A 70,706-nucleotide genomic window follows, 5' to 3' on the forward strand; every position below is an offset into this window, starting at 1 on the left:
TCTTCAAATCCCAACCAAAATCCCATCATCAACAGGAGGCCTTTCCCAACCCTTAATTCTAGCACTTTGTCTCTTTTAATTATTTCCCATGTTTCTTGAATATAGCTTGTTTGTGCATAGGTGTTTGCTTATTGTCTTCCTCTTTAGATTATAAGCTCCTCAAGGGCAAAAACAGTCTCTTTTGCCTCTTTTTGTATTTCCAGTAATTACCACAGTACCTGACATATAGCAGATACTTTTCACAATTAACCAGCTACATAAGTAGTAATCTTCTAGATGTCCTACAGGCAGTTAGACATGTCTGAAGCTCAGAAGAGAGGTCAGGGCTGATAGATTTGGGAGTCATCTGGTTGAGATGAGATTTGAAGCTGTATGATAAATGCAATAATAAAGATAACTAGCATTTATATAGCATTTGGAGGTTTGCAAAGCACTTTACACATGTTACTTTATTTGATCCTCACAATCACCCTTTTAGGTAGGTACTATTATTTTCCCCATTTTACAGATAAGGAAGTTGAGGCTGGTAGATGTTAAGTGACTTGCCTAGGGTCACACACCAGTAAGTATCTGAGGAAAGATTTGAATTTGGGTCTGACTCCAAGCCCAGTACTTTTTTTCTCTATGCCACCCAACCACCTCATTGACAAAGGAGAGCGTGTAGAAAGAGAAGGCAAGAGGTGCAAGGAGAGAATTCTGCCAGCAAGTGTCAGGAAGGAAACAAGGTTCCGGTGAGGGACTGCTTATAGATGTTAGAGAAGCAGAAGGGTGTAGAGTGTGTCTGAAACCAAAAGAGGAAAAAGTATCCAGAAGTTGGTAGTTAAAAGTGTCAAAGGCTGCAAATAGATAAAGGAGAGTGAAGACTGAATAAAAGTCACTGGATGTGGTGATTAGGATATCGAGTTGAAAAAGCAATTTCACCAGAGTGATGGACAGCAGTCTTCAAACTTGGATGTGTACACCCAAGCAAAGTGCAAGACGATCAATAGGGGTGAAAGGAAAAAAAAATAAAATTAAGTAGAGGAGCACAGCTGTTCAATGTGTATAAAGCCAGTGTCTGCTTCTGCCTCTTTGCTTTACCCTTTCTGTACACTGTACCCTTTTTGTACCCTACATTAGATGGTTAACCATGCTCACCCAAGGCAGGCAGATCAGCTGCCATTTTCTGCCTGGTCCAGCATCTTTCCCTTGCTTGTTTCTAGAAGTGCACACTTCATCCTTCTCCTGGCCTGGGTACTACACAGAAAGTGGACAAGCTCCTTCTTGCCTACTTGGGATCTCCAACTCCCTCACCATCAAGGGAACAAGCCCTGGAAGAAGGGTGGTAAGCAGAGTTCAATGTAGCAACAGCATCAGGAGTGAGACCAAGAAGCAACAGCAGCAACAGCAGCAGCAGCAGCAGATAGCAAGAGGCCAAAAAGACATGCAGGTGGCTGCTGATGCTTCTAGTGGGCTTGGGGCACAAAGAGCCAAGCACGGAACTCTCTCAGATCTGCAACCCTGATCCCAAGATGTCCCCTTCCCTCAACTGCCAGACCCATCAGACAGCCTTGGCAAGATACAAAGGTCATCTACTACCAGGCAACCATGTTCTAATGGGGAGACAACATGCAAATAACAATGTACATACAAAATGTATATAGTGTAAATGAATGATAATTTCAGAGGAAAGGGTTACAAGGCTGACAACCAAGAATGGTCTTCTGTAGGGGGTGGGATTGGAACTATCTTGAAGGAAGCAAGAGAAGCAGATAGTTAGAGGTGAGGAAGCAGAATATACCAAGCATGGAGATCAGTCAGTGAAAAGATATGGTTGACCTGGGCCTTTTTCAAAATGGAAACACTGGGAAAAACTCACGGGTGGTAGAAGAGGGTTGGTATGGCGAAGGTATATTCCAGGGTGAGGAGGTCCCAGGTGCTGAGGGAATGAAGTTCCAGGATGGAACTGGATAATCTTTCTTTTCTAGGTTTTCATGACATTATCTCTTGGTTTTCTTCCCTTCTAACAGTTAGCTTCCAACATTTTTCTTCTTAATGCCCACATTGCCTGGTAAGAGTGAAATCTATCTTAACATTCCAAAATTCCTTTTCTGATCATAGTCTTACATGATTCCATTCTCCCTTATGTCTGAGAATGTCTATTCTTCATCTTCACAGTGACTTCCTATCAGGAAGTGTCTCTTGAAGGAGGTGACTCTTACTTTAGCAGAGTCTTCAATGGAATAAGGGATCTGAAGACTCAGACTTATACAGAGAGAATGTTCTAGGCAGCCTTGCAAAGACTTAAAGGCAAAACATGAAGTGTGACAGATGGGTAACAACAATGGGCTATTCTGGCTGGAAAAGAGTGTATGGGAATGGGAGCCATGTGAAATCAGTCAAGAAAGCTAGGTAGGACACAAAGTTTGATGAATTCTAATGTCAGACCCAGGAGAGATTTTGTTTATTTGCAAGTAAATAAACTGACTGCTATTCCGAATAATCTTTCTCAATTTTCTTTGCTGGATCTTCATACAGCCCATGCCCTTTCACTTCCAGAGTCCCCAAGACTCATTTTAGGTCCTTTTCTTTTTTCTTCCCTCTATCTCCCCTTATCTGGCTTGGTGATCTCATCAGCTTGCATTTTTTCCATTATCACATCTGTGCAGATGATTTCCAGATCTATATATCTAGCCCTAGTCTCTCTTGTGAAGTTTTCAAACAGATTTATATAGGCTTGAAGGCCCTACACATTTGTCTGGTATGTTACATGAATGAATAAACGAATAAAAAAATTTAAGTGCTAATAGTGTGTCAAGTATATTTCTAAGCGATACGGATACAAATAGAAAAATCTAGACAGTTCCTGATTTTAAGCAGCTCACATTCTAATTATCAGAGACTATCCATAAAAGAAATATCAGAGACAGGGTAAATGGAAAGACTTGGGAGTCCTGTGGGTGAAGTGTGTGGGTGAATGTCAAGTTTCAGGAGTCCTTAGGTTACATAAATAGGTCAGATGTAAGTGTGAGAGGACTGCAGGGAGCAGAAGTAGAGCAAACGGTAAAGCCTAGAAGATCTTGGGAAGTAGTGACATGGTAGAAGGTAAAGTCTGGTGCTCCTCTATGTCACTGAAAGGTTTTGTCCAAGCTGTGTGAACAGTCATGCAGCAAGAGAGGAGGAACCCCTAGTGATGAAAGCTTATCGTATGATGACAGCAAGTCTCTGTTTTGGATTTTATCTGGTACAGAGGATTAGCCTTGTGGTTTCACTATGTATCACAATTCTACTACATTTATGCTTAACTAGAATGCAACCAATAAATTGACTTGGAGCAGGGTAGAAAAAGTCTTGCTAAACTCTCTTGCAGAAGTGCAAGAGCCAGGAACTTGTTGGAAATTCCTGAAGTACTGAAGGAGCTTGGGGTAGAGGAGCCAATATGGCAGATTGGAGATGGCAACCTAGCTAAATTCTCTTAACATACCCCTTCAAACAACTTTGAAATAACTCCAAAAATTTTTTTGGAGTGGCAGACCCAACAAAAGGTCAGGATGAGACATTTTTCCAGCCTAGGAAAACTTAAGTAAGCAGGAGAGGTCTATGACACTGAGGTGAAGGTGTGTCTAGAGTGCACACATGGCTATAGCAATAGTGGCAGCAGCAGCAGCAGCAGCAGCAGCAGCTTTCAGGTGTTTAGCCCAGAGACAGTAAGGGGGCTGAATAACTGGTAAGAAAAAGATTACAGAGGACCTGTTGCTAGCACAGAGTACAGTTAGTGCTGATTGTGACTCTATTGCTCTTATGAAGTTCTGGGTCGCAGTTCCAGGGCAGAGAAGAGTGCTCGTGGACAGTCACAGGGAAGCAGGAGTCCTGGTCACAGTTCTAGGGCTAAGAAGGATGCTAATGTTTGTGGCTGCAGGGGGGCAGGGGCCCTTTCTGAGTAAAGACCGGAGAATAGACCAGGAGAGCAGTAACTGTACCTCTCTTGATCACACCACCTTGGAAGCACTGAAAACTTGCAGATACCAAGAGCTAGCTCTGACAACTTCAGAAACACAAAAAAGCCTGATGATTGGGACAGCGCCCTTCCACACCCACATCAGTAGAGCCCAACCTTAACATAAAATTCGAAGTCAAGAAATAGGCTGGAAAAATGAGCAAACAACAGCAACAATAAATGAAGAGAGAATGATAAACAGAAGAAAATAGGATAGAGGGAAATACATAGTAACTGTGAATGTGAATGGCATGAACTCACTCAAGAAATGGAAGCAGACTGGATTAGAAAACTATAATCTAGCATTAAGTTATTTATAAGAAACACACTTGAAACAGGGAGACATACATATACAGAATTAAAATAAAAACTGGAGCGGAATCTATTTTGCTTCACTTGAAGTAAAAAAAGGCAGGGGTAGCAGTCACGGTCTCCAAAAAAACAAAAGCAACAATACACCTAATTAAAAGAGATAATCAGGAAAACTACATTTTGCTAAAAGGTACCATAAACAATGGAGTAATATCAAAAATTGTACTGCAGGTTTCTCTAGTAAAGGCCTCATTTCTCAAATACATAAGAAACGAAGTCAAATTTATAAAAATAAGAGCCATTCCCTAGTTGATAGTCAAAGGATATGAACAGATAGTTTTCTGAAGAAGAAATCAAAACTTTCTATACTAATATGAAAAACTGCTTTATATCTGTTGATTAGAGAAATGCAAATTAAAACAATTGTGAGATATCACCCTCACCTATCAGAAATGACAAATGATAAAAGGGATGAGGGAAAATAGGTACACTAAGGAATTGTTGGTGGAGTAGTGAGCTACTCCATTCTAGATCCTACCTTTCTGGAAAACAATTTGGAACTATGCTCAAAAGGTTATAAAACTCTGTATATCCTTTGACCCAAAAATACCACTACTAGATCTGTATTCCACAAAGATTAAGAAAAATGAAAAGGACCTATATATTCAAAAATATTTATATTGACTCTTTTTGTAGTGGCAGAGAATTGGAAATCAAGGAGATGCTCATCAGTTAGGCAATGTCTGGATGGGCTGTGGCATATGGTTGTGATGGAGTGCTGCTATGCTGTAGGAAATGACAAGGGCAGTGGTTTCAGAAAAACATGGCAAAACTTATATGAACTGATACAAAGTGAAGTGAGAAGAACCAGAAGATCATTGTGTACAGTAAGAGGAATGTTATAGTGATCAACTGTGAAAGACTTGGCTACTCTGATCAATACAATGATCTGAGACAAATCCAAAGGACTCATAATGAAAAAATACTATCCACCTCTAGAGAGAGAACTGATGAACTCTGAGTGTAAACTGAAAAATAATTTTCTCACTTTATTTTTTTTGCAATATGACTAATATGGAAATATGTTTTACATGATTTCACATGTATAATTGATATCATATTGCTTGCCTTCTTAGTAGGAGGGAGTGGAAGGAAAGGAGAGAATTTGGAAGTCAGATTTAAAAAGCAAAGAATGTAAATTAATAAATAAATAAAATTTTGAAAAGAAAAAGCAACTAAGAAAAACAAAACAAAACAAAAAGAACTGAAGGAGTTCCTGAGGATGGGAGGACTCTAGGAGTCGAATTGACTGAAGGTCAGCCAAGGAATGAGCAGGGGTTATTGGCTGGAGTCAGATAGGGTTGACAGCTTGAAATCAGCCAGAAGAAAAGGCAGAACTGCTGGGGAAGGTGGAAAGATTAACTGACCTGGAGGAATTGTCTGATAAGCCTCCAAAACAGCAGGACGAGTTGCCACTGCCATGAATGCCAACACAAGAGTTTCCTGGGGCATCAGGAGAGCCACTAGTTAAGCCTGAGTAGCCTGTTGCCTCTCCAGAAGAGCAACTATTGCTTGCCTGATAGCTGCAGGGATGGTCACTAGGAGCTGAGTCACTGATGTGGGCAATCTGGTTCCTCCTGCTATACGAAGGATCCCTTTTTGGTTGGATTAGATGGTTGGTCAACGAGGCCCCTTCCAAAGCTCCAATTCTATGATTCTATGAAATCAAGGCATAGAACACGTGGTTAGACATTTAACAGTATAGAAGTACAGACATGAGGGTCTAGGGTTTTCGATCCTGCACTTTGTGTATATGTATTTTGGTTATAGACATGATTTTGGTCATAGAAATAGGCATAGGGTCATTAGAAATCCATGTGGAAGCAAGAAGGCACTGACAATAGCAGAAACAGCACAAGACTTTGAAAGTAAATGTTCTCATTCTGATGACTGATGAACAAAGGTACTTCATGTGAGAGGACCTCATTTTAATTTCCATCTCATACTTACTAGTTGTGTGATTCTGGGCAAGTCACTGTAACCTTTCTGGCCCTCTCATTCCTCACTGGTAAATGAAAATTTGAACTTGATGGCTTTTCCAGCGCTAAATCTATGATCTTATAACCCTGATTGATTATTGGAGGTATTAGGGTAGAGATGAAGAAAATGATCCTTTATGACCATAAAACTCTTGTTATCATAATCTAACTAACACCATTTCTTAGAAAAGTTTAATGATTTAAAACTATTGTTATGGGAAGGCCAAAAGAGCTCCAAAGATCTTTTTTTTGTGATAGCCTACCTGTTGCATTCTCATATTTTCATCAGTTACCCTCAGAAAATTCATAAACCATTTAAATATGAAAAAGTAGCCACATGGGGAGCACTTGTGGATATGTTTTTTTTTATTTTTATTTTATTTTTTTAGGCAATTGGGGTTAAGTGACTTGCCCAGGGTCACACAGCTAATAAGTGTCAAGTGTTTGGTCTGAGGCTGGATTTGAACTCAGGTCCTCCTGACTTCAGGGCTGGTGCTCTATCCACTGTGCCACCTAGCTGCCCCTGGATATGTTATTTTTGTTCTAAGTTCCGGTGATAGTGGTAATAATAAAGTCTGATTTTTTCCCATTCTTTTGGATTTTATCCCCACCCCAGTTTTCTGAGATTATTTTAAGCAGATGGGGTTTAAAATAATCTCAGAAAATTGATACTTGAGTTCCTTTAAATTGTGTGATCTTTGCATGGATTTCTTCTCGTTTTCTTAAGGTCCACTTGTTCTTCCTACTTCATTTCTACTTCATCAATCAATCAATTAAGAAACATATATTAAGCACAAATTAAGTAATAGGTAGAGTGCAAAGAACTTGGGATACAAAGACAAAACCTAAATTGTCTCTGCCCTCAAGCAGTTTATATTCTATCTAGGGAAATAACAAGCACTCATATAAGTAAATGCAAAATATAAAGTAAACACAAGCTAATTTCATCCAGGAGGAACTAGTACCTGAACCTGGGGACTTGAAAAATCAGGACTCAGGAAAGCGAATCAGGAAAATTATCACATATGAGGAGGCACTTGAGCTGAGTTTTGAAGGAACCTTGGGGCTCTAATAGATGAAGGCAAAGAGGGTATGTATTCTGGGTGTACAAAGGCATTGAAGTGAGAGATGAATGAAATGAGAGCATGAGAGAAAACTCTCATGGAAATGAGAGATGAATATGGAGAATGGCAAGTAGGCAAGTCTGTCTGCTTGTGAAGGTGAATAATGTATAATAAGTCTAGAAATATAGTCTGGAGTCAGATTATAAAGGACATTAAATACCAAACAGAGGAATTTATCATATTGGCATAGAAAGTCCCAAGATGGTAGAGTTGAAATGAAGTCACACAACTGTCAGTTGTGCCCAGTAGAATGTTAGTCCTTTGAGAGAAGGAACAGTTTCATTTTTGTCTTTGTCATAGAACCTGGCACATGGTACATGCGTGTGAATATTTGTTGAATTGAAAAGAAAATATACATCATGACAGAAATACTGACTAGTCTGTTCCATTTGGGGCCTAATTATTGTCTTCCTAGTCGTTTCAGGTAATACTCTTGGGATAATCTAGCTTAGTTTAGTTTCATGCCAGGTTTTACGTAGGTTTGTTTTCTGCTCTATTATTATCTCCCATAAGCCTCACCCATAATGTTTGGAAATGCCCTTGTGCCATAAACCAGTGCTGCTCTTAACTACCATATATCTTGTCTTGGCAGTTCTGTTAAAAACATCATCAAGGACATTTAGGTCTGAAAAGAAGTCAGGCTAGTCACGTTGCAAGAGAGATAAATAATAGATGGACAGCCTAATTTTTACCTCAAACATGTTAACAGACCCAGAACAGGTCCTGCATGTTTGGTGAATCTACTGTATAGAAATGTGCTATGGCTATACTGTGATCTTCACTGGTGAAAGAAGTGCTCATATTGATGTGACCATAGATCCATAAGTAAATGTGATAATAACAGGTAGTAATCAGAGGAGAAGAAATCAAAAGGGGCCAGTGACTCCTGACTTTGTGTCAGGGAAATTATTTGGGAATTGATCGAGGACAAGAGAAAGTTGCCCAGACTTTATTGGCCTTTAGTTTTCTGTCAACTTAGCTTATCCAGTAGTGGGGAGTGTATTCCCTACTTAGGAGAACAAACACATTTATTATTGTTCAGTCATTTCAGTTGTGTCCAACTCTTTGTGATCCCATTTGGTGTTTTCTTGGCAGATACAAGAGTAGTTTGCCATTCCCTTCTCCAGCTCATTTTGGAGATGAGGAAACTGAGGCAAATAGGGTTAAGTGACATGCCCAGGATCATTCAGCTGGTATGTGTCTGAGGCCAAATTTGAACTCAGGTCTTCCTGACTCCAGGTCTGGCATAAATACATAACTAGAGATTAAATTGATTGTAGCCAATAAAAGTTGAGAATCATGCTACGGAGAGTATGGGTACACAGATCCATGAGGGCTCTCCTGATCATAAGTCTCTAGGAGCAATTTGTATGTGTCACAATTCTGTGATCTGCAACTGCCAGGGTGGCTAAATCTCTGACACAGATTCATCCTAAAGAATAGGCAAGGTCTCAGATGTCTTGTCAATGATACAATTATCAGTCACAGTAAATCATCACCACTCAGCCCTTTGGCATACTATACTCTGTGCTTAAGAAATCAGGCAACTTATTGTGAAGCCCAATGCACAAGATTTTCCCAGGGACCTATATAATACAGAGGAATACAAAGAGAAAGCCACTCAAATATTCCAATTCTTCAAAATTACACTATTCTGCTATAAAGCAATCTCACCTGGCTTTCTTATCGTCCTTTTTTTTTTCAATCACAATCAGTTGTATATGCACGGTATAAGGGCCAGTATAGGAATTACAGCCCAGAAATCTATCTCCCTGTCTTTACATGTGGTTTACAGGCAGCTTCAGAGTGGGAGAAAGGCTAATATCCTTGTTAGAGTGATTTGCATCAGCTATTCCGCTGGGTTCCCACGGCTCAACTGCCTTTCCTCCCTGATTATAGTAATAACGTAAGAGGAAGAGATGATTTAAAAAAAAAAGGGGGGGGGCAGCTAGGTGGCACAGTGGATAGAGTACCGGCCCTGAAGTCAGGAGGACCTGAGTTCAAATCTAGCCTCAGACCAAACACTTGACACTTACTAGCTGTGTGACCCTGGGCAAGTCACTTAACCCCAATTGCCTTGAAAAAAATAAAAAATAAAAATAAATAAAGAAAAAAGCCTAATAGGCAAACCAAGATATCTGCTTTGTAGAATCTACTTAAGTGAACCTTCATAACAGAGAGATGAATGTGGCAGCAAAAACAGTAGTAGCTTCTGAAGAGACTGGAGTATTGAGCCAGGAAAGTTTGGGAGTCGGAGAATAATTCTTTCTTCTTTGGTCTTTGGAAAGGAGAGAGGTAAGTTGTTTTTGTCATGCTGTGGAGACCAGATGAGTATGATTTATCTCAAAATAACCATTCTAGAGAGATAACTCTGAGATGTTCTTACTCAGGTCTAGACATTGGATGCCACATGTAAGGGTTGTGAACATCATTTCTGATTGGATAAGTACATGTTATAGAACGACAAACGAGTTACTATCAAGGCCGAGATGGAGAAGAATTTTAGGCAGAAGGGAGCTAAAGAGAGAAGATTGGAAGTCCAGCAGCTAGTGACTACCCAAACCAGAATTAGCTGTAAGAGTCTTTAAAGTACGTGACTGTTAGCTTTTTTATTTGTTTCTTTGCCTTCTTCCCCCTCTCTCAATTGTATGTTCCCCTCTGGTGCTTCATAACTCCCCTTTTAAATAATAGCTCTGAGGAAAAGCAGCTATGAGGGGTGGGTCAGGGCAGAGGTGGAAGAAATAAAACCCTTGTGATCTTACTTCTATTGGGAATGAAAGGGGGTGGACTGCAATTTACTGAGCTCTAGAAAATTAAAATAGCTTGAAACCCAAAGTAGGCACATGAGTTAAAACCATGACTTGGGCTGGGAAAAATAGTGGGGTGCAGTGACCTAGTTTTGTCCATGGTGCCACAATCCTACTTTTAGGCGTTTCCTCAGAATGTTCAGAGAGGTACCCTCCTACTCCCAGAGACAAAATTTGGTCTCTCCTACTTTTTATTGTGCCAGAGAGTAGAAAAAACAAGGAAGATGACAATCTTAAAATATCCTTTGGAAGTAAGATGGCCTAATAGCGATGACAGATTTAGAGACAGAGGAGGCTTCCAAGGAGACCAACTCTTTCATTTTATAGATGAGGAAAGTGAAGCCCAGAAACAATAAGCAATTTGTTCAAGGTTGTCAGAACCCAAATTTGAAACCAGGCTCTACTGACTCCAAATACATTATAATTTCCTCTCTATCAGACAGACTCCCTGAACTAATTATATTATTCTAGATGAGACCTCCAAAATGTGAAGAAATGCAAAGTAAAATGAGATTTCTTCCTGAATGGAATGAGCTTCCATTCTTGAATGATCAGTTGTGGAAGTACACAGAAACAGCATTCAGAGGAAGCCTTTCTACATAGCTACTAGTCCCATAACAATCTCTTCAAGATTCATTGACCTACAAAAACTATTCCTCATTTTGTACTTTGAGAATTATAGATTACTGTGAGAATCAACTCATCCCATTCAAGGTATAACTCCCTTTCCAAGTCAAGAATTTCCCCATTGCCTTCTCTGCCTCTGTTTTTATGTTGCTTCCTGTCTCCAGGTGTACAGAGGCAGGGTTACCTAGTATTCCCTGCAGCAAGGGTTAAATTGCTGTTCTTTTCGGGGCCCATGGGTGTAATCTAAACCCTACCTGGTTTACCAGCATAAGCCCGCCTACCCAGACTTGTTTGCAGACCTAGACCCAGCCTATCCCTGCCCCCGGGGCAGTTTTGGACCCTCCAGCATCCAGCTTCTGTTCATCTAAGTGATAGGGATCTAGGTGGAGCTGCCACATTGCTGACTACAAAGTCTTTCCCCCGAGCTTTTGCCAAGATTCTCCTTAAACACTTCCCCTCTCCCTTGATAACTTCAGTAGTGCTCAGGACTCCCAGCTGTCCACATCTCAGCTCTCTCCCCGACCTTGGTCCGCTTCCCTCCTTTGGTCTTCAGCTACTTTGAGTGTCGGACACGATGCTGCGCTGTGGCCTGGACTGCGAGCGATGCCGGTGGATCCTGCCCCTGCTTCTGCTGAGCGCCATCGTCTTTGATATCATAGCTCTGACTGGCCGAGGCTGGCTGGAGTCGGAGAATCAATCCCAGACGTCCTCCCTGTGGTGGAAATGCCCAAACGAGGTTGGCCCCAGCGGCACTGGCTCCTTTGAAGAAGGCTGTGAGACCCTTATGCACTATGGTGAGTGTCGATGGGGGGGACTGAGGAAAGGACTAGTTAGCTCTTGCTTCGTGGGACTAAAAGATGAAATTCCCAAAGTGTTTATTTTTCTCTGGAAACCGACACGAATCCCCCACCCCACGCCCCTCACCCATCTTCCCCAGGGATTTTATAAAAGTTTGTGTTGTCTTTTTTTCCCCCTTCTTAAAATTCTGTAGTCTAATACACTCATTCGAAAAGACCTGTCTTTAGTTCTTACCCTACTTTTGAAATATTTGATAACTATTTCATTGTAATTGATTTCTTTTGTAATCCCATGCATTTAGAAATATTATTCTGAGGGAAGTTTATTGGCTTCCTCAGAGGGCTAAAGGGGTTCATGACAAAAAGTTAAAAAAAAGAAAAAGAAAAAACTCTGCTCTAGTTCCAAAGTAAGGAGAACATCGGCAAATCTGAGTTTGGGAGTTTGGGATTTCAACCAATGCTTCCCGGATCTAGCCAGGAGGATGCTGTTTGGCGGAGCAGACAGTTATTTTTCACTCCTAATGCTGCTGCTGCTGCTATTGAGAAGTCGGAGAAAAGTAGTTAGAAATGTGCACTGTACATTTTCTGGGAGGGTTTCTGAAATGTTTTTAAGGCATTAGTGGGGTGATGATTCATGAAGTATCTCTTAATTACTACATATGATTAGTTTAACCAGTGCCACCCCCTCAATACTCCTGTTCATTTCAGCTTGAAATCCATGGTGAGAAGAAATGCCTCGAAAAACAAGGTTTCCTTCCCACTCCCACCCAAATCTTCCCCCCCCCCCGTTTTCTTATTAAAAAAAAAAACTTTTCCAGGGCAATCTCTTATTGATATAATTTTAATAGATTCTTTTGGAATTTGCAAGGTGGAATCATATTAGCTTTTGTTTTAAGGAAGGTTTTTCTGGCTTGCTGACTGAAATGTTCAGGAAAAAAAAGATTTGTATTTAAATCTACAGAATGGCAATTTCTTGAGGTCAGAAATGGCTTTTTTTCCTTTTGTCTTTGTATGCCTTGCTGCCAACACTGTGTCTTGCACAAAATGGTCACTCAGTAAATGCTTATTTAATTGAATTGATTGTAGAAAACAATGCAAATAAATTCTCGTAAGGTAGGTATCAGATCATCTCTATCCTGGCAAAAGTGGAACTCAGAGTTGCCAGTTTTTTTGGATAATAGATATAAAGTTGGGAGGGACATTAGAAGTTATCAGTCCATTAATGATATTTTTATTGTAATTATATAATATATTTAATGTGTAACATATTTAATACATAATTTATTATAATTATATAAATATAATTATAATGACCAAGCTAGTCTTGAAGAAAGATGGATGAGAAAATGCATCTCCCCTCTTTTTCTGTAATAGGGGCTGCCAGTCAATAAATAAGTATTTATTAAGCTTCTGCAGTATGACAGGCATTGTCTGAGGTACTCAGGACGTGAAGACAGAAATGAAACAAGGAGCTTACATTCTAAGAGGGAAAGACCACACAGGCAAATTAACACTGGAAGATTATGTGCTAGCAGTTGGGGTGAATCAGAAAAATACTAATGTAGATGTTGGCACTTAAGCCAAGTCTTGAAAGAGAGAGATTTCAAGGAGTTGAGGGGGTGGAGGAAGGAGAGCATTCCTGGCATGGGGGACAGTCAGTACAAAGGTGCAAAGGAAATAGTGTCCTGAGTGGAGGCAAGCCATGTGTAATAAGACTGGAAAGGGAGGGTTGGATCATCTTGTGAAAAGCTTTAAATACCCTGCAGAGGTATTGATATTTGAGCTTGGAGTCAAAGGGGAGTCATTGGAGTTTATTCTATGGGGAGTGACATGGTCAGACCTGCACTTGAGAAGTCTTGGTGACTGTAGAAAACTAAAATTGGATTGGAGGTGGAAGATACTTGAATCAGGGAGCCCAATTAGGGGTTTATGGTAATAGTCCACGGGTGTGGTAACAAGGGACTAAACTAGATTGGTGGCTGTGTGTGTTGAGAGGAGACAGATGAGAGAGATGTGAAGATATAAATGACAACATTTGGCAATTAATCAAATCCTATGCCTTGATTACAATGGAGAGAAGGTAATAAGCATTTGTCAATCAATCAATAAACATTTATCTAGTATTTATAACATGCTAGGCATTGTGCTATGCACTCTACAAATATTGTCTCATTTGATCCTCAGGTGCTGTTATCTTCATTTTATAATCAAGGAAACTGAGGCAGACAGAGGCAAGAGGTTAAGTGACTTGCCCAGAGTTACATAGCTAATAATTGATTGAGTCTAGACTTGAATTCCGGTCTTCTTGACTCCAGGCCCAGCATGCTATACACAGAGTCATCTAGCTGCCTCAATTATTAGGTACATAAGGTGAATGAAGAATGGAAGATAATACTTAGCTTGAGAACCTGAGTAACTAGAAGGATAATGGTACCCCAACAGAAATAGAGAAATTTAGTAACAGTGTGGATTTTGGGGGAAAGATAATGAGTTTTGTTTGGGTTATATTGAGTTTGGGATGCCTGTAGAGCTCTGAGCATGGGACGTTACATGTATTATTAGACATAAATGCCAGAGACATAAATGACTCAGATCATTTGACTTCAAAACCAGTGCTTTTTCCAGAATATCACACTACAATCTTAGATGTAAGCCACAGAGCTGAGATTTGAACCTAGGTCTTCTGCTTCAAACCATTTTTTTGAATTACCATCAATCTACAAGAATTTATTAAGCATCTATATTACCTGCCAGGCAACAACGATATAAAAGATATAAAGACAAATATGAAATGGTCCCTTTCTTCAAAGGAACATATATTCATAAGCATACATATAAATGCATGCCAAACATAACATTCAAGTAGAACTGTGATCTTATCAATTTGGGATTTCCTGCCAAGTATGTAGTTTGCAACCCATCCACCCAACTTGTCAATGTTCTCCCAAAAATTTGCTATGGTGAGTTGTCCCAACACATTGGAAGCCTTCTTAGCTTTTCTCCAGTCATTGCTTTTCCAAAAATATGTCCATTTGTTGGTCATTGGACAGGGATCTCACATTTAGAGTACCAAAGTCAAACTGAAATTTGCTTATGATCTAAAAACTATTGATTGATTAAAAAAACAAAACCAAACCTCCTCTGATTCTTAGCTATTCTCCATTGTCATTGCAGAACTAGAGGAGAACTGCACAGGACTGAAGCCCATTTAAAAATTTTTCTTTGTTTTAAGAAGATGGGCTGTCATCCTCTCCATCTCATTCCAATTTTATCACCAGCTGACAGCCTACTTGTGAGGTACCCCTCCCTAATTAGCCATGGTGATCCTCAGAAAACAGGCTCACTCTGTTCCTGGGGCCATTTTTGAGTATCCTGGAGCCTTTCCAGCATGGTAGAACCTGCCAGAGCTTGTGTTCCACTGGCATAGCTTTCAAGAACTCTAGGTCACCTCCATACCACTGAGTCAATGGAGTAGGACTTTGTGACAAATACTAAATACATACAAAGTAATTGTGGGAGTGGAGAGGACTAGAAACTGAGGGGACCAGAGAAGGAGGAAGGGAAGAGAGTAAGTATTTCTGTAGTACCTACTTGTGCCATGCACTGTGCTAAGCATTTTTTTATAAATATTATCTCATTTGATCTTCACAAAACCCATGTGAAGTAAGTCCTTTTATTACAACATTTTACAGATAAGAAAACTGAGGCAAACAGAGTAAGTGACTTGCCCAGGGTTAAATAGCTAGTTTCTGAGGCTAGTTTTGAACTCACATCTTCTTCACTCCAGGCCTGGCACTCTCTCTACTGTGCCACCAGTTGCCTCATCAATCAAGAGAGACTTCCTGTGGGAGGCAGCATTTGAGTAGAGATGTGAAGAAGGAATGGATTGCATTCTAGGCATGGGAGACACTCAGGGCAAAAGCATGGAGATGGGAAATGAAATATGTATATGGAACAGCAAATAGTCTAGTTTGGTCACAATGTATAATAATGTGTAATAAGCCGTGAAAGATAGGCTGGATACAGGATGTGAAGGACTACTAAAAATGGAGGAGCTTGTATTTCATCAAAAAGGCAAAACAGATCCATTGGAGTTTCTTGAGCAGGAGGCAATGTGGTTTGATCCACACTTTAGCTATCTTACTTTATCAGTTCTGCAGAGGATGAAGTGTAGAGGGGACATATTGGACAATGAAAGACTAATTAGGAGACCTGTAAAAATATAGGTGAGAGGTAAGGAAACCCTGCCTAGGATGGTGGCTGTGCGAGAGGAGGCAGGTGAGCTACATTGTGGATGTAGAATCAACACTACTTGGCTACTGATTGGATGTGAAGGGTGAAGGAGAGCAAAGAATCAAGTATGATGCCAACATTGTCAACCTATTCGACAGGAGGCATAGGGGTCCTCTCATCAGAAATAAAGAAGTTTGAAAAGTATAAGATTTGAGGCCAGGGGAAGATAATGAGCTGTGTTGTGAACACATTGAATCTGAGATGCCTGCAAGATGTCAGTTTCATTTACAAATGCTCTCAGGATAATCTAGCTTGGTTAGCATTCGTGCCAAAATTTCTGTGGGTTCATTTTTTCCTTTCCTGTTTGTGATCTTCGTAATCCTCCTGTATAATGTATGGGAAATTAGCATGCTCTCTTAATTGGTGTTGCCTTTGGCTACCATGTCACTCTGTTTAGAAAAAGTGATATTATCATCATCAAGCAAATATAGTACTAAACTAAAATACACAACTGGCACAGTACCTACAATCATAAAGGGAAAATTAACAAAAAGTCATGGATGATAACACAACAATTGGAGAATACTTTAATGTTTAATGAAAGCTGCCTGAGTCTGACAGAAAAATAAAAAGGGAAAATGTGGAACCGAAGGATTGGAGAATTTAGAGCTAAAAGACTTATGGCATCTTCTGAATGAGAATTTTTTTTTTTAGGCAATTGGGGTTAAGTGACTTGCCCAGGGTCACACAGCTATTAAGTATCAAGTGTTTGGTCTGAGGCTGGATTTGAACTCAGGTCCTCCTGACTTCAGGGCTTGTGCTCTATCCACTGCGCCACCTAGCTGCCCCCTGAATGAGAATATTTTTAAAAAATACATATTTTTCAGTATTTTGAGGTACATTTACAAAACTAGACCATACAAAGAAATTATAAGTAAAAAGAAATAAGCAGGATACTGAACAAATCTTTTACAGATGATAATATAGCAAAATGGTAATTAATATAAGAAATATAAAGAATAGATTCAAAGGGAGATTTAATAATGAGTGGGTCAAATAACAAATCAGAAAAAAAATTACTCTTTGTAAAATGATAATAATTAGACCACATACCAAAATTTCTGGTTGTAGCTAAATCAGTCAGAGGTAAAATCATATCTCTATGAATATGAATTAATAAAATGGGAAAAAAAAGATGAATCAACAGAATATGCAATTTTTGAAAACTAGAAAATAAGCAAACTACAAGTAAGCCCAAAAAAGGAAATTTAAAAAATTAGAGGAAAAAAGATAAATTGGAAACCAAAAAGATTATGGAATTACTGAAAAAAACTAAACACTAGTTCTTTGAAAAGTCTGTTAAAAATCAATTAGCTAATTTAATTAGAAAGAAGAATGACTTCCTCAACAGATAAAAGGTCAAAGGATATGAACAGACAACTCTCAATGTTGGAAACCCAAGCTATCAGCAACCATATAAAAAAAATACTCCAAATCACTAATAATAAGAAAAGTGCTAATAAAACAAATTTGAGATTCTGTTGTAAATCCAACAGATTAAAAAAGGTAGCAAAAAAAAAAAGGAAAATAAAAGTCAATGAACTGTGTATACTCTTTGATCCATCAATACTACTCCTAGGTTTGTCTTTCACAGTCAGAAAGAACCCGTATGTACAAAAGTATTTAAAGTATCACTTTTTGTTATCAATTAATCAATAAACATTTATTAAGCTCCCACTATGTGCCAGGCATTGTGATAACCACTGGTAATATAAAAATGGGCAAAAGACAGTCCCTGCCCTCAAGGAGCTTACAGTGTTATAAGCAAAAGAACTAGAAACAAACATCCTATATATACCAAAATCTTTTGGGGCCTTTTCTCAGCTTCTATAGCATTTGATATTACTGATCACCTCTCTTTTTGTATTTTCATGACTGCTTTCTCTTGGTTCTCTTCCTACCTATCTAAACATTGCTTCACAACATCCTTTGCTGTTTCATCCTCCATCTCACAACCCCTAACTGTGGGTATAAACCAGGCTGTTTTCCTTCTATGGACTCTCACTAGGCAACCTAATTGGCTTAATAGATTTAATTATCATCTTTATGCAGATGGTTCCTAAATCTATATACTGAGCTCTAGTCTCTCTCCTGAGTTTCATTTATGATGTATCACCAACTACCTATTTTATATTTTTCTAGTTTTTCATTTTCATTTTTAAATTAATAAGCATTCATTTTTTCTCTTTCCCACCTTCTCGTCCTCCAATAAAAAAAAAGGAAAAACTGAACCCTTCTGACAAATAAATATGTATAGTCAAGCATAACATTTATGTTTGGCTGTGCCCAAAAATGTTTCTTTCATTTTGCATTTTAAGTCTATGACTTCTCTGTCAGGATGTCAGTTCATCTCTCAATAAAAATTTATTAAGTGTCTACTATTTGCCAGGCACTGTGCTGAGTGATGGGGGATTCAAAGAAAAGCAAAAACCTATCCCTGCCCTCAAGGAGCTAACAATCTAATGGGGGAGACAATATGCAGCCAACTATGAACTGTATACAGGATTAATAAGAAATAAACAAATGAGGGAAGGTACTAGAATTAAGAGAGATATGGAAAGGCTTCCAGTAGAAGGTGGGATTTTAGCTGGCACTAGAAGGAAGCTAGGGAAGCCAAGAGGTAGGGAAGTAAAGGGAGAGCATTCCATGTATAAGGGACAGCCAATGAAAATGCCCAGAGTCAAAAGATGTGGTGTCTTGTTCAAGGACTAGCAACAAGGCCAATGTCAATGGATGAAGGAGTGTGTGTGTGTATGTGTGTGTGTGAAGGGGAGAGGACATATATAAAGTATAATGAGACTGCACAGGTGTATGGGAGTGTTGATTACCAGGGGCTTTGAATGCCCAAACAGGATTGTGCATTTTATTCTGGAGGTGATAGGGAGACACTAGAGTTTATTGAGTGGAGGTGACATGATTGGACCTGCACTTTAGGAAAATCACTTTGACAGCTGAGTGGAAGATGGACTGGAATAAGGAAAGACTTGTGATTAGTAGACCAACCAGTACACTACTGCAGTAGTCCGGGTATGAAGAAATGAGAACCTGCACCAGGGTGATGGCAGTAGTAAAGGAGAGAAAGAGGTGTATTTGAGAGATGTTACATAGGTAAAATTGACAGACTTTGGCAACAGATTGGTTATGGAGGCGGGGTGTAAGAGAGAGTGAGGAGAAGATGAGAGGTAGCTTTCGAGTCTGGGTGACTGGGAGGATAGTGGTGCCCTCAGTAGTAATAGGGCATTTTCGAATGGGGGAGGTTTGGAGGTAAAGAGTTCAGTTTTGGACATGTTGAGTTTAAGATGTCTAAAAGGCAGTTGGTACAAGATTGGAGTCAACAGAGAGGTTAGAGCAGGACAGGTAAATTTGAGAATCAGCAGCAGAGAGATGTTAACTAAATCCATGGGAACTGATGAGATCGTCAAGAGCAGGAAGAGAGGGGGGGCCAGGAGGGATCCCTGTGGGATACTCATGGTTAGCAGGCATTACCTGAATAAAGATCTAGCGAAGGAGACTGAGAAAGAATGGACTGATATAAGTAAGAAGAAAACCAAGAAAGAGTCGTGTGGTAAGCATGTTCCATCATTAGTTCCCTGGAATTGTTGTTGGTCATTTCATTTATCAGTGTTCTTAAGTTTTTCAAAATTGTTTGTCTTTTTAGTGTTTTTATTGTATAAATTATTCTTCTTGTTTTGCTCTCTTAGATTTGCATCATTTCCCAGTCTTCCCAATTTTCTCTGAAAGAGTTCCTTTTGTCATTTCTTAAGGCACAATAGTATTGCATTACATTCCCATACCATCATTCATTTAGCCATTCTTTAATTGATGGGTACCTCTTTAGTTTCCAGTTTTTTTGTGACTACAAAAAAAAAACCCTGCTGTAAATATCTTCATATATATAGGTCCTTTCTCATGTTATTTAAGCTTTTCACATTATATGTAGACCTAGTAGTGGTATTGCCAATTTAATGATTTTGGGTTCAGAATGGCTGGGCTATTGTATATTTCAAACTGGATGTCCCATGGGTATCTCAAACTTACAATCCCAAACTAAGCTCATTATCTTTTCCCAAGAATCATATCACTTGGAGTTTTGAACTGATCTAACCATTCTGGAGTACAATTTGAAACTATGCCCAAAGTACTATAAAACTGTGCATACCTTTTGACCCAGCAATACCACTCTAGGTCTGTATGCCAAAGAGATCAAAGAAAAGGGAAAAGGACCTATTTGTACAAAAATATTTGTATAGCAGCTCTTTTTGTGGTGGCAAAGAACTGAAAATCAAGGGGATGTCCATCAACCAGGGAATAGCTGAACAAATTCTAGTATAATATTGTGGTGGAATACTATTGTGCTCTAAAAAATGACAAGCAGGATAATATCAGAAAAAACCTGGAAAATCTTATATGAACTAATGCAAAGTGAAGTGAGCAGAATGAGGGGAACACTGTATATGGTATCAGCAATACTGTGACAATGATCAACTGTGAAAAACTTAGCTACTCCAGTCAAGACAATGATCCAAGACAATTCCAAAGGATCCATGATGAAAAATGCTACCCACCTCCAGAGAGAGAGAACTGATAAACTCTTGAGTGCAGATTGAAGTATACTTTTTTCACTTTCTTTATTTTTCTTGGGGTATGTGTGTGTGTGTGTGTGTGTGTGTGTGTGTGTTCTTTTGCAACATGGCTAACATAGAAATATGTTTTGCATAACTTCACATGTGTAATTGATATCATATTGCTTGCTTTTCAATTGATGGGAGAAGGGCAGGTGGGAGGGAAAGAATTTGGAACTCAAAATTTTAAAAAAATGAATGTTAAAATTTTTTTAATGCAATTGGGAAATATCTAATGAAATAAATAAAAAATATTTTTTAAAAACTCATATCACTTCCAAACTTTACTATTTACATTAATAATGCCTTCAGCATTTGCAAACCTCAGTGTTATCTTTGACTCTTTATTCTCTCTGACCCTGAATATCCAGTCAGTAGCCTACCCTAGCTGATTCTGTCTCTACAATATCTGTTCCTTCTGTCCCCTTGATTCTACTCTGATAGTTCAGGTCTTCATCATCTCTTGCCTGTGTCACTGCATCAGACTACTAATGAATCTCTCTGCCTCCAGTCTCTCTCCTTTTCAATCCATCCTCCAGCTGCTAAATTAATTTTCCAAGAGTGCAAGTCTGATCATGTCACTACTCCATGAATTCCAGTGGTTCTCTATTGCCAGTAGAATTAAATTTAATTTCCTCTGCTTGACTTTTAAAGCCCTTTACAACTTGGCTCTAGCCTCCCTTTTTAACCATATTGTATACTATTCCCCCTTTTGCACTTAAAGTTCCAGCAAAACTGGGCTTCTTGATGTTACTCACATACAATGCTTTATCTCCATGAATGTCCCCTCTGTCTAGAATGCATTCCCATCTCACTCCTGATTTTTGGAATCCCTCATTTCCCATTCATTTCCTCCAAAACTCTGTTCAAGCACTATCTTTCACTTAAAGCCTTTCCTAATCTTCCAAGCTGCTAATGTCCTTTTCTCCCCCCCGAAAAAAAATTTACCTTGTATTTGTTAATATATTTATCAACATACATGTTGTTTCCCTCCATTGAATATAAGCTCCTTGAAAAACCAAAACATATGATTGTATATAGGAATAAAGTGGATCTGATTCATTTTTGTTCTTGTATCCCCAGCACCTAGCATAGTAACTGGCACATAATAGGTGTTTAATAAAATGCTTGTTGATTGATCACCACCCAGCCCTTTGGCAAACTTGTACTAGAGCCCAGTGCACAAGACTTGGGATGGAGTACAAGCACAGATATTTAGCAAATTTTTCAGTCACAAAACTTCCCTAGAACCACATTATTCTGCAAGGAAGAGTTGTCACCTGGCTTCCTTTCCCTCTTTTGTTTGAAAATAATCAACTGTTGTAGTATATGATCGTGATAGAATATTACTGTGCTATAAAAAATGATGAGCAGGTGGATTTCAGAAAAACCTGGACCTATATGAACTGATGCAAAGAGAAGTGAGCAGAACCAGGAGGACATCATACATAGTAACAGCAATACTGTGAGATGATCAACGGTGAATGATTTAGCTATTTTCAGCAATATGATGATCCAAGATAATTCCAAAGGACTCATGATGAAAAATGCTATCCACCTCCAGAGGAAGAACTGCTGGAGTCTGAATGTAGATCACAGCATACTATTTTTCACTTTCTGGGTTTTTTTTTTTTCATTTTTTTCTTTTCCCTTTGGGCCTGTATCTTATTTTACAACATGACTAATATGGTAATATGTTTTGCATTATTGAACATATATAACCTGTACCAAACAGCTTACTGTCTTGGTAGGGGAGGGGTGGGGAGGGAGAGAGAAAATTTGGAACCCCCAATTTTTTAAATGAATGTTAAAAATTGTCTTTACATGTAACTGGGGAAAATACACAGTTAAAAAAAAGAAAATAATCAATTATATATCCACAATATATGACCCAGTTTAGGAACAACAGCTGAGAGACTTGTGCTCTCTCTGTTTTTATGTGTGGCACCTGGTGAGTTGTAGAGGACCAGATATGGAAGCAAAGGAAGACCATGAAGAACATGCCAGTCATAGCCAAGGTAGCTTCCAATAAGAGAAGGAAGGGAAAATCTGATGCCCTGGTGAGGGTTATTTGTATCAGCTTCAGCTTTTGAGTTCTTAGAGATCAGCTGTTCTACTTCTTTATTATGACAACAGCACTGATGGAAGAGGAGAGCTTTCCATGAAGGGCTAATGTGGCCAAAAGATTTGGTCTGTAGAGTCTTCTTGTGGGGATCTACCAGAACAGAAAGATGAGTGAGGCCAAAGCATAGTGACAACCAGATGGGGCAACTCCTGAAGTTTGGGGCAGACCTCTTTGAAGCTTAAAAGAGTCATTCTTAATTAAGATTTTGGGAATCAGGGTAGACATTCCCAGACTATAGAGAATGGGTCAATGTTTTGTATTCCAAAATGACCAGGCTAAGTTCCTATTTAACTCTATACCCTTCTTTGTCACCTATCAGGATGGTGAACTGCATTTCCAGTTGGATTAATCCACTACTCTGGAACTCAGAATGAGTTAATATCAAGGCTTATAGTCAGAATAAGAATTTTAGGCAGGAGGAATCCAAGGAGAGTATATTAAGTATCCTGTAGCTAGAGATGAGAACCAAAATTAACTGTAAGAATCTTTGTAAATTTTACCAATATTCACTTTTTAAAAACTGATTTACTTTATTTCTATCTTCAATTGTATGTTCTCCTGTTTTGTTTTATTTTTATTTCTCCCAGACTTATAATTTCATTAATATAAGGAACGCCCCATGAGGAAACTACATCTTCTAATGCAGCTCAGTACTTGGCTCTGCAGCTTAGAATGGGACACCAAGAGGATAAGTTTGTGACTCAAGATCACAATCAGTATATATCAGAGTTGGTATAACAATTTATTGCTGACTGAGGCCAGTTCTCTATCCACTATACTAGTGGTTCTAAAAGTGTAATCTGGGGAGTACGGGGGTCCTGCATACTTTTCAGTGGGACTGTGAGGTCAAAACTATTCATAATATCTTAAGATATTTTAATTTCTAACTGTATACTTTGATAAATATAACTCCCATGAATTACCCTTTGGCATCTTCAATAATTTTTCTTTTTTTTTGCTTTTTGGTGAGGCAATTGGGGTTAAGGGACTTGCCCAAGGTCACATAGCTAGTAAGTGTTAGGTATCTGAGGCTGGATTTGAACTCAGGTCCTCCTGACTCCAAGGCCAGAGCTCTATTCACTGCACCACCTAGCTGCCCCATCCTCAATAATTTTTAAGGGGACTGAGAACAAAAAGTTTAACCACTATATGGTGGTTCAAATACATTTCACATTCCACTGTGGTACTTAATAATAAATCCCCTTTTTACTGGAGCACAAATTAACACATTCTTAAAACAATAAGCCATTGCACATATTATACTGTTCCAAGAAGTAAAGTCAATTTTACAGGACTTCTGAATAGATATTTCATGTTTACTTTAGATTCTTACTATTTATCAAGGTAACTCACAAAATCCAGATCTTTTGGGCAATCAGGTATGGCTCTTTACTTCCTTCAAGTTCAGAATGATCTTCCTGGGTTTTTGGCTTTTCCTTTGAGAAGCAGTGTCATTGAAGGAAGGGAGCACCTCCCAATAGGCAGCTGACACTCAAGAATTCCAGACCTGTGGAACTCATGGGGTTACCTCCAGGGTTGGAAATGTCCATTTCTCATGATTGCTGTTTGGTGTCTTGGGATCGGTCAGAAAACAGTACAAAAGTGAAGAGGCATCCAGGGCCTAGAGGTCTAGTCTTGGGTTCCCCTAGGTGAGACATCTTCTCATTGCCATTGCTGCCGGGGGTAGAAGATAAATCCCTTCCAGGGGATTTTCTAGAAATCTAAGGGAAAGCTACTGCTAAGTCTGTCTGGAAAGGGTGGCTCCAAAAGAGAGGGGTGGAGCCTATTTACAACTCTCAGAGCTACCTGAGTCTCTTTCTGGCTCAGTCATCAATTATCTAATATAACCTTTCTTGTCATAAGGACCAGTATAGAGTTGGTACATTATCTCAAGGTGCAGCACATCTTCCATAACAAGAGGCAAACCCTCAGAGACAGTACATGTCCAATTTCATTCCCTTCAACATGTGTTTTTGAAAATAAATCTTACCATTTTATTTATTTTAAATATATTTTATTCATATCTTTTTAAACATCATTTTCATTTTTACCATCCCAGAGAATCATGTATGTAATATATTTACATATACACACATACACACACATGTATACATATATGTATATTTGTGTATATATATGCATATATAAGTTTGTATAAATCTCCTTTTAATTAATACCTGCTAGACAAGGCAGCTTCAGGGTTAGAAAGGAAGAAGAAAGCAAATGATTGAACTTCCCTTGGCAGAGAGGTCTGAAGTGTAAGGAATCTCAGAAAATCATCAGGCATGATGGCAGCTTACTACCCAAAGGGGACATGTAAGTCTGAGATCCTGGTTTGCTTTTGTGTTTTTTACGTAACAGGTGGCCTTCTTCTGCCTGTGGTACCATACCTCTAATTATGGGTGTTTCATCTGATGTTTCAGAGAAGGATTCTTTTCCCCTAACTAAATCTGGTCTCCTTTACTTCTACTTATGCCATTGAAATGGAAGGTCAAGAAAGATGAGGATGTAAAAATAGCTTTTGAATTTGACAGTAGCATGATATTCCATGACCTTAGTAAGGATTTAAAGGGTGAAGAGTCTGGGTGGCAGACCCACGTCCAAGAATAAAGCTCTAAACTAACAAGAATAAGCCCCTGAACCTAACCACAGCCTCAGAAATGCAAAGAAACACAAACTGTGACAGGATTGCTCCCTGGTTCTCAGATGAGCTATTGCAGATGTTAGGTAAAGGGAGAAGTATTGAAGGAGGAAAGAGTAAGCATGAAAGGCTTTGTGGTCAGCAACAAGGAAGCCCCACAAGGAAGCAGAAATATATGGTAAAGATATTTTTGCCTTTTCATAAAGCCATTACTACCTGGCTAGCCATCCTCTCTTTTATGCCTTTAGAGTCATAGAATACCTTTTCTTTCTAATCAGGAATGTCGAGGAGCCTTCCTCATCTGTGTTCCTACATTGCCATCTATCTGCATGTGTGTGAAAACACAGGCTTAGTTCCTGATTTTACTGTGGAAAGGATTAAATCATGTTCTCCCGTCACTGTATGTAATTTGAACCCTGCTTGACTTTAGCCTATCCCAGCCTGAGAGCTCACCTCTGGCTTTACAGGTTCTAGCCACTGTTCTTAGTCATTAGGAATCTAGGTGGGGCTTCCTTGTTGCTGACCACAGAGCCTTTCACGCTTACACTTTCCTCCTTAAATACTTCCCCCTTTACCTAACATTATCAGTAGTGCTCAGAACTCCCAGCTGCCCACTTCTCTCTTCTTTCTGGAATTCTGTCCTTTCCTCCTTTGACCTCAGCTCCCTGGAGTATCAGACAAAATGCTGCGCTGTGGCCTGGCCTGTGAGCGTTGTCGGTGGATTCTACCCCTGCTTCTGCTCAGCGCCATCATCTTTGATATCATAGCACTCTCTGGAAGAGGCTGGCTGGAGTCCGATGACAGTTCTCAGACTTCCTCCCTCTGGTGGACATGTCCAGGTGACACTAACTCTGGGGGCACTGGCTCCTATGAAGAAAACTGCAGGAGCCTTATGGACTTTGGTGAGTGGGCTGGTAGCTGGGGAAGGCATGGCCCCATTGTTCAGGTGAATAGCTCTTGACTCAAGTAAGACACAGATTCCACTCCAAGAATTTTCCCTTTCTCCTCTTTCCTTCTTAAAAATGGTTTCTCAGGCCAAGTTCTCACAAGTATAATTTCAGCAGATCCTTTAGTAATTTAAAAAGGTGAGATCATGTTAGCTCTTGTTTTAAGAAATGCATTTCTGACTTCTGCCAAATTCTTTGTTTGCTTGTGAGTTACTTCAGAGCGGCCTGGGTTTTTCTGACTTGTCTTTGTATACACTGATCATAACATAATGCTTTGCACAGAGTAAATGCTTAATAAATTCATGTTCATTTCATGTAGGAAATGAAATGCAAATTGTGTAAAGCAGTTTTCACAGTTACTCTAATGGTGACCAGAAGCTCAGTGATGGCAAGCTTATGGATCATAGATTTAGAGCTGGAAGGAAACTTTGAGGTTCACAGATCCAAGGTTGGGGTGTGGTGGAGTTTAGAAGACATCTAAAGGTTTGGCAGGAAGAAAACCCAAGTTGAGAGAACTTAAGTGATTTGCCCAAGGTCATACTCGTTACAAGTTTCAAAACCAGAAAACCAGAAATCGTGCAGTGCAATACCCTGGCATCCCCTTTCCTAGTGTACAATATAATTTCTACATGCAAGTATTTCAGTACTGAAATCAATCTGTTATCTCATGAATGTGGGTATTCCCTCCAGTTTTTGTAAATCCCAATGAATGCTTAATTGATTGCGATAACAAAGGAAGCAAAGCCTATGTTTTTCCAAGCTATTCACTTTACCAGTTGAGAATGGCACCATATGTGTCAAGGATTTATAAGATGATATTGTTCAATTTGTCAGTCTAAAAACAGCCTCAATGCTTATTGTTGTTCATTTGTTTCAGTCATGTCTGACTTTCATGACCCCATTTGGGGTTTTCTTGGCAAAGATATTGGAGTGGTTTTCCATTTTCTGCTCTACAGTTCATTTGACAGATAACGAAACCGAGGCAAACAGGATTAAACGACTTGCCTATGGTCACACAGCTAGTAATGTCTGAGGCCAGATTTTAACTCAGAAAGAGGAGTCTTCCTTACTTGAGGCCTGGCACTCCAATCCACTGAGCCATCTAGATGCCCTAGCCTTAGTGCTTAAATGCTACTTAATCGAGGCTAACACAAGGCCTTCATAACCATAGGCTGGTAACAGTAAAAACAAACAAACAAGCAAACAAACAAACAAAACCGTTCATGTCCTTTGCCATTGCCAGTTGTGACTGCTCAATTTGGATATCCCTAAGTCTATAATACCAGGGCTTCTTACCAGATCATCTTTATTGAAGATCTTATTTGTTTACTTCCTATACAAATATTTAGAAGACCCTCTTGTATAATTCCTTCAAAGGGATCCTAGGATCTTTCAGGTAGGGGACAAATAGGGAAAAGTGGTAAAGCTAGGGATTGATTGGAGTCTGCACTTTGCTAAATGTCTGTGCTCTTTCCTTTAAGACAAATATTTTTAAATGTTTTCCTAAAAACAAACTGAAACCCTTACTAGCACCTCTGCTTCAGACAGAGGAATAAATTCCTTTGAAATAATATAATAACATCCTAGTTAGAATTTTAACTTTCTGAGAGATGAAGAGATCTGATGGACCCCCAATGCAGACCGAGACATATTGTTGGCCGTAGTACAACGTGGGAATTTGTTTTGCTCCACTATGCCTATTTGCTTCAGAGGTTTTGGTTTTCTTTTTGGTTGGCAAGAGAGGCAGTGGTGAGCTAGAAGGGAGTGAAAAAAGATTTTTAATTGAAAAAAAACAAGCGAAAAGGTTTTCAAAGACATTTAGCTACAAAGGCTAACGGTGAACAAAAACTATAGTAACCTGCTTAGGAAAACAGAAAAGCTTGCCAAAGTAAATCTTTGGTATTGGAGTGATAGGAGCCTTGAGAAAACTATCAGGTTCATTCCTGCTTGAGTGTGGCGTGGTTTGATGTACTTTTGCAAAGACCCCTCTGATGAAAGAAGCACAATATTTTTTGTTGTTGTTCTTTAGGGTACTGCTAGATTGAACTTTAAAATTTTTTTTAAACAGGGTGTGGTTGAACTAACCACAGAATGATACTTTGAATACCTTGAACTTTGAGAGAGCATAAGTAATTTAAATTACACATACAAGCATGTGTATACATATTTTCTCAATTGGTTGAAGTTTATAGCCTTTCCCTTTCTAATTTAAAAGGGAAAACTGAGAATGTTTAGAATATACTTGGATTTAGCTTAAAAATTACTCTTTTAGAAAGCTCCATTTTCATTCTGATGCAGTCTTGGAAAAGTGTATCAAAGTCCTTTCTTTATGAAAAACAAGAATAAATTTGCAAGATTGGGTGAAACTTCTACAAGTTTTTGGGTTTGGTTGTTCTTGTTGCTTATACGAAAGGTTCTAAGTATGAACAATGTACCAAACACAGTTTCTACCCATGACTAGGAACAAGTCACAACCAAGAGAAGGAAAGGGAAATGCTCCAAGGGAAAGAGGTAACAACAGGGAGGAGCTTATTTGACTCATCAGAACAAACCTCTGACCAAAGCAGTGCTGTGCCCTGTGTCTCTAGCTATGGGGTCATTTGTATTTGACACTTCCCCTGTCCCCATAATCATTCAACATCACACCTAAATTCACAGTTACCTGAAAATATAGCCATGATGGACAGTACGTATCTTCAAAGCATATAAACATGTTAAATGTCTTCTATTTTTTTTATTAATGAGATTTAAGTTATTGACAACTTTTCCCAGATTAAAGATGAAGCAGTTGACTCAAGTGTTCTTTTAAGTCATTTGCTTCAAAGGTACAATATGATCGGGCATTAAAGAAATGTCAGAAAACAGTCCTAATAAGATGCTATTCTGGTTTTCCTCCCTCTAATTTTAGGTCTTGGTACATAAAAGACAGTATTATGATGGAAAGAGTATTGTACTGGCAGTCAGGCAACCTGGTTCTACCCCTGACTTTTCCACTAACTATGTATGTGACCTTGGATAAGTCACAATTTCCCTGAGTCTTATTTTCCTTCTCTATAAAATTAAAGGATGTTCAATACCTCCAAGTTCCCCTCAAGTCTAACATTCCCAGGACCACAGAATTTTAGAATTTAAGTGACCTCAGAAGTCATTTAGTACAATCTATAACTGAACAGGAATTCCTCTCTACACTATCCTAAAAGTGGCCATCCAGCATTTATCTGAAGACATCTAAATGAAAGGAAATGTTCCTAGGCACCCCCTTTAGAATTTGGAACAGTTCTAATACTATGAGGAAGATTATCCAGACACTGATCCCAGTTGAGCCCCGCAGCCACCGGAGTAATAGGTGGTAACCCTAAGTGCTTCTAATTCTGCCCTCTGGGACCAAGAAAGACAACCCCAGGTAAGTCTTTGTTAGGCTAAATGTCCACACTGTGTTTCTTCAATCAGTCCTTTTATGGCATAGTGTCCAGCCCAATCACCATCCTAGTGACCATTTCCTGATATTCTCAAGCTTATTAATATTATTTGTAAACTATGAGTGATCTCCCAAACTGAATATAGTTAAGTTCAATGGGTCTATCACTTTTTTTAGTTTGGGCACTACTTTTTTGCCTGCCATGTTGAGACCCTCAAGTCCCCCTAGATTTTTTTCACATCTTCCCTATCCTGTACTTGTACACTTTTTGTTTTCGTTTTAACAAGGATAAGACTTTAGACTTAAGCCAATTAAGTTCTAAAAGTTTAGATTCAGTTTGTAAATTTTTTGGATATTTTCTCTGTATTCCAGAATATTACCTATCTTTCCTAGTCTATGATTCTGACCTACCCACATACTCCATTGGTTAGGGTTTCTAAATCTGTGGAAATGGCAATTTTGAAAATATCTCTGTGAGACTGAGAGCTAAGGATGTATCAGTGCTTTTTGATTCCTTATTTGAAATTCTAATTAAGCTTTCAAGAGGCAGACTGGCATAAATGATAGAGAACTGGCCTTGGAATCAGGGAGCTCTAGGTTCAAATCCTTCTTCTGACGCATACAAGATTTTTGACCATGAGCAAGTCACGTACTTTGCAGTGCCTCACACAACTCTCAAAGACTATAAGTTACAGAATAGTTGCTGATCTGCAGTAATGGGAAGAATTTTTGTGCTTAGAATTTCCAATACCATTGAAATCATAGGGAAAAAAATGATTGCTTTTCACCATTTTGCCAGGAGTTCTATCTCAGGTTTATGTACTTAAAAATTTATAACTGTATTTCTATATATGTTATTTTCTTTGTAATCTTATGTATTTATTTTCTGCATTTAAAAACATTATTCTGAGAAGGGGCAAGGCTTTGATAGACAGGATCGAAAAGGAGTCCATGACACACAAAAAGCTTAGAATCCTTGCTTTAACCTCTATATCAATAAACTGCCTGTGGGAAATATGTATGTATTTACTTGAGCAATTGGTCTGCAAATTTACCACAGTGTTGTTTTCTAAATATATCTTAACTAAAACTCAGCTGGTGAAATGTATACAATATGGATGAGTGCATGATTCACATGATATTTAGAATTTAAACCTAAAGTAGTAGTGGTAACGTCTTACTACATCTTACAGCCCTATACAATTAAATCTCTAGTATTAGGGAAACGTATTTGCGGACTTGTGGCATCAAAAAGTCTCAAAATTACTTTCCCAAAGGGATAGGCTCTTCAGCTCTTTGCCTTCTCAGTTTCAGTTTTTATAGAGGCCAAGGTTTTATGAATGATGTTACAGTGAGAACATAAAAAAATGACCTAAAAGGAATAGACGTGAACTGTTTTTTGAAGAGAGAAGGAAATGAGCCTTAATTAGAGGACCCGGTGTTTATCTGTGAAACTACTCAGAGTTTTCTTTGATGCAACTGAACTACTCTCTTTTGAGGAAGGAAAGGACACTGTCATGACTGGTTGTCACATACTATCAATGGAGACATCAATTCTTAACAGATACAAGGAGACATAACACCAGGGCATTTCAAACAACATTAAATACCTACTACGTATATACCAGGCCTGGGGGAGACAAAGACTAAAACAAAAAAGTGTCAGCACTCAAAAAATTTTCATGCCACTGGGAACTTACTGGTATAATTGTTACCATTATTTAAAAAGTCTACCCTTTTACTTACAAAATGCTTGATCATCACTTTCATTAATTATACCGATGAAGTGAATTTGCTGATAAATACACAGTCTACCCAGGCAAAGTGAAGCATAGCAATGATGCTAAGGAAAATAAAAGGTTTAAAAAAAAAACTGAACTGTAATTTGCATTTCTCAAAACATGCAAAAAGAAAAATCTAGTCCAACACACATCCAGATGGTGGTTTGAGTTGTTTGTGTAGACAAAATGCTGAGATGGATTTTAGTATTCAAGCATGCACATACACGGATTACTCTACTCCACCCAAAGTTCCTCCCTTCTCAATCTTCTGAGAAAGGCAAGAACATCAGGTGGATGCCTTATGGGGAATTAATTAATGTTGGATTTAGCTTCTTAAGCAAGCTACTACATGTCAGGGAGGGAAATTATGGAGATGAGTTTGAACCACTCCCTCTTCGTGGGGAAAGAAGGGAGAGTCATTGTAGCTTAGTTAAAGAATACTGAGCTTGGAATCAAACTCTTGAGACTTAATCTCCCTTTTAATAAAGACTTTTTGTATTCTTGGGAAAATCAGAGAATAATAACATTAACTCACTTTTATATAGGATGGCACGGCTTAGAAAGCATGTTATGCTGACTTCCCCGTGGTTAGTTCAATCACTTTTCAGTTGTGTCCAACTCTTTGTGACCCCATTTGGGGTTTTCTTGGCAAAGACACGAGTGGTTTGCCATTTGCTTCTCCGGCTCATTTTAAACTGAGGCAAACAGACTTACCCAGGGTCACAACTAAGTGTCTGAGGCCAGATTTGAACTCAGGTCCTCCTGACTCCTGGGCCAGCGCTCTATCTACTGTGCCACTTAATTGCTCCTCCCCACAGTCACAGGATGGCAAGTGGAAAGTACACTATTTTTAGGGTCAGAAAACCTGGATTCAAATCTTGCCTCCGATGTTCACTATTTCTATAACCTTGGGCCAATCACCTGAGCCTCAGGATTTGAACTCACACCAAGGGTGGGGCCTCCATCTACAATATCACATTGCCTTTCAGCAACATACGAGGATGAATTGCCTGTTTTAGTTTGTAGGTGCTTAATAGGTTAAAAACTTCACTGGTAAATCTGATAATCATCTCAATAGCTGGAATGGATGTCTCACACTTCCCTTCCTAGTGTTCTACAGGCAGCCCTGTATTTCCTCTATGAAGCCACGTCCTCTTCTGAAACCTCAAACATTCATTTTTCCTTGGTTGCCAATGTATATCTGTGGGGCCTAGCATGGATTCTGCCCTGCCAAACATTAAGTAACTTCACTTTTTCTATTATGTTGAAACTCTGATGTTGATTCTGTACTCTTTAGGAGTTAGTATTCAGTTTTGTTTTCTTTTGTAATGGAAACTCCATATACTATTCTACATTCTAGATTTGCTTCACATATTATAAGTGCTCATAGGGTAGCTAGATGGTGCAGTGGATAGATTTTCCAGCTGTAGGTCAGGAAGAGTCATCTTCCTGATTTCAAATCTGGACTCAGACAATTACTAGCTGTGTGAGCCTGAGCAAGTCACTTAACCTTGTTTGCCTCAATTCATCATCTGTAAAATGTGCTGGAGAAGGAAATGGCAAACCACTCCAGTATCTCTGTCAAGAAGACCCCAAATAGGGCCACAAAGTATGGAACATGACTGAACAACGACAATGTGCTCATATAAAATTAAATAGTAACAATGCCAGAAAATGTCATCTCTTCATTAATTAATATCTATTAATATTGCCTATAGATATCTTTTTAAACTGTTCTGATATTGACACGATTTAGTCCTGTAAGATTATCCAAGAATATCATTTGGATGCCTTTTTTGTACTTAGTCTATAATGAAGACATGACATTATGAAATTAGAAAAAGAAAATTAAACTTGGGTGGAGTGTGAGTTGTAAGTTGATTAAGGTAGTAGCATAATAACCAACATTCATTTGAGTAAGAGGCTCTTTGTATTTTGCATTCAATTATCTTTGTTAATGAGTTTAATTAATATTGTCAGCTCCATCCAGCTAAGAGCTCTGCTGAGATCTATTTCTGCCAAATGACATGTCATGAACTGCCAAATGGACATGTAAAACTGGATGTCCTGTAGACATCTCAAACTTAATATGTACAAAACTGAAACAATATATTTTCTTACAAACTTATCTCTCTGAACTGTATTTCTGCCAAGGATACTACCATATTCCACTCACCCAGATATACAATTGAAAACTTGAGGATAGGGATTATTTTACTTTTGTATTTGTACCCACAGTCCCTAGCCCATAGTAGTCTCTTAATAAATGCTTACTGATTGATTAAGTTTCAAAATTTAAATGGAAAGAGATCATAACCTATTGAATTTAACAAAATGTATTAAACTTATTCATGGAATCAAGGAGAGGCTATATAACACCCTACCTTTAGGAAATGAAATTAGCCCTTAATTCTTTTTGGGGGGGTGGGGGATTCATTCTTTTACTGAACGGCCCCAAAGCTATTTAATTAGAAATGATACTTCAGATTTCAGAATCAGATTCTGCTTGTAGTGAAGTAATTGTTAATTTCCATTAAAAATAATGAGATGTTCATTCAAAGATTTTTATAGCAGGATTATATGTAATTGTTAATAAAAGAAACCCTAGAAACAACCCAAATATTCAACAATACGAGAATGTGGTTAAATAAATTGCATATGATGATAAATTGCATATTAAATAAATTAATATGATGGAATGGGAAATGAATTGGTGTAGTGGAAAGAGAGCTGACCTTGGAGCCAAAAAGATCTGGGTATAATTCCCAGCTCTGACAAATTCTGCCTCTGATTCTGGGCAAGTCACTAAATCTGTCACTTCCCTAGGCAGCTCTTTTAGACTATAAATTACAGAGTTAGTGCTGATCTGCTCTGGTAGAGGGAGTTTTCTTATCAGAGGTTCCCTATAATGATGAAATCCCAGATTCATTGCTGATGTTAGAAAGTGACTAATATATTTAGGTATAAAGAATTCAAAGAAATCTGGAAATACATTTATGAAATCATCCAAAATAAGTAAGGAAAAAAAAAGGTAGAACCACATCAATGGAATACACACTACCCATGATTACTTGAGGAAAATTGATTGAGAATGAAAGGTCAAAGAAAACTGACAGGCACTTTGAGAGGGCCGAAAAAATATATATTTTGTCCATTGAAATTAGGTAATTTAAATGTAAATAGCAACTAAACAAATATCATTTGCATTGATAGAGTTGTTTCTGATAAAAATAAAATAACTCCTGAATGGACATTAATACTTTTTAAAAAAATTAGTAAGGGTGTGTGCGCATTTATGTGTATATGTGTTTGTCAAATTAAATGTAGAATTTATGCCTGGAACTTTAAATAAAACAATATAGCCCCCGTGGTAGCATTTTAGCTTCACAGTAGAAAAGAAAAAAATCACCCACTTTATATGGAAATGTTCACCTACTGGATGCTACTTTGCTAATAAATCAGTATCATGTATACAAGTAGAAAAGAGAAGATCATTTTATGGTACAAAGTGGAATATGTTTCATTTTGGCTGTTGTGAATGTGGATGTGTTTAGTTGGTTGTTTTAAAATTGCAAACGTTTTAAATGTTATAATAACCAGTTTACAATGCTGTTAATTATTACAATTATATTTAGAATGGTAAGATTTAAATAAATGAAAAATGGGTTATATCAAAGGGAAGTCCAATGTCAGAGTAACTAAAATATTTGTATGAATGTATGGTAGTAAATATATATATTGTTCAATAGGGAGAATTCAGCCTATTACATTTGTCTAAAAAAATCTCTTGGCAAATGAGAGAATCTCAGTTAAATATTTACAAGTGGCAGGCTGTTGTGTTTTTTTTCCCCTTTCACTTTTTTATAGGACTTTTAAGAAACCTTTTTACCAATAACTTGTTTTTAGATCACCAGTATTTCTATATACATGTATCTGGGTTGTTCTCTACCCAAAGGGCCATCTGCTATGACAACAAATAAATGTAATTCAATAAAACTAATTAACCTCTCATTCGAGGCTTATAGTATGCTTGAAGTTCTATGTCCATATTCCCTCACCTCTGTAAAGTAGAGAGAGAAGTGTAGTTTCACATCTTTTCTTCAAGACTAAGTTTGGTCATTATAATTATATATTGAGGTTTTTTTTTTGGTTGGTCCTTCCATTTTTATTATCATCATCATCGTGTATAATGTTTCCCTGGTTCTGCTTCCTTCACTTCGTAAGAATTTTTTCTTATTTTTCTGTGTTTTTCAAGTTCATTATTTCTTATGACCACATCATATTCCATTATATTCTTGTGCCACAATTGGCTTAGCTGTTTACCAGTTAATGAACAAGTACCTTGTTTCTAGGTCTTTGCTTCTAAAAAAAAGGGGGGGGCTGCTATAAAAATTTTTGTGTATGTGGGGCCTTTCTTTTTGTCATTATCCTCCCTTTGGTATCGGCCTAGCACTGGGATCTTGTATTTAAAGGTAGTAGACATTTTAAGTCATTTTTTGGATGTAATTCCAAGTTCCTTTTTCGATTGTTTACTGGTAGATTTTTGATGTAAGCCAAGCTTAGAATACTATCAACGATTCAGTATCACATCCCTTTGAACCTTAACCCCATGCACCCTTTGTCTATGTGTCTGTTTGATCTGTGTCAGTACAATTTTCTTGCATTCATGAAGCAATCTGGTTTATGTACTTTGTTAGTAAAGAGTTTACAGTCAAAATGTCAGCACTTGAATCAATGAGCTCTCCATTAATACACCCAAGCAAAGTTGAACAATTACACATAATAAAATATATATTTATTCACCTTTAAAGCTGTGTAAAAAATAGAATTTTTAGCAGCAGCTATTTTAAATACAATAAAGAAATATGTCATTTGAAGAAATCTGAAATAGAGACATATTGAAAAAAGCAAATATCCTCCGATTTGTTTTTAATATTTCAGCATAATGTGGAATATAGTTGATCTAAAGAATTAGGTCAACTAAGCTAATTGAGTGGACATTTGGGGCTAATCATCTTAACTAGTTGCCTCCTCTACCCAGTTCATCAGCTAATTGCTCTGTTATCTTTGGATAATAAGTGGATGTGAAGGTCTGAGCTCTGTGGGGTTCAAGAGTGGTTAGCAGAATTTCTTATGTGTGTCAGCCAGCATGATGTCATTTTTTTTGAAAGAATGAGCCCTATTAATTAGGCCTTAAGTTAAGATGTAGGATTTTTTTTGGGGGGGGAGGGGGGATATGTAGGCATGTATTTTTTTTATATGTGTGCCTGAACCTCTGTGTATGTGTTTATCTAACAAAGGTAGTCTCTTGGGGAGGGAGGGAAGAGAAGCTGTGTACGAAATGATCGTACGTTGCCCTGTTTTAGATAGGCATGTACATATGTAATCTTTGTCTGTATATAACATCACAGTCAGAACCACACAGAAAGAATCTAAAATTCCTCAGGAATAGGTCCACTCCTCAGACATTCAAGTTTGATGGCTGTAAGATCTCTAGAGTCAGACATTTACTATTTCCCTTAGGGATGCTATGTCAGTGCCTCAGTTACCCTTAGAGTTAAGAAATTTTGTCTTATATCCGACCTAGTCTTCTTGGTACACCACCAACCCATGTTGTTTTGCTCTGTGGCTGGACATCATTATGCTCCCTGTAAAATCCTTTCAGAGGGAAGTATCCCTCACTTATCTGAATAGATATATTCCAAAAGCTTTCTGGGCAGCTTCCTTCAATGCAAATGTCTGTAAACTGAATTTCACTGAGGAAAGCAAAGGAAAAATAAATTTTTAATAAAACATTTGCAAGTAGACCCAATATTAACAGTATACTCATAATATAAACAGTAATGCTAAATATTAACTGGGTTTAAAATAAGTCACATTTAAATATGTGTGTTATATTTGTATGTACATGAAACATACAAAAAGTATTAGAAATTGGCAGTGTGATTACATCATAGATTCTTCCTCCTTGAAAAGATAACAGTCTCTAAAGCTGTTGCAATGAGATTGGGTGTTTTCACCAGCCTCAGAATGACTTTACCTCCCAAGTTCCTTCCTAGATCATTGGTTTAGAGTTTGAAGGGATCACAGATTTTCAGAGTTGGAAGAGATCACAGCAGTCTTGTAGTTCAACCAAAATGTAAAAGGAATCTCTACTATAATATACTCAAGAATTACATATTTATTTGAAGACTTCCAAGGAGAGCAGAAGGCACTAGGTGGAGAAGTAGATAGAACACTGAGCTTGGAATCAGGAAGACTTCTCTTCAAATTCAGCCTCAGACACTTACTAGCTGTGTGACCCTGGGCAAGTCACTTAACCCTGTTTGCTTCAGTTTCCTCATCTGTAAAATGAGCTGGAGAAGGAAATATCAAACCACTCCAGTATCCATGCCAAGAAAACCGAAGAGGGGATCACAAAGAGTTGGGGGCAACTGAAATGACTGAACAACAACAACAACAACAAAAAAGGATAGGAGTCTAGTCTACTTTTTGATAGGTCAATTGTTGGGAATTTTTTCTCATGTCAAACTTAAATTCTAGAATTTGAACCTAGATCCTCTGACTCCAGATATCTTTCCACTATACCATGTTAGCTCTTTGTACTTTTCCATGAATTAATTTTGTCTTCTATCCAGATATCTTTGCCTGGTAACTACTGTGTAGCTTGTTTTGCTTTTTTTGGGGAGAAAAAGCATCATGTAAAGCTTTACAGATTGAAATGTCTGGCTCTTGCTTGTGTATTGGAATATGTGGTTGGTTGATGGTAGTGTATCTGACAATGGTCAGAAAATTAATAAATTGTGTCCTATTGACCATTCTATTCCCAGCCCCAAAGTTTGATGACTTCCTTGGAAATATTAGCAAATCAAGATGCGGGTTTGGGAGCTTCAAAATGTATTCATAATGTTAGGACATTAAACAGTTGACAGAATTTGTGCACAACATTACAACTAACAGCAGTGGGTAGGGACAGAGTAGGATCACAGGACTCTTCAGTTGCCTAAATTTAGAGGATTATTCCTTAGAGTAAGTATGTAACAATGCATGAAATCTTTAAGTTTGGAATTTCCTAAGTATTCAGAGGTTCATAGAAATAGAACTAAATGGATCCTTGGAAATCATTGAGTCCAATCCCTCATTTTATAGATGAGGAAACTGAGGCCCAGAGAGGTGAAATATCTTGTCCAGGGTCACATAGGTAGTAAGTGGCACAGGTAGAGCCTGAACCTATCTGGACCTTCTAGCTTCAAATCCAGCTTGCTTTCTGCTGCACTATGCTGAATGCCTGGCAAGCAAAGTCAATCATCAATTACCTCGTTAGCTCCCCTATTCCACATCCAATATCCACAATTCATTGACACATTATTGAAGGATTTATTAGCTATCACTTTAACAATTTCTGTGACTTGCTATATCCTTACCACTTCTCTGTGTCTCTTTGGATATGGAAGGCCTGGCTAATATCAAATATAGAAGATGGGGTGTTCATTGGCCTTTATACACAATGCATTCCATCTCTGTCCTGCAAGAAAAAAAATAATTTGATAAAGCATATGAAATGATAACAATTGCTGGGTTATTAATTTGAAAGTGATAATAGTTGTTACATCCATTCTTGTAAACTGGTGCTACTTTAAAACTGAAAATAAGGCTAGTAAGTTTCTATTTATTATAAACTGAAGCTTGAATTGCTCCAAAGAGGACCTGCCCTAGGAAATGCTAGCTGGAATAGCAAGATTTAGGGTACAGTTTGCAACATATGCACCATATGAATCCTCACTAAAGGTATACACAACCAGAAGCATTATCTCACACCTAAGAATATCTTAACTTGGAATACTGAATATTGTTCTAGTTATTACACCTCCAGAAAGATATAGCAGAGGCTAAAAGGAAGCAGAGAAAGGTAGCTCTCATGTTGAGGTTGCTTGGGTTTCTATACATATGAAGATAAGTTTAAAAAAATAATCCAAAAGATATTCTATTTTAGATTGCCCCATAACAAAAAAGAAAACAAAACAAACAAAACTGGTTTTCATTTTGTGTTAACAACTTTCATTGCGCTTTTGTCTCACACACAATATTTCATCTCCTATCTCCATGCTTTAGCACAGACTGTATGTTTCCCCTGTTGGAATGTTCTCCGTCCTCACCTCATATACATATATATGTACATATATCTATGTACTCCTTCTTCACCTCATATCCCTAGCTTCATTTAACACCCAGTGAAGTGCTATCTTTTCCATTAGACTTTGTCAGATCTACCAGCTGCTAGTGCCAACTCTATCCTAATAGCACTTTCACGTGTGGTTTCTTCTACAGAGTTTCCTCAAAGCCCTTGAGATTGTTTCCTTTTTGGCCCTGTAAATCTGGCTTATGAAGCACAGGGCCTATGAAGATTAGGAACTTAGTATTTGTTTGACTTTAACTAGACCTACGGCAGGTTAGGAATTTTTAAAAGGGGAGAGTTGGTATAAAATTTTCTTGTCTCAGGGAAGCAAACACTTCCCTTAGAAATATGTGGTAAATATTGGGGCCAGTGGGTGTGACAAGGGATATAGGGAGCAATAAAACAGCATGATAGAATGAATAGAATGCTAGGTTTGGAATAAGAAAGACCAGCGTCACCACCAGCAAATCACTTAACCTATTTGTTCCTCAGGCAACTCCCTAGTCCATATCTACTGAGTCATAGACGGGTTAGGGTCTGAGCTGGTGAAAGGACAAAGGGATAAAGGAAGCTTCAACACCCTAGTTCCCACAAATGATGAAATCATCGAGCCTTCACCTATTCAGGTTGGGACAGATGGGGCCTCAGGTTGCTCTATTAGACCCTGCCAGCTCAACAAAACAAAGGTTGCAATATTCTCTTTCTTGGCTCTGGATTTCCAGAGGGTGTGGTTACGATCTCTGGCTGTAGAGTACAAGTCCAACACAAGGGATTAGAAATACGGGAAATGTCATTTTCCTAAACTGCTTTTCATTGATGTGCTTACATTTCTAACGAGGCTGAAGATAATCATATACTCCTTAAAGGGGGGAAGGGGAGGTGTGAGATGCCAATGAAGAAATAAAGAAGGAAAACAGCTCCTTTGCCCTCCAAAAACACTAATGAAAGAATGTAGATTACTGCCAGTGCTTCCATAAGCTGTCCTTGATATTTTTGCAACCTCATTTGTTATTAAATACTGTGTCTTTCTCTCTCTTTTGGGTAGCCTGGGGGAGAGCAGCAGCTGCTATGCTCATGTGTGGCTGCATCATCCTGGTGATCTGCTTCATCCTCTCCTTCTTTGCTCTTTGTGGACCGCAAATGCTTGTTTTCCTGCGAGTGATTGGAGGACTGCTGGCCCTTGCTGGTAAGAACGTGTTTGAAAAGTAATTTTCTTCTCTAACATCTGTGAGCATCGATAACATAACATGTGTCTTGACAGGCACTGCATTCTACTGTGGTGTAATAGAGAGAGTTCTGGCTGTGGAGTCAGAGAATCACAGTTCTGCCAATTACTACCGGGTTTACCTTGGGACCTCAGTTTCCTCATCTGTTAGATGAAAGGATTGGACCAGATGACCTCTAAGTTCCCTTCCAGCTCCAAATCTATGATTTTGTTTTTGGAAACAACATAGGAGGCACAGGAATAGTAACACATTTATATAGCACTTTGAGGTTTACAAAGTGATTTCTTCATATACTTGTTTTCACCTCTGCCCCTTAGAATACTTAGATTTCTTTAAAAATCAGCTCAAATACAAGCAGTGACATGAGACATTTCCTGAACCCCCCCAGTTGCTAGTGTCCCCCTCTCTAATTACTTGCTATTTCTTTGGTATATAGTTTATATATTTACTTATATATGTATGTATTTCACTTGGTAGAACATGAGGTCCTTCTGGAAAGAAGAGGCTTTTGTTTTTGTCTTTATATTTCCAGTGTCTAGCACAGTGCTTGGCACATTTGTTCTTATTCAGTCATTTCAGTCATATCTAACTCTTCATGATGCCATTTGAGGGTTTTTCTTGGCAAAGATACTGGAGTGGTTTACCATTTTTTTCTCCAGCTCATTTTACAGATGAGGAAACTGAGGCAAACAATGTTAAGTGACTTGACCAAGGTCACACAGCTAGTAAGTGTTGAAATTTGAATTTATGAAGCTGAGTCTTCCTAACTCCAGACCCTGCACTCTATCCATTGTACCACCTCACTGGTCTATGTGCTTGGCACATAGTAGATACTTAATAAATGCTTAAATTTATTCAAGGGTGGATTGATTGAACAACCCAGTGAAGTAGGGAATGTCTAATCATCCCCATTTTGCAGATATGGACAATGAGAGGTTCTCCCCCAAACCTACCCTTCTCCTGACCTTCCTATTTCCATCTAAGGCACTGTCATTGTTTGAGTCATCCATTGGTGTCATTCTTGACTCTTCACCCTCAGTAACCACACATACCCAATCATCTGCCATCTTGTTAGGTCTATCTACACAACATCTCTTGCTTCTATTCCCACCTATTTATTCATCCAGCCAGTACTGTAGTTCAGGCCCCCATCACTTTTCACCTGTAATATTAAAATAGCTTCCTAATTGCTTTCCTTGCCTAAAGTTACTGCCCTCTCCAACACATCTTCCACACAGCTGCTAAACTGGTTTTTCTATAAAGCTCTTTTTTTTTAAACTTTATCACTCCACTATTCAGTAAGACTGACTTTAAACCCTTCACAACTTAGTTTCAGCCTACCTTTCCAACTTTATTACATATTACTTGCCTTCTAGCATGCTACAGACAAGACATGTTGACCTTCTGGCTGTTCCCCATACGTGATACTCCACCTCCTGCCCCTGAGCCTTTGTGGTGTTTATCCTCCATGCACTCCCTCCTCACCTCTGCCTCTTAGAATCTCTACTTTCCTTCCTAACTTAGCTCAAGCACCATCTTTTACATGAAGTCATTCTTGATCTCCCATCTTGAAGTTGCTTCCCTCCCCAAGCTCCTTTTTTATTTCTTTTATTTGTATTTTAAACATATTTATGTACATGTTGTCTCCCCAGTAGACTATAAGCTCCTTGAGGACAGGGACTATATAATTTTGAATTATATTACTTAGAATACCTGTTGCATAGTTGCTATTTGATGTATGCTTATAAATTTATCATTGTGATCTAGAGATCACAGATATATTTTAGTATTTGAGAAAAGTTCCCAAGATCACAGATATTTCAGTATTTGAGACATTTACCTAGTTTCATCATCTAAAAACTTAGCTGAGGGGCAGCTAGGTGGTGCAGTGGATAGAGCACTGGCCCTGGAGTCAAGAGGACCTGAGTTCAAATCCAATCTCAGACTAGACATTTGACATTCACTAGCTGTGTGACCCTGGGCAAGCCACTTAACCCCATTGCCTAGCCAAAAAAAAAAAGAAAGGTGAATACCCAAATTTATGAAACAAGACAAATAAACAAGAACAAAAATAGATATAGATATAGACATCTCTCAATCTATCTACAGATCAATCCATCTATCTCTATTTCCATATATAGAAATCTATACATATGGAGAGATATGTAATAAACCACAAAAGTATCTGTACAGTTCTAATCTCAGGTATTAGGAAAATAAAAACATCTCTTCAGAAAACATTTATTTGGCAAGAGTTTCCAAAACAAATAAAAAGCCTCCAAAAAAACTTTGTCCCAAAAGGATTGCATATGCCAAAAGCTGGTACTCTCCTGGCAAAGTACTTAGAGGAATTATCAAACTTAAAGATGCTATCCATTTTTCTTTTACAAGTGTCTCATATTTGCTGAACTATTCTGTGACACATAGCTGTTGGAAATATGCTACCTAGCAGATATTGAAAAAAAAATATACTTAATCTGTCCCTTCAAGGTAAAGGTCCTATTTTTATTGATATTGGTTTTTTTTTCCCTTTTGTTTTTTGATGAGGCAATGGGGGTTAAGTGACTTGCCCAGGGTCACACAGTTAGTAAGTGTCAAGTGTCTGGTCTGAGACTGAATTTGAACTCAGGTCCTCCTGATTCCAGGGCCAGTGCTATATCCACTGTGCCACCTAGCTGCCCCGATATTGGTTTTTTTTTTAATATCACCTTACTTTCCTACCTTATTCCTTCCTTCTCCCTTACCCAGAGAACCATCCTATGTAACAAAGAATAAAAAAAGAGAAAGAAAGATGGCTTAGCAAAACTATCCAACATATCTAAAAACTGACATTATATGCAATTATCCACACCCTGAGACAACAAAGAAGGGAGGGAGTTACATTCTCATATCTGATCTTTGGGACCAGACTTGGCCATTATAATTTTTTTTTTTTACAAATAGGGGTGGTTGATCAAAAAAAGTTTGGACCCTGGGTATAGGAAATTAGAAAATAGTATGTAATATATGAGAAGTTTCTGATGTACTACATGAACTCATAAGTATCCATACAATAATTTTGTTTCATGTTTGCATGTCATTCAATTCAACATTTGCTGAGTTTCTATTATATATAAAGCATCGTTCTCTAGTAATTCTTTTGTACTCTATCACTTAGTGCTAAGCACATGATAGCCATTCAATCGTTGATCAATATTCTCACCCCTAGAGTAGAATTTATATTTTTACAGGTAGAAAGAAATATTAAAGATGACAAAATTAGTGTGTTTGTTTTTATTTATTTTTTTCCTGTGTTTTTCCCCCTACCTTTAGCTGTGTTTCAGATCATCTCTCTGGTTATTTATCCAGTGATGTACACCCGGCAATTTCTTCAAGGTGATCTTGTTACCAGGTATTATTACAACTGGGCTTATGGCTTTGGCTGGGCAGCTACCATTATCCTCATAGGCTGTGCCTTCTTCTTCTGTTGCCTCCCCAACTATGAAGATGATCTCCTGGGCAATGCTAAACCCAGGTATTTCTACACTTCATCTTAAAAGCTGAGAACAAAAGCAAAAGAATATCGATACTACTTTGACAACTGGATTCCAGAGACAGAAAGACACTCATTTCTTCCCAGACCATACCGAACTTATACGTCTACAGTGATATGCAAAGGATTCAGCTGTTTTTGAGCAAATTTTTAAAATGTCATAAAAATTTGAGATTACCTTAAGTACCTTAAATGGTTTTATATTTTTATATTCATGTTTCAAGGGAATTATTGTATTAAATATGCCTTGTTCCTTTCAATTCATTGCTGACAACATGCCAAAGTTCTCCAAAAAATCTGCCTTTAAAATTAGTATATAGTTTATAATAACCTAATCATAAACCCAAAGTAATTATTGTATAAAATAGAAACTGAAATTGCTTTAGACAGTCAGGTCAAGTTTCTATTTGTCATTATTTAATGGACTGGATTTCCTAAGATGGACCAAGGGAAGAGGAGAAGGTATTTTTTTAAGTTAGCAATAGTTGTTCTCAGCTGAATATTTTAAGATATGCAAAGTATTTTTTTTCCAATTCACCTTTTTGTCTCTTTAAAAAGCATGGTAATAACCTGCTTCCCTAACATTATTCATGATTTCTCATTAACTTTACAAATCCATGAGTTTTTATTAAATTCAATATTGTGTTTAAAATATCATTTAGGGAAACAAAACAAAAGAAGATCAATGTTGTTCTTTCCAATGGGCCAATGGGCCTATTGCATTTGAAACTCTCATTTTGGAGTAAAATGTTAAGATTATTTTTTTCTTTTAAGTAGTACTTTGGGTTGGGCTAAGGTAAAAGCACTATGCTCATTGGTCTGTATTATTTCTTTGCCTATATGACTCTGGCCAGATTAGACCAGATGGGAAAATGGGGGTTATTTTTGCTTGTGCTGTATATGCCATGCACATAATCCCCATGAATTGGATTGAATTTTTCAGTTCCAGTCTGATTTGGCTGCATTATTATTGCTATTGCCTAAAATAGTCTAAAGATTGTACCTTAAAACTTAAAATGCAGCAAAAGCTCCGGTGGTCCTTGGTAAGTAATATATAGGTTAAAAATTTTAAGTTAAAAAAAATTACAATGCACTGAATAAGAGTAATAAGAAACACTGTTTCTACAAATGACCACACCATGTTGTATTTGGTTTTTTACCATTTATATTAGCCAACAGATTGAAAGTCAAAACTGAATTTATTTATCAAATTATCCTTTTTGTATATTGCAGAATAAGCAAATGCAAATGTTTTCATTATGAATTCTTCCTAATAAACCAGGTCACCTGTTGCTTGTTTCTAGTATGATTGTTGTATTTACTTCCAAAAAAAAAAAAAAGAAGGCTTACGAATAAATATTTGTTTGGAGATAGTAGGGCAAACTTTGCATAAGATGAAAAGTTGCTCTATTATTCTGGTTTCCTCACAAACTTTGATACCTCCTAATGACTCACTCAGAATTCCTTTCCCTTAATGCACAGAATCATAAATTTATGAGAGGCATGTTAGAAATCATCTGGCCCCATCCTCTCACTTTGGAGTTGAGAAAACTGGGGCATGGAGAGAATAAGTGATTTGCTGACAGTCATAAATATGGGATCATTTCCATGCTGTTTTGCCATAAAGGGAAATGCATCAGGGTTCTGCTCTATGTAGAGACACTCCATAATAATAATAGCTGAAATCTACATAGGACTAGCAAAGTACTTTACACATATACAACAATCTTGGGAAACACATGAAATTATTCTCTCCATTTTTGCGATGAGGAAAATGAGTCTTAGAATAAGTGACTTGCTGAGGGTTACACATTGGCCTAGTGTCTGATGTGGGATTTGAACCTCAGTCTTTCTGACTCTACGTCAAGTCCTTTATGTACCATACTACAGATCCTCTTTGTGAAAATGTCCTTCATTTGCTCCAATGAATGTTGATCTATGTAGATTATATCTGTCAATATTAGAAATTAAATTATCTTGGTTATATTATAAAAATAATTATAAAAATAATTTTTACCTTGAAGCCCTCCAGGAATCCCTGGATCACACTTTGAGAATTGCTGCTGCATTAGACCTAAAGATGAATGAAGCTTTCAAGACCTTGCTATTCTCATTCCCTGTATTTTACCTGAACTATCTTTCCTTACTTCTTTTGCCCATTGCTTTCCTTTACATTAAAGCATTTCCCCTTCCTCTCCATCCTCTAAATGTACTTGAACTTAAATTATCCTCACTGAATTAGATTCAGTTACTACATTTTAGGAAACACTCTAATACAGGTCATCAGATATTAGTGGGTCAAGAATAATAGCTTAGTAAATGTGGGTTGAATTGAACTGAATTGGATTAACTGTATAGTGGTGAAAGGGAGAGAACAGAGTTTTTTTTGTCCAAAGTTATGGACTTTGGACCTTAAACCCTGCTGGTTACTTTACCTTGTATCCCAGTATATCCTGTGCTTCCTAGCATAAACTCAAAGGAATGTGAGCAGAGTGAATCTTGTTGAAAACAAAATAAACAACTACCTCTTCTACTGTTGCTAGGACCTTCAATGTGCACAAAGACCAGTTCAGCCACACCACTTCTGAAATAATATAGCTCAATGAGATAATGGGGACACAAGGTTTGACAAATAGAACTCCATGTTCCTTATGAGTTGATGAGTCTGAAACCTTCCAACCAGACACTCCAGAAATGATGACACACAAATCATCATCCCTTTGGCTGGAACTTCTTTTGGCCCAAAGCAAGGGCTGGGGTCCTCCACACCTTGATGGGCAAGACTCAGTAGAGTAGATACTCATATGTCAAATCTGGAGAAATAACCTAGAAACTGCCTGAGGGAAATGAAGTACTTGGCTGGGAAGCTATTGTAAGACTAAGAATACATTGTGTACAATTTTCCCATGGTAAAGCTGGGCTGCTAGTAACACTATCATTATTGTACAAGTCCCCACCCTCTTCCCTTTATTTTCTTTCAATAAGCAGGTATGGTTTCCCAAACAATTATCTCACACTCAAGCTGTTAAATGGTCCAGTATGTTACCATTGGATAGAACAAAGAAAAAAATATGTTTAGCTTTTCTGTAGTCACACAATAGAATTCCATGGTGTAATTAACCTTAACTTTAAAAACCATATGCTGCAAGGATGACAGTGAAATGTGATGACATCATTTGATTTTTTTAAAGGATCAAAACATAAAGAGAATATTAGTATAATAACTTAATAAGATTATTATTATTTTTTGCTACACCTTGGGAAATAGCCCCTATAGAGATGTAACTTGTCAACTGCTTTTGCAGATGCTATATTCACAGCCATTAAAGACCCAGAAAAGAATTTTCACCAAAGTCCTTGTTGCTGTCAAATAGTTCATCAGAAACTGATATGATTTAACTGTAGAAATGGCATTAAAAATCATTGCCATCTGCCAAAAGACTGTGGAACCTTTCCATCAAATTTGCAGCTGAAACCTTCAGTATCTGTTGTCTCTTCCATTATAATATGAGCCCCTTTAGAGTAGGGACTGTCATATTTTCTAATTGTATCCCCAGCACTTAGCACAATGTTTTGCACATATTGTTGTTGTTGTTCTTGTTTAGTTGTGTCCAACTCTTTGTGACCTCATTTTGGTGGTTTTCTTAGCAAAGATATTGGAGTGGTTTGCCATTTCCTTCTCCAGCTCATTTTACAGATGAGGAAACTGAGGCAAGAAGGGTTAAATGACTTGCTCAGGCTCACGTAGATAGTAAGTTTCTGAGGCCAAATTTGAATTCACGAAGGTAAGTCTTCCTAACTCTGTACCTGGCTCTCTATCCATCATTCCACCTAGCTGTACATTAGTAAGTGCCTAATAAATGTTTTATTCATTCATTCCATCATTCAAGTACTATTGTGAAGGCTTAAAGCCTCAAAAATGTTAGGTATGGCAGGAAAAGAAATTTGGTGCAGTTGGGACCTTATTTGCCTCATCAAATTATGCTTCAGTGATAAAGGCTTGACTAATTTCCTTTAGAATCAAGAGATAGTCATAATTATAGAAACTATATTACTTTTTCAATTTTCTTTTTTTCTTTTCCTTTTTTTTTTTTTTGGCAATGGGGGTTAAGTTGACTTGCCCAGGGTCACACAGCTAGTAAGTGTTATGTGTCTAAGGCTGGATTTGAACTCAGGTCCTCCTGAATTCAGGGCCAGTGCTCTATCCACTTCCCTGCCTAGCTGCCCCCCAACTTTTTCAGTTTTCAAGAAAGAAAAATACAATTTGAGTACATATTCTATTCTTTAGGTTCAGACTCAAGTAAAGGTTACAGAAGAAATTCAAATAAATTTAACAAGTGTTTATTAAGTGCCTAGTCCATACAAGGCACTGGGGATAAAAAGAAAGAAAAGAAACAGGCCCTGCCTTCAAAGAGTTTACATTCTACTGATGGGGAGGGGAAATGCCATTTCAGGAGGCAAGGAGGATTTACAACTAGGGAACAGAAAAGGTTTAATCAAGAATCAGGAAGATTAGCACCTAAGATAGTAAGAAATTCATAATAAGCAAAATCCAACATAAGAGTCAATACTAAAACCCATGGCCTCAAACATCTATTCACAAATGCCCAGATATTTAGCAACAAATAAGAGGAACTAATGCACAGAGGCAAATTTGACCTCATATGTATCACTGAGACTTTGTGGGAGGAAACCTAATTTTTGCCCAATTAATTGTTGTTTTTTTTTTTTGGTCTGGCAGAAATTAAGCTTAGAACAACATCTTATATCATTTTCCAAGATAAGTTCTAAATGGACACATGACCTGAATATTAAAAATCTTAACAAAAACCATAAGAAGTAGATCACATGACTTCCACAGATATGGGTAAGGGATGAACTCTCAAACAAACAAAAGATACAGGCAATTACAAAAGAAAAATAAATAATTATGATTACATAAAATTCAAAAGCTTTGTACAAGCAAAATTAATGCATCTATGAGAAGTGTTTGATAGGGAAAAAAACTTTGTGTCGATTATTTCTGATGATATCTGAGATACAGACAACAGAACTATATTAAGACAAAAAGCCACACTACAATAATTAAGTTGTCAAAAGATATGAACAAAAAATTCTCGGAAGGAAAATTTTAAGCTATTAAAAATCATATTTAAAAATATTCTAAATTACTAATGATAAAAAAAATGCACATCAAAACAGTTCTGAGGTTTCACCCAATGCCCAGTAAATTGGCAAAGGTGATAAAATGATAGGAAGAGTCACTGTTGGAGGAAGTGTGGGAAAAGAGGAACACCCATGTATTGTTAGCAAAGCTATAAATTAGTGTAATCATTCTGGAAAGCAATTTGGAATTTTGCAAATAAAGTGGCTAAAATGTCCATACACTCTGACCCAAAGAATAAGTGCTAGATAGATAAATCCCCCAAAGAAGTCATTGACAAAAAGAAAAGTCTTCATATACACCAAAATATTAATGGCAACAGATTTTGAGGTACTAAATCACTGGGAAAAAAAGTAGGTGTATATTTCATTGGAAGGTGGCTAAACAAGGTGTAGTACGTGAAAGCAATGGAATATCATTAAAATGGAATATCATGAAAAAACCATAATGAATATAGAGAAGCAGACTTTTATGAATTGATGTAAACTGAAGTAATGAGTCAGAAAAAACAATCTACACAGTAACAACAATAAATGGAAGGAACAACTATAAGACAACTGAAACTGAAGAGTATAAAATTATAAAGAATAATCTTTAGGGTTCATAGATATGGAACATTGCATACAATGTTAGATTTTTTTTGTTGTATTGATTTATTTTGTTTGGTTTTTTTCTCTTTTACCTTTCTTTCTTCTAAAAATTGTAATAGGGGAATGACTCTCTAAGAAGAAAGAGGGAGAGAGTTACAAGGAGAAATCTAGGTGATATAAAAACAAAAGATATCAATAAAAATATATATGTTTTCAAATGACCACCCTCAATTAGTGTGTAGTTGTGTGTGCATCCCTATTGCCTCCCAGGTGAGTTTGGGTTGGTTCCTTGAAGGATAGCCCTGTGATCCTCTGTGAATTATGCATCATACATGGAAGGAGACATGACCTAGGATCAGTGGAGAGACTAAGGAGAGAGAAGAGAGAAAAAGAGGGATGGGTTGAGGTGAGGCATGGACATTGAATGGCATACAGAGACTTCCCTAAAGTTGAGTATCATGTGAAGAAAGCAAGCACCCCAACATAACCCTTGATTCCCAGCACCTGCACCCCCAGAAACTGCTAAGAATGGACTCCTTGAGTGACATCATTCTCTCTTTGGCTGAGTTGAGATTTCATCTCGCAGAAGAGCTACATAATCCTTTTATTTTCAGGTATTTCATCACCAAAATTAATCTGAGTGACTTTCCAGACTACTGTTTTATTCTTTGCTTGTCTAAATATGTTTGCTCACTATCCATGAATGTCTTTTGGTAGGAAGCCAGCCCAGTTTAAGCTATTAATCTCCCACTATGGGGCAGGGCTACTTCCTACGTGGAGGAACCATGAAAAGTGGTTTTAATCCAAAACTCTCTATCATCATCCTAAAGAGCTTCATACCTCTGGACTGCAAATATCCCATGTGTAGTGGTATAAACGTAATTCTAACTCAACCCCGTCTTGGAGCTAGGAGAGTGAAGGAGTGAGTGTAGCCATCCTCTTGTTCACTACAAGGCTGGAAATGTCAGTCTCCCTGGATTTGGAGTTGATATTTCACATGGGTCAATACATTCTTGTGAGATATGAATACATAGCTACAAAATGTGTTCTTATCTTTTCTGTGAGTTCTGTGTTGATATTTGTTCAGTAAAAAGGATACTCAATCCTTAACAGCATAGAAGCCAAATTTAATTTTTTTTTCTTTTGAGTGGCCCTAAAAGTCAAGGAGGGGGAAAAAACCCTTCTGAAGCTATTTAGCAGTTTTCAGCTTCCAGCCTTTATTTGGTGCTAAAGAACCCTGTCCTGGAGGTAATACTCTCTTCTTTCCAACTTGGAGAAAGAGGTTTGGTTTTAAGTCTTCTTGAGAAAAAAAGCATTGCTTCAGAAAAATAGCAAGTACTGTAGAATGCTTTTGAAAGAAGGCAAAATATCTCATTTTGTAGGAAACATTGTATTTGCCTGACCACAGAAGGCCTCTCTGCGTGATATGGCAGAATTTAATTGTTTAGTAAATGAGAAGCTAAATTACATAAAAGGAATTAGAATTAGAATAGACTATGCATTTGAAAATTATTAAGTAGGAAATCAAATTGGAAATGTTTTCCATTAGGTGAGCTAGGAGAGAGGAGAGAAGTCCAGAAGAGAGGGGAAGGGAGAGAACAAGAGGGGAGAGAGTGGAGGGGACAGTTATACAATGAAATTGATTTCTGTAAGAAAACTGTGTTTATTTGCAAAAGACATATTCAGTGGAGAAAAATTAAACTAGATCTGGAAACACTATTTTAAACATAGTTTGAAAGAGAATTGTAAGGTTAAGAAATGAACAATATTAGAAGGCAAGTGAAGTAATGAATCAATGTAAAGTCAAATGCAGTTCTGTCACTTGTAAGAATCAGTTTGGGTTAATCAGTCGGTAACTAAAAAATGAAAGAATTTAAAAGAAACTTAAGATAGTTTATGCTGACAATGTAGAAGTGAAGCTTAATTAAAAGGCAATGTAAATATATAAAGATGTTCTTGAAAGTAGGAAATTTTAAAATATAACTCTTCATTCATACAGTGACATTAACTCATCTAGAGCCCAATAAATGGCTTTAATTTTTGATCCCTCCACAGCAGGAAAAGGCAGTTAGGTGGTGCAGTGGATATACTGCTGGTCCTGGAGTCAGAAACACTTGAGTTCAAATGTTGCCTCAGAATCTTACTATCTATGTGACCCTGGGCAAGTCACTTAACCCTGTTTGCCTCAGTTTCCTCATCTGTAAAATGAACTGGAGAAGGAAATGGCAAACCACTCCAGTATCTTTGCCAAGAATACCCCAAATGAGGTCAGGAAGAGTGGAATACAACTGAAATGACTGAACAGCAACAACAAAATGTCAACCCCAGTATTGTGTATTTTATCTGACATCTTTGAAGACTTTGGTGCTTCATACCTCTCAGCATCAGAAGAATATTCATGTTAAAAGGATGGGATTTCACCATAGGGAGAAACTTAGGGGTAATTGAGAACAGTTCAGTTCCCTCCCGTGATCTGGCCTGCTTTCTTTTGTTCAATTCTAGGCCTAGGTAATTGCCCATTGGGAGTATCTAAGACACACATAGTTGTTAATGAACTCTATGTGGTTTTTTCCATCTATCTGCTTACCACAGTCTGTGCAATAGCAGACTATATATCAAGATTTGGAGGATTGATCCGGAAGCTTCCTGGTCAAATTGATGAGGTTTTCACAGTGGTCAGATTTTGTTTGATATTTTGAAAACATCTCACTGTAAAATGTATAGATATGCCCACTGGTTCCTTGTTGAGAAGACTTAGGATAGATATCTCTTGATTAGGTTTTGTTCCAGGCTCACAGTGCTGTGGGTTGGATTGTTGAAAGAAGAACCACCCTTTGTTCTGGTTGAAAAGAAGGAGTCAGTTCATTCATTCGTTCATTCATTTAATAAACATTTAGTAAGTGCCTATCATGTGCCAACTCAAAGCACAGATCTTTTTGCCATTTTTTTTTTCTGAGAGAGCAGTAGAGCTAAGAGTAGATATAGGTCCTAAGAGTGGAAGAAGATCCTCCCTCCTCACTCCACTCCCGTCAGGGTCAGCCATTAATCATTGCATTGGGGCAGAGGGACATGGGACATACATATGCTCTTGTCCACATAGCCCAGGAGAAGAGTTCTGGATCCCAAGGACCTGGCACCAGCCTCAGATAAGCAGTGTACTTTTTTTCTTTTCTTTTATTTCTTTTTTCCATTTTTTAAGCTTTTATTTAGTATTTTATTTTTCTCCAGTCACATATAAAAACAATTTTAAACCTTCATGTGTAAAACTTTGAGTTCCAGATTCTTTCCTTTCCTCCCTCCACACCCCTGCCTGCTTCAATGAGAAGGCAAGCAATGTGATATAGGTTATACATGTGTAGTCATGCAAAATATATTCATAATAGTCACGTTGTAAAATTAAACATAGACAAGAAATAAAAACTCAAGAAAAATAAAGTTAAAAAAGAGTATTCTTCAATCTGTATTCAGACACCATCATTCTTTCTCTAGGGATGGATAATATTTTTCATCATAAATCCTTCAGAGTTGTCTTAAATTGTTGTAGTGCTAAGTCATTCACGGCTGATCATCTTATAATATTGCTGTTACTTTGTACATGGTACATTTCACTTTATGTCACTCCATGCAAGTCTTTCTGGGTTTTTCTGAGAGGGCAGTACACTTTCTCAGCCTGAAAGATAAAGGCCATGGAAAGGGAGTCCAAGTGGACAAATGTTAAGAGTTCTTGAATCTAGCCTCCTGTTTACAGGAAGGGAAAATTTCCTGGACAGCACAATGCTTGGGGATTATCTTATTGATAACAACAAGCTTGAGTCCCAGAATTCAGCCTTCTAGCAAGAGAAAAGGGAGTTACTGGGCAGTAGCAACAGAAGGAGAAAAGGATTGGGTACACGGTTTCCAAAACTGAAATATTAGTAAGAGAGAGTATTTGGATAGCACAAACAAAGAAGAGAAGAAAGAATTATGGTTAGATATTAGCATCATGGTATGGGAGAGCAAGTGACCAGTACTTTGCCTTCTGATGTTACTGTGAATTATTTAATCAGTTTAAGTCAAATGAGAAAGGTGTTGCCTGTTCAGTAACATCATGTATATTTCCCTTTGAAAGAGTTCAAGTTTTTAATGTAGTACCATAAAACTAAATCTCTATATGGTTCTCTAGCATGAAAAGTTGGACTCAATGTATAGGGGGATCTAGTAACCTCAAATGGATTTATTTTCTGAGGGAAGTCCAGGCCCTCAGAGTAGTAACAAAGGCTGGATGCCTGTCTAAAGTGAAAAGGGGGGTTCATGAGGGTGTCATAGAGTTGTCCTCCTAGCAACTCCTAGTTCATTTCCTTTCTAAAAGGAAGTTCGATCCACAGTGGGCATAATCTGGAGGGGGAAGAGAAATTTTAATGACAGACCATTAACTGCTATAAATCCTTTATATATTCCCTATATTTTAATGGAATTTATAAATCCTTTGCATTTTTTGTAGGGTAGACTAAAGACTGTCCTATACCTAATGTGTGTTGTTATACAGCTCACTTGTAGGAGATTTGGAGATCCTTGTATCAACATCTGTAGAGACTTAGATACCAGAAATATTTGAGCTGTATAACTGTATTTTGAAAATTTCCAGAGGCAACTTATGGTGGTAGCAAAATGATCCAAAGAATTTATGATTAGGAGTAGCCATCACTAAAATTGGACTTAATATGTGTAAGCCATAGTGTGGACCATAAAAGAGATATTATGCTTTTTGTATCTAGAATGCATTCCTTATGGTCACTAAATTCTGAAGGGAATATCATGGTTTATCTAGCATAAGCAAGTTGAATGCTTTACAAAAAAGGCAGCTCATGTAGAATTCTATGAGTTGACTTTTCTGGTTCTGGTCAATCTTTGGGTTCTCCCCATTATGCATGTACTGTATGTCCTTTATATGTTTTTCATGGATAATATGAGTCATAGAGAGGGAAAATGTAAAAACAAGGTATTGGTTAAATCTTTTCAGGGTTGTGTTACATCTCAGAAGAGAAATAAAAGGTCAGAGATATAAAAAGGACTAAGGAGGGAATTCTTTCCCTTTCCTTATCTGATGTGGGCTCATATGCAGGCCTTGCTAGGGAATGATCAGGCTTGTTAGAATCCAGGCCAAGCCTGATGTTCAGCACCGCAGCAGGGTTGAAGATTAGTGTTATCAGAGCCCTGAAGTGGGACAGCCAATGGCTGGAGAGCAGAGAATCACTCTGAGGGGCCTAGCTTGGGAAAGAGATAGCCTTGTGCCACTTAAGGCAAGTCCCGTGGTTCACTCAGTTCACAACCCCCTTCCCCCATCCCTTCCTACCCCACTCCCTTTCTTCTGCCCCAAAAGTCGTATTTCTTACTTTTCCCTTTCTTCTATTCAATTTTCTGGGCACAGAGTGTGGAAGATCCCATGGAACTCTTCTCAACAGTGCTGTGAGAATATCTTGTATTGATACAAATATAGGACCTTTCTCTTGTCCCCTCACCCACTCACAAGCCACAACCCTAAAAATGCTATCTCTTTTAGAATACACACATATTTGTGTATGTATATATGTAATATATTTGTATATACACATACATATATGTACCCTCTGAAAACCTCAACAACCTAATTATAGGCAGTATTCAAGTTTTACACAGTTCAGTTTTTATACATACATACATATACATGTAAATAGATAAATATATGCTAACATTTATAAAATGCTTACTATATTCCAGCACTGTGGTATACTCTTTACAATTATTATCTCATGTGATCCTTACAACAACCCTGAGATGTAGGTGCTATTATTGATATTATTATATCCATTTTATAGATGAAGAAAATGGAGCCAAGTAGAGGTTAAGTGACTTGCCCAGGGTAACACAGCTAGTAAATGTCTGAGGCCATCTATACCATACCATACCGTACCATGCCATATCATACTATACCATACCATACCATACCACACCATACCATACCATACTATGCTGTGCTATGCTGTGTTATACTATACAATCCTATATACTATAATATATTATATATCCCCATAATATATGCCATGTATCTCATATATATGATACATAAGCATAAACATATACATATACATATGTCAACCTCACTAAAATCACCCATTTATAGATGGTAAAACTGAACCCCAGAGAGGTTGTGACCTGTCACCCAGCATAAGAGACATGTTTTGAACCCAGGTTCTCTGAATTCTGCATTATTACATTTTCCTTTGTATCTCACAAGGCCTCACATAGCTAGACAGTGGATAGAGCCAAGTTTCAAACTTAGTTCCTATGACTCCAAATTCAGAACTCTTTCTCCTTTATGGGAAAGTGTTGAGATTGACACAGATTAAAACAAAGGCATGCGTGTATATGCATGTATGTGCACATGTATATTATATGTACACAATATGTATATATGTACTTTGTGTATGTGTATATGAGTACATGTGCACATACATGTATAACCTATAGATATAATATACAAACATATTATATATGTTTATTGTTTGTGTCTATATATTTTGTTTGCATACAGTTAGAATACACATATATATGTGTGTATATATATATGCATTTCATATATATATAAATACACACATATATTTCTATAATCTTACTCTTTCTGTGTTCCTCTCTTCCTATTTGTAACAGTAATTATTCTGGTCCCGATACCTGAAGACCATGTATGTTACATTCAACCCTTTCCCTTGGGTTCTCTGGTACCCTTGAAGCCTTGGGAGGAAGAGATATCTCATCTCTATCAATGACTCAAGTCCTCACCAATTGTGTTCCTGCAATTTTAAGGGCCCAATCACCCCAGTTCCATTTAACCACTTACCAGTCAGATTAGCTTTTACAAAGGAATATTTATTTCAAATATGTAGCAAGAACAAACACACAAACATTTTCTCCCAACATCGCAGGGGCATAATCCTCACCTCCTCCCATCCCTATCATACCACCTCAGGAAGGGGTTAGCTTAGCTCATAATTAGTTCACAACTTAGCTAGCTTCCCATAAGACATTAGTTCCACCAGCTTCCAAGTCCAAAGCTGTACATACTTCCCTACTATACCACCACCACCACCATCATCACCACCACCTTGGGCTTGTGTCCTTGACACTCTGGTTTCTTAGGGCTTCCCTGCTGGACTGGCAGCAATATGGCCTAGAACCCTGAGCTCCAAGGTACCCATGGTTCAAGTTCCTGCATCTGAGACTCTACTCTAGGCACTGGACAAATAAATAAAGGCCAGAACCCTAAGCCCTTCCTCCCCAATTTAGGATGGTGCCTCTGTTGTGAGTGATCAAGACCTATATGCAGCAGTATGTTGTTAAATGCTAACAACCAGTTATCAAAAAAGAAAGTACGTATGATATACCTTTAAATTTAATCTGAGTTTTTAACATTTTCTCCAGCTTTCTCAAGTTCAGACAATCAACAAAACAATAAATCAAGCCATGATTTGTAATATTTGCTGATTTCCAGGGCATAAATGTTCACATTGAAAAATTAACAATTGGCTGCTTCTAGCACACCCCTGCCTATGCCCATGGACAGTGCTGGAAAGAGAGAGGTTGTGTCTTGGTCAGGTAAATTTAAAGGTGTAGACAGTTTTGGCTACCCAGTTGGTGGAAAGAAGCTGCTCCCAGATTACATGGTAGGTAGTCAACCCAAAATGTCCAAACATGTACCAATCTTCCTGTCTCAGAAACAGGTCCCTGGCATCTCCTTCATGGATGTCTCCATTGTTGGTGGTGTAAGAATGGGACAAAGCCTTTTTATACACACACACACACACACACACACACACACCCCACAGCCTGTGTCTGCAGCAATTTAGTGTCCTTTAGGTTTCCATTAGCCATTCTAGCACCTCCACTTAAACCAGAAACACCTGCAGCCATTTCCTCTAAGGGTCTTAGTCTTTGTTAAGATCTATACTTTCCTAGTGCAGTGGAAAGCTTCCTGAATTTGGAGTCAGAGGACCTGGGTTCAAATTCCATCTCTGATGACCAGCAGATGTGTCCTCATGGGGAAATTATGTCACTTAATTAAGCCTCAGGTTTTTTTTTAATCTATAAAATGAGAGGGTTGTACTGTATGGCTTTTGAGTTTTATTTAAGCTCTATATCCATGACCCTACTTTAACCAAACTGTGCCTCAGTTTCCTCATCTGTAAAAGACAATATTGGACTAAGTGACCTCTAATGCCCCATTTGTTATTCTATAGTGCCATTTCCTCTACTGAGTCTGGTTCCTTTTATACTCTCCAATCTTATACGGAACCAGTGCATATTATGGGAGGGGAAAAAAAAGAGAATAATGGGGTTTCAGAGAAACCTGGGAAGACCAGAAGTGGGTGATGTGTAGGATGCAAAAATGTATGTTTCCCTCCTTTTTTGAATGGATAAATTGATATGAGATTTTATATGAATTTTAGAGTATATTGTCTAGTTGAGTCCATGCCTGGGATAGTGATTTAAATATTAAATGAAAGCAAATCAAAGGAAGATACCCAGTTTTAATAGAAGTCAATAACACAATTATTTAAGTCAGAGATACCTTTTTCTTAGTCCTCTATTTTTAAAATTCTCTTCTGAAGAGAGAACTCCAAGGTGTCTTCAATATAAACCTATATCTGGGACTCACATTGAAATATTCATTAATATGAATGATATAGGTCTGAATAAGTTGGCTTGGTGCAACTTTGCCAGTATATATGTATTTAACAACCAAATTTCAAGCCTCAGGACATAAACTCGTTACTGAATGGAGAAGTAGGAAGAAGAAAACCAATTCCACAGCCCAGCAGTCCTCCCTTGTTATTGTTATTTGTCCTTGTTCTGGACCACAACAACAGGGAGGTGATACCATGACATGCAAATGAATTGGATTTAAGTGAAGAAGAACTGTGTAAAGTCTCCAGTCTCACTCTCTTCTCCCAGAGCCATCTGGCTGCAGAGGCAAGATATAGATCAGGATGACTGGAGATGTCCCAGGATGCAGTGGGACACCTTGGCTAAGGTCCTTAACAGGTCTCAGTTTGACTGAGGCAACACCCATTTAATGATTAAACCAGAAACACCTTTGGAATGCCTTTGGTTGGTGGTGTCCTGTAGAAAGTGATCTACTTGGACTCTGGAAAACCTGTTTCAGGATCCTATTTTAGAGGCTTAATACCTATGCAACCCTAGGCCAGTCACTTAACCTGTCTCAGCCTTGGTTTCCCCATCTGTGTGTAATGGAGGAAATGAGGGCAGTAATAGCACCTGCCCCCACTCTTAGCTGAGGTGAAAGATCTACAGGTGCAGAGCATTGTACAGGAGGTCAGATTTATTCATTGAATTCATTGGTTTTATTGAATCTTTTTTCCTTCTCTTTAAAACCATCTTTGTTATAAGGGATGGCTCTCAGGGAGGGGCAGGGAAGGGAAGAATGTAGAGAGAAATCTAGAAGATACAAAAATAAAAGCTATCCATAAAGATTTTTTTTTCAAATAAAGAAGTATAACATCTACCTCACAGTTGTAAAAATCAAATGAGATAATATATGTAAAGTTATTTGCAAACCTTCAAGCTCCATATAAAGCTATTATTATTTTTATTATTATCATTATAGAATTTGAATACTAGCTTTCTTCAGTTTGTCAGTTCTTTTACCCTTACTCTGCACATTGGATTTTCAGATTGGAAAAATTCTGAAAGAATAGATGTTCATCTGGCATGACTCAGGTCTCAAGACCTGACAGCTCTTCCCTTTCAGGCTGTCTTGGGTGGGTCTGTCTTGTCAATCAGCCAGTCAGTCTATAAACATTTAGTAAGTACCTACTATGTGCCAGGCACTGTGTTAAGGTTTGTCCTGATGTACTGTATGCCTTTCCTGTAAAGAGTTGAGAAACTTGGATTAGTAGTAAGCAGATAAATTGAATTTTGCAACTTTGGCAAGAAATTATTTTGTGAGCATTCCCTGGGTGTGGCAGGGAAGGGTGTTTAAAAAAAAACAAAAAAAAAAAACCAGGGCTGGGAAAGGAAAGGGCCAAAGAAAAATCCATAGGGATCACCATTCCCAAGTCAAGCCAATGATATTCCTTCTTTTGGGACTATCCTTAAAAGCCTCAAGAATTCATCTGCTTAGCTGAAGAATTAACTCAAACAAGTGAAACTCCTTGGGTCTTCAAACTGAGTACCCAGCTAAAGAAAATAAATTCCCAGCTGATGTGAGTGGCAGGAGATTGTCTTAGTGATAATGAGTCACTTACTAACCATAATAGGCATGTCGTATAATGGTTTGCCTAGCAAGTTTTTCCTGTGCAAAGAGCTGAGGTAATTAATTTGCTAATATCTATGCTTAGTCAAAGAAGCTTTTGTTGAGCATGGCGACCAAAGTGTTGAAATGAAAGATTTAGTTTCGGGGGAAAAAAAATTACTGTACCCTATGAAATTTTGAAAACGAGTCCCACATAATGCTCCTCTGTTTCTAATTGTTCATCTACACTATTCAATATTCAGTCATTCCATGGATTTTCTCTCTGTAGGTTATGATTCAATAATGATTTTTACTTCTAAATGTCACCCCCACCTACATTCTGAAGTCAAGAAGGTAACACCCCATGGCTTAATCTCTTTTGAAGAAAGGAAAAAAACTGAAAGTAAGAACTTTCCTGGACAATTTAGCAATGAGACCAGTTAATATAGGGAGGTGGGACCACTTCCTATTTCACAGAGAAATCCGATGGTCAAAAAAGAAAAAAGAAAAGAAGAAAAGAAAGAAAAGGAAAAGAAAAATGGAACCATTGTCATAAGCTTAAAAAAATGGAATTAGAACAAGTTAACCAGATGGCTTCCTCCACATTCCCACAAACCAAGTTTGAATAAAAGGGTGAAAGAGGAATATTCAGGACAAAATTCATTTGTTTGAAGTTGTTCTTTCTATTGATTAAACTTCTTCCCTAAAATCAATGAAAACCAAAAAAAGAGGGATATGTTTCACCAAATTCCATCATCTGGGCTCCTCTAGCCCTTTTCACTGTGACAGCAGTAACCAGATACTTGAACAGATCTTGAGAGCTACCAGCGTGGGGAGGGTGAAGGCATCACTTGTTTGTTCCAGGATCAAGGTATGGCTCCACCTCTGGATGTCTGTTCCTGGTCTGTGCTTATCTTTGAGCCTCTGGCTGTTTTCTAGCAATACCGGTTTCTAGCTGAGGAAGCAGGGTGGGGGTGGGGGAAGGAGTGGGGGTAAAAAGCACAGGGATGAGGAGGAGGTGAAAGAAATCGTAAGAGAGTGGGGAGATGGAAAGGAAAAGAGGAAAGGTGGGGAGGAGAGACGGAAAGTGAGGGAAGAAAGGAAGAAGAAGAAAGGAGGGTTAGGGAGAGGGAAGGAGTGAGAGAGGGAGGAGAGAATGGGAGAGAAAAGGAAGGACATGATGGGAGAGAGAAGAGGTGAGAAGGAAAGGGAAAGGGAGAGAAGGAAAGTGGGAGGGAAAGGGAGAGGGAGAGAGAAGGTAGAAGGGAAAGGGAAGGAGGGAGGGACAGAGTTGTTCTTTCTGTAATTTTTGTTGTTGCAAGAATAGCTGTGTTTGTCTTCATGATCACTTTTTTCCCTTACAAAGATTAAAAAAAAAAAGTAAACCTTGGATATTTTCTAAAGTAAATTCTCAAAGAACAGAAGAAAGGAGCACTTTTGAAGATAAACAGATATCTTCACACACTTAAGTGACGGACTCCATATCTTTCAAGCAGCCCCCACTCCCCCACTCTTCTTATCAGTTTCAGAATCTTAAGAACTTCTGTCTCATCTCCAGCATCAGGGATTCTGAAACACACAGTCCTTATCAGTATTCTTTTACAGCAGGGTTCTTAACCTATGGTCTCTGTGAACTTGGAGTTAATATACATATATATTTTGGTAACTCAATATAATTAGTTTCCTTTGTAAACCCTAAGCATTTTATTTTATGCATTTAAAAACACTATCCTGAGAAGGATTACAAAGGCTTCACCACACTGCCAAAGGAGTCTATCACTGGCCGAACCCCCCATCCCACCCCGAAAGTGCCCCAGTTAAGACTGCCTGTTTTAGAGTATATTCAGAGGATTCCTAGACTAAAACCCATTAACTGGGGCTGGGTTAAATAAAACTTTTCCTTTCTTATTCACATACATCTATATATCCTCTGCAACTGAATGAGCTTATTATAATCCTGAATTATATCAAAATAAGACTTGGGCAAGATGGCTTCTAAGATTCCTTTCAGCTCTAAATTTATGATCCTATGATGCACTAAATGTTCTATAATCCTGAATCCTTTTATTTATTTTTTTTCCCCTATGCTTGGGGCTATGGATGATTGGCTTCCATTTGCAACTGGCTAATTCTGTCTCATCCTAAATGGTCCCTCCAAGTTTATTGAAGGACAATGGAGCAATTCTTTACGATAGATACAAAGAATTCAGTGATGCTGAATTTGTAGAGAAAAAGCATTTTGGACAGAAATTGCTTGTGTGAGCCACCACAATTTAACTTCATTGGCATTTACAAGGAGACACATAGGTCTCATTATATGACCAGGAGCATGGTGGTGGTAGGTGAGGTACCTAACTCATGGTAGAAAAGACTTGTGTTCAAAACCCATTTTATATGCCATTTATGACACTGAACTAGTCATTTTAACTCATGTTTTTGTCCTGTAAAACGAGGGTTACAATATTGTCTATGAAATAGGGTTTTTGTGGAGATCAAATGAGATCAGTATGTAAAATTCTTCGCCAACCTTAAAGAGCTTTTTAGATCAATTTAAGCTATGATTCTTCTTCAGGCAAGGATGCGTATTTCTAAGAAGAGTCTGGGGTGATTTTCAATGTATTTAAGTGAAGTGGAGAAAAGAATTTTTTTTTCTCAATTTTGGATGGATATGTAGATGATATGTTGTTTGGTAAATGAGGGTCCCAAGTATGTGAAACACAAATAGAATTGGCTTCTGTTACTCTTTTTGATAACCCTTCTTCCATTGGTCTATGAGGTAGGTGCTGGAAGAGTTTTATTTGTTTATTTTGGTAACTGAGCAACTAAGAGTCCCTGGAGAATGAGTGAGTCATTAAAATGTTGGGTGGATCCTACACAGAAAGCATAGACAGTTCACTGGGGCCTTTTTTCCCCTCTCTTAAAACACCATTCTGTTTAGAAAGTTAACTAAAAAATGAAGAGAAAAATAAAAATGATTAATTTTTTTAACTGCAAAAATGATCATTCTAAATGAAAGATACAAAGGCTATTATATACTCAAGCTTATTTGCAGGGTCTAACCTTCATATGTCTTTTCTTTCTTTTGAATTTACTCTAGGTAGAGTGGAAGAAACAGCACATTGTATTTGGTGCCAGAAAAACTGGGTTCAAATCCTCCTGGCTCTGCTACTTATTCTGTGAACTCTCATCTCTTTGAGGCTATTTCCCCATCTATAATACCGAGGGACTGGACTAGATGATCACTAGGGTCTCTTACAGCTACTGCTTCTGTGATTTTTAAATGTAATGCCACCTTACAGAATCGTGGTTTGCTAGATGGCACAGTGGATAGAGCACTGGTCCTGGAGTCAGGAGGACCTGAGTTCAAATCTGACCTTACACACTAGCTGTGTGACCCTGGGCAAGTCACTTAACCCTTTTGGCCTCAGTTTCCTCATTTGTCAAATGATTTGGAGAAGGAAATAGTAAACCACTCCAGTATCTCTGTCAAGAAAACCCTAAAGGGGGAACTGAACAACAGCCTGTACTGAGCACAGGGTAAAAAAATCAAAAACTCCTTAGAGCTTCATCATAATTTCTCCCCTTCCCTCCCACCAACTCTTTTCCTGATCCCTTACTCAATAAGTATACCTATGGCCTTAAGTTACTTTAGGCAAATTAATTATCACCATGAAGTCAAGAAACCATTTTCAGCAAGCCTTTCTAATCCAGGGAAGCCTCCTGGGAAGGGAGAGGTCTGCCATCTACCCAGCCTAGTTGACAAGCAGTTGCACCTCCCTCTCAGAGTTGTGGGGATCAAATGAGATAGTATTTGTAAAAAGTGCTTAACAAAGTACCTGGCACATAGTAGGTGCTATATAAATGTTTATTCTCTGCTCTTTCCTTCACTTACTACATCCAAAGTAAAATGTAAAATACATGTATAAAATCCTTCTCAGTCTGGAATTTAAGACCATTTAGAATCTGATTACAGCCTACTTTTCTGATCTTATATTTTATATGACTTCATGCATTCTATATTCCAGGCAAACTGTAATATATGCTATCTCCCACCACTGAACATTTGTTCAAGCCATCCCTCATGCCTAGAATACAGTAGCTCCTCCTCTGCACCTTTGAGAATTATTCTCTTCCTTTAAGGTTTAGCTCAAGTATCAAGAAACTCCAAGGGTCATCCCCTCCTAGACTGCCTCTTTTGTGAAGGCATCTTTTGCCTCAATTCTTACCTAGCTTTTAATCACTGAATGGGTGTTGTCTCAGACAGAGACCTGGGAAAAACTTTAGCTTAAAAAGTCCCTCACTGCCTCTGGGGTCATTGCCAGTTCTCCTGGCATATGTTTTGCTACTGGACTCCAATGATTTTGGAGGAGACAGTGAAGCTGATGACTTGGCACAACCCTGCCTCATTTAAATCCAATTCACTTGCAAGTCAAGACATCACCCTCCTGATGTCATTAGTCCTCTTTAAAAATAAAGAATGAACAACAACATTTCAAGTATCACTCCTTCAGGGAAGCATTCTCTGTTGCCCTAATCTTTAATGTACTCTTCCTTCTTATTACCTGAATCAAAGAACACATACAAAACCTCCTACTTTTTGTGTATTTGAAGGATTAACTTAGTAGAAAGTAAACTCTCTTAGGACAAGACCTATTTTCTTTTTGTTTTTGTATCTTTAGCATCTAGCACAATGCCTAGCACATAGTAGGCATTCAATCTTCCTAAAACTTCCTCCATGTTAGTCATCTAAGTAAGAACCTATACACAGTCGCCATTTCTCAAGGTATCAAACCCAAATTCATCATCTTGCTATTCAACCTACCCAACTTTTCTGTTGCCTAGCCCAGTGTTGTCATTCTAAACTAAACTGTGAAGAATCTAATGCTTCACAGGTTCTCAAAACCTCTGGGCTTACTTCTGCCCCAGCACACACTCACCCTCCCCTCTTTATACCCCACCCATCCAAAGCCTGCCTTACCTTTAAGGGCTTGAGGTCCAACTGTCCCGTAGGGCCTTTGTTAATACTGTGGGTTTTAGACAGGGATGGAGCAGGTCATTCGACAGAGGACTGGGTCCAGAGAGTAGATAAATCAGTTTAGAGCAGGGTAGGTGATCAGGGAAGGTTTCCGGCAGTGGGCTGTAGGATCTGACACAAGAGTGGAGTACCAGGAGAGAACAGCAAAAGGCAACAGGTGGAGGTCCAGATAGGCAGGTGGATGGCATCAAGGAGGTTGGTTAGGGCAGCAGATGGCTGTAATGGTAGAGGGTGAAGCAAAGCATCAGGGGTCTCTGGAAGTCCTATCAGGCAGAAGACCAGGCAGGTAGGTGGTCAACAACAAGGACTGAGCAAAGACATACTCATTTACCTGGGCTCATTATTGATCCAGAGGTAATATGAAAGAGAGCTCTGCATTACTGGAGAATTACAGGACACTTGTTGGCTCTAGCTCTTCCTTTTGTCTAGGAAATTTCCTAGCTCAGTCCCACCTTGCGTGTTGACTTTTCTACAATCTTATGGTTCATCTTGGAATGTGGTTCATAGTACCTGCTATCACTCGACACATCTGATTCCTTAAAGTCAGTTGATAGTATCCCACCTCTCAATTTCACTTGGCAGCAACCAAACTCTTTCTTTCCCTCCACATGGTGAGGAAGGGAGTTCTGCACCAAACTCAAAGACAAATAAGGAGAAGATAAAAACTTGTAATCTGGTATACTTAATCACAATTATGTCATCTCATGCTACTTGTGTACCAGTGGTAAAATCTTGAAGCTTCTCTCTAACCCCATCATGCTGTTTATACCAGAATGAATATGGTGCATCATTTCTGAACTCAAGGAGAAGAAAACGGTGAACTCCTGGGAGGGAGATGGGAAGGAAGAAAAAATGGAAATTTCAGAATTGTTTTACTGCTCTTCCTTCTGTAAATATAGTGTGGTACATGTGCAGACTCCATCAGTTTGCTGAGTTGGCATCAGCTATGTGGAAGATGCTAAGGAACTGTGTGAGAATCATAAGGGCTAGAACAGGCATGGATATTCTTCATTGGCTTACCACGTGATTAGAAAGAGTCTTGTATTCTGTTAGCTATGTAACCAGAACTGTTGGCTTTGGAATTGGACTAAGTGGGACCAATACTTTGTAGGAACTGAGTTAAGTTGTGAGCCTAATCCCCTCATTGACTTAAGTGGTGTAGGGAAAATTGTATCTTTACAGTATTGAGGCAAGTTTTGTATGTTTGTTCTTGCTATGTATGTGAAGTAAATATTCCTTTGTAAAAGCCAACTGATGTAAGTGGTTAAATAAATATGGGGTGCTAGTTATTGACCCCTAAAATAGAAGAACTGGTGGAGGCTTGAGCCAGTGGCAATAGAGAGAGAACCTTTTCTTTCCCTAACCCCCCAGCTCCTCAGGATACCCAATAACCCTGAAGAGGAAATGTCATAGACTTGGCCCTGAGAGAGTGAAGCCAGAGTACGTATATAGGTAGCACTTCTGTTCCCAGACTGCTCCAAGTCCTAGAGCAGTTTGTAGTCTAGGACAGACAAAGGGACCTGCCATAGGCCATTTGACATGAGTGCCCTGGTATGGGATTATACTAGAATTCAAATCAGTTCTATTCAATTCACAGAACATTTATCAATCAATACACACATATTAAGGACCTCCTATGTATCAGGCATAATACTAAATATCTGGGGAACAAATGACAAAAGTGAAACTTTTCTCAAGGGACTCTTTCCATCAGAGAAGACAACATATACATATGTAGTAGGGAATAATACCAAAAAACCTGTGATTTCACTGATAGAAGGAACTCCTGGAGGAAAAAACTCCCTCTATCAGTGCAGGTCAGCATCTTCTCCATAACACACACTCTTAGAAGTCTGCTTAGAAAATTGAGACATTAAGTGATTTGCCAAGGGTCACACAGCCTCTATGTGTCAGAGGTAGAACTTGAATCCGAGTCTTTGTGGCCAGATCTGTAACCATTAAACTACACTGCTTCTCTTTATATATAGAAGCATATATAAAATAGATGCCAAGTGATTTTATGAGGAAAATAGTAGCACCTGGGGGATTGGGAAAGGCTTCCTGTAAAAGGTGTTGCTAAAGCCGAGTTTTGAACGAAACCAAGATTCTTGGAGGTGAAGAAGGAGTGTGGTCTTGGTATTAGGAATAGGCAATCCAAGGCTATGAACACGGTGGAAGACTCAGTATTAGGGTTGGGAGAATTATAAAGTTTAGGTAAAACAATACCCGCCCATCTGGAGCTTAACAACTAGAGAAGGACATGAAACGTATGTGAAATCACATAAGGTGGTTCAAGGGCCAGTGTTTGATCACCGCTGCAGGCTTTATCCAAGTTCTAGTTGGCACGTGGGTTATCCTTTGGCCTGAGCTCCAGACTCATTGAAGCCTCATAGGTTAACTTGTCCTCCGCTGTGTATTCTATGTACTGGTGACCTCCTGCTTTTTCTCACCTGCTACTTGTTTTGTTTTCTGTTGTTGTTGTTTTTCCTACCCAAAAGCCACTTTTACCTCCCCAAGGTCAGGTAAGGACCAGAACTAGACACTTGGGTTACTATCTTTCTAAAGGCCAGTTCTCTCCTCCAGGTCTTCTTCCTCACCCTACCCCTTTGGATTTGGACAGAGACAGGGCTGCAAAGATGTGTGATGGGGCTTACCTTCAATACACTGGTATTAAATGACCACAGCCTTAGGAATAAGAGAGATGCAGAGGGAGAAGGATCCAGGCTCTTCATAGGATCATAGATTTAGAGCTAGAAGGATCCTTGGAGGCAGCTGGGTGGTGGATAGAGTGCAGAGCCTAGACTAAAGAAGATCTTGAGTTCCAATCTAGCCTCAGACAATTACTAGCATGTGATCCTGGGCAAGTCATTTAACCTCTGTTTGCCTCAGTTTCCTCAATTGTAAAATGGAGATAATAGTACCTACCTCCTTGTGAGGCTCAAATGGGATAATATTTGCAAAGTGTTTAACATATTTACCTGGCATATAGAAAGCATTTAATGAATGCTTATTCCCTGCATCAAGTCTAACTGTCCCATTTTAGAGATGAAGAAATGGAAGTAGAGGGAGATAAAGCGACTTACACAGAGTCACACAGCTAGTGTCTGAGGTAGGATTCAAACCTAGGTCTTCTAGATTCCAAGCCCACCTTCCTATCCAATGTGCCTCATTGCCTCTCTATGCTTCTGGTAGAATTTTCAGGGGGATGGGGTTTTTCCACTTGAAAATTCATAGAGCTTCAAAGGGAGCTTTGTTTAGAGTCCCTCTCACCTTTTATCCTAAAAGCATCTGAGCCTCCCAGTCATAAGGTTACAGCTTTGTTCATGTTTATCAAAGATTGAAATTGCTGCCAAGTAGACCTGTCAGAGGTCTGGAACTGAACAGGTATGGTAAAGTAATCCAATATAGCTGAATGACTGATCTTCTCAATTGACCAAAACCCATTAAAAGCCTGCGTGCCTTCCACCATGCTGGGTACTATGGAGAAGCAAATGAAAATAAACAAAAAAAGTCCGACTGAAATGTACCAATTTCTAGGGGAAGGTTCAAGAAATGTTTTGCATTGTTGCACAAGGAACAGTTTGATCCTTTTTTGTTGGAGCGCAACAGTGGTTAGAATGCTGGACCTGGAGTCAGGAAGACTTGAGTTCAAATTTTACTTTAGATACTAGCTGAGTGAGCAAGGGCAAATCACTTTACCTGTGTTTGCCTCAGTTTCCTCAACAGTAAAATTAGGATAATAATAGCATCTTCCAGAGTTGCTTTGAGGATCAAATGACAAAATATTTGTAAAGCACCTAGTCCAGGGGTGGGGAACCTGTGGCCTCAAGGCCACGTGTGGCCCTCTAGGTCCTCCATTGAGGCCCTTTGACTGAATCCAAACTTCACAGAACAAATCCTTTTAATGAAAAGATTTGTTCTGTAAAACTTGGACTCAGTCAAAAGGCTGCACTCAAGGATCTAGAAGGCCACATGTGGCCTCAAGGCCTTAGGTTCCCCACCCCTGACCCTAGCACAATGCCCCCACATGTAGTAGGTGCTTAATAAATGCTTGTTCCCTTCCTTTTGAGTTGCATCTGATTTTGAGGTTCACAAACTGAATGAGACAAGATGAAACGAAACCATGATGATGATTTGGAATGAAGATGAATAAATGGAAAGCAGTTTTTGCATAGTACCCTATATTTTTCAAATAGCTTTGACATAAAATCTCTCAAGTGATCCTCAGAACTCTGTCTGGTAGATCCTCTTAAAGATTAAAAAAAAGTCAACAATGAATAAGCATTTATTGAGCTTCATCCTGTTCAGAGGGTGAAAAAGAGGATCAGAAACGTTGACTTGCCCAAATCAACACTGACTCCCCCTTTTCTGAGTATCCACTGAACTAATTACACATACCATGCATTTAGAACTTTTGACCATATGTAATTTAACAACTTAATTACATACTGCTTTCTATTGTTCTTTAATTTTCATGTATATAACTCTTATCTCTTCAAGATGACATTCTCTTTGGGTGGAGGGATGAAGTCTGTACATTCTTAGATACTCCCACAGGATATAATGGATGCTCAGCGTGCTTATTGTATGGCATTGCTTCATATTATATTTCTCTAATTTTCCATGTTTCTAATAGGGTATGAGGCAGTATAGCATGGTACATACAGAGCAGCTCTTAAAGCCAGACAGACTTCAAGTCTTTCTGTGACACAAAGTGTCTGTGTGACCTTGGACAAGTCACAGAACCTCCCAGTGCTTTAGGCAGCTCTCAAAGACTGTGAAGTTACAGAGAAGGTGCTGACTTGCATCCTCATCTAGGAGTCCTCTGTTTCAGTGAAATCACAGGTCCTGTCATTATCTTTTACAGTAAGTTAAGTCTATATATCTCCCCCAAATGACGCTGATGATCATCTGGTATTAATGTAGTCCATTTTTCAGTCAGCTGTCAGTGATCTTCCTAATGCATATCTCCCTCCTACTCAATAAACCCCACTAGCTCCCTATTACCTGCAGGATCTAATATGACATCCTCTTTTCGGTGTTCAAAGCCGAACAAGCTGCCTTTCCTCCCCCTTCCCGTACCTGTGTGGTCTTCTTACACCTCATACCCATCCCTACCCCTACAACACACATACTCATAGATGCAGTAACATTGGCCTTCTTGCTGTTCCTGGAAGAAGAATTATAGGCATTTTCCTTGGTTGTTCCCC

The 70,706-nt window shown here is 38.3% G+C and overlaps 1 protein-coding gene across 2 annotated transcripts; it reads left to right on the plus strand.

Moving 5' to 3' along the window:
- Positions 1-11,337: 11,337 nt before the first annotated feature.
- Positions 11,338-45,749, plus strand: PERP (PERP, TP53 apoptosis effector). 2 transcript variants are annotated; one of them, XM_027850640.1, is made up of 3 exons: positions 11,338-11,679; positions 40,731-40,871; positions 44,224-45,749. In XM_027850640.1, the coding sequence occupies exons 1-3, from the start codon at positions 11,460-11,462 to the stop codon at positions 44,445-44,447; spliced, it is 585 nt and encodes a 194-aa protein (XP_027706441.1). In that variant the 5' UTR covers positions 11,338-11,459; the 3' UTR covers positions 44,448-45,749. The 2 variants fall into 2 exon arrangements, with proteins under 2 accessions (XP_027706441.1, XP_027706440.1); XM_027850639.1 differs by lacking the exon at positions 11,338-11,679 and adding an exon at positions 25,877-26,265.
- The last annotated feature ends 24,957 nt before the right edge of the window (positions 45,750-70,706 follow it).

Source organism: Vombatus ursinus, unplaced genomic scaffold, assembly GCF_900497805.2.
Source record: "Vombatus ursinus unplaced genomic scaffold, bare-nosed wombat genome assembly UNPS02009132.1, whole genome shotgun sequence".
Taxonomy (NCBI): domain Eukaryota; kingdom Metazoa; phylum Chordata; class Mammalia; order Diprotodontia; family Vombatidae; genus Vombatus; species Vombatus ursinus.

What these genes read in the sequence shown, in the direction of transcription:
- PERP (XM_027850640.1), top strand. Translation starts at nt 11,460, where the DNA reads ATGCTGCGCTGTGGCCTGGACTGCGAGCGATGCCGGTGGATCCTGCCC. An exon ending in TGAGACCCTTATGCACTATG is followed by an intron (nt 11,680 to 40,730) that starts GTGAGTGTCGAT and finishes TCTTTTGGGTAG; the next exon opens with CCTGGGGGAGAGCAGCAGCT. An exon ending in AGGACTGCTGGCCCTTGCTG is followed by an intron (nt 40,872 to 44,223) that starts GTAAGAACGTGT and finishes CCCTACCTTTAG; the next exon opens with CTGTGTTTCAGATCATCTCT.